Source organism: Chelonia mydas, chromosome 1, assembly GCF_015237465.2.
Source record: "Chelonia mydas isolate rCheMyd1 chromosome 1, rCheMyd1.pri.v2, whole genome shotgun sequence".
NCBI lineage: Eukaryota > Metazoa > Chordata > Testudines > Cheloniidae > Chelonia > Chelonia mydas.
In genome coordinates, this window is record NC_057849.1 from 176,707,347 (window position 1) to 176,779,435 (window position 72,089).

The window sequence follows — 72,089 nt, forward strand, 5'->3', positions numbered from 1 at the left end:
TTTGTGATTTTTCTAGATATCAAAAAGTGATGCAATGGAACACAAGAGTGAACAACATTGCAATGATACACACCATTATAATCTTGGGAGTTGCTGCTTGCAGATAGTTAACATTCCTATGATTTTTACAAAATTTCCTGTACATAAAATAGGGAATAAATAAAGTATAGGAAATAGCATGGTAGCATAAACTCATCAAAGGCAAAAAGGTAAAGACTTTAATGATGATCATTATACTGCTGGGAAGACAAGGAGACATCAGGGAATGTCCTACTTACACTATAGAAATCTTATGCAGAGTAGCCTAGGCAGGTCCCCAGTGGGAACCCCCTGTATATGGCTCTACTTTTTTGGTCAAATCTAACATTGATTGCGAATTACATATTGAGATAATACAATGATATTTTAAACATTTCAGATATCATCTATTGCAGGGGTTCTCAAACTTCATTGCACCGCGACCCCCTTCTGACAACAAAAATTACTACATGACCCCAGGATTGGGGATCGAAGCCTGAGCCTGCCTGAGCCCCACTGCCCTGGGCAGAGGGGCCAAAGCCCAAGCCCCACTGCCCAAGCCCAAGGGCTTCAGCCTCAGATGGGGGGGCGTGTAACCTGAGCCCCACCAACCAGAGCTGAAGCCCCCAGGCTTCGACCCTCGGTAGTTGGCTCAGGCTTTGACTCTGGTGACCCCATTAAAATGGGGTTGCAACCCACTTTGGGGTCCCAACCCACAGATTGAGAACCACTGGTCTATTGGTAACTGAATTTCTTAGCTTCTGGAGGCTCTGAGAAAAAATATTCACTTTGCTGTGATTATGTATTGTCACCTGTAATTAATTGCAATAATTGATGTTGCAATTTGAACCTTCTGATCCAAATGCAGAACTTCTATGCCACTTGAACTAAAGAAATTTCAAGTAGCTAGTAGTATAATAGTTCCACTACTCTAGTTGTAGTATATCAATGTTCATTTTGGCCTCCACCCTCTATGTGGGGGACTATTACATATGTCCCTTTTTACAAAAGATTCAACCCTGAATTTGTTCCAGCAGCTGTATTAGATGACTGCACTAGAGGTCAATTAGGGCAAACTCATCAAACAGCGATTCAAACCACTGTGCTACTGTGATGAATGTGTTTGTCTTAAAATTTGAGCTTTGGTCTTTCAGATCCAATTGAAGCAGCTGTACTTAGTGAACTAAAAAGGAATCTTTCTTGACTTTCAGTAGTCTTATTTTTGTGACTTAGCCACTAGAGGGTGAGACTTTTACATGCTATTGATACCCGTGAAGACAGTATTGACATTAGAGCTGGTTGGAACATGGGATAAAATTTTGGGTATTTTAAAAAAATTGTTTCTGTTTTCATCAATTTTATTTTTGTCTATTTTTCCAATTAGCTCTAATTTATACAAACATTTAAATATGAATTGAATACTCATGAAATGTACCAGTTCACAGCCCTGAAGACTGAAGTCCCTATCAACACAGAAAACGTAAATCACAGGTTGCAGCAGTAGGCCATCACTGAGTCTCAAACCTGTGCTGGAAGGAGCATCTTCAGAAGCTGAGAAAGTGTGAACTGTCATGGTGCTTTGTGGTGTTTCAGTCTCGTTGAGATCAGATTACGGTGACTGAAAATTGTTAACATCTCATGATTACAATTTACTTGAGATGCGTTAGTAGTCTTAGTAAAGTTCTTAATGGACTAGTATTGTGGACATCTGTCCACTAAGAACTCTTCTAGGACTACTAACTCATTTCATATAAGTTGCAGCCATGAGATACTAATGATTTTGTCACTGTATTCTGATCTCAGAGAGACTGAAGGGGTCAGTAGAGGAAAACAATTCTATTTCTTGTGAACTGGTGAGCTATTTTACCTAGGGTGACCAGACAGCAAATGTGAAAAATCGGGACTGGGGTGGAGGGTAATAGGAGCCTTTATAAGAAAAAAGACCCCAAAATTGGGACTGTCCCTATAAAATTGGGACATCTGGTCACCCTAATTTTACCAGCCCATGAAAGAAACAATGCCTGGCCCAAGTCTGTTTCAGCCTTATGCCTCAGGGCACAATTTATTATTTAACCAAACAAACTTATGAAGTAGCACAAAACAAAGTGATTCATCTGGTCAAAGCAGGCTGCAGAAGCCAGAAGCTGTAGCAATCTGCATGGAACTTGGAAGGAGGAATGCAAATTGCAGGAAGGAAGAGTTTGGAGGAGGTACAAGGAACTTAGTCTGTGTGCACATGGCTGGAAAGCTAACTGCAATTACAGCATCTCTGTAAATAGTTGCCTTAATAAAGAGCAGGTTTAGTTTTAGAAACAAGGAATGCTATGATATGCCTCCAGCAGGCAGTAAATGAAACTGAGGCCTCTCTCAGGTCTGGAAAGAGGAAATGCCCCTATCTTTAATATTCTGCTAAGTCATTTGGCAGGCAGGCAGCCCGTAACCCTTTTCTGTCTCTTTCACTTCTGTCGCAATCCTACTTCCAGTGCCATGAATCATTGTCATCCCTGAGATATAGAATAAAAACACTTACAAACATAAAAAGAATGAAAAAACTCAAACACTAAAGTATTCACAACTCTTGCTATATCTGAACATTGACTCTTGTATATGTAATGCAAGAAATGTTTAGTGTATGTAGGCTGAAACCTGACCCTTCTGAAGTCAATGGGAGATTTGCCACTGACCTCAGTAAGGCCAAGATTTCACCCCTACTGTTTATATATATCAAACTACTGTTTGCACACTGGGTAGGGATTTCTTTCTTTATCTGTCTCAGTAGAATTTTTTTTCAGGAAAAATTCCTAAATAAAAAATTCTCTCTTACATTCCCTTTTCATGGACATCATTTGTTCTGTTGCTGGTCTCTTAAGGAAATCCTATGTAAAATGCCTTGAAATGTAATGATAAACTTGCCATATTACTCTTAATATATACTTTCTAAAAAATCTATCGGCATCGATCATCTCCTGCTGCAAAGACCCCAACGAGGGCGAGACCTTTTTAATTGTTTTGCTACCTGTTGTTTAGCAACTTGGATTTAGGTAGAGCTACAATCAATATGCTGCTTTGAAAAGAAAGGAGCGGGTAGTACTGCAATAAGTGGAATCTTCTAAGTTCAGAAATGAGTGAGTAGTGGCCTTGAGGCTCATGTGAGCAAAGGCTGCATTCTAGCTCTGGTCATTGATTTTGCTCTCAGATGTCTGCTCTGAACTTCACTAGTGCTTGACATTAGACATGTATGTGCCTTGCAGCCATTCAGAAACTCAGTCAGAAAAAAAATGCTATGATTATAAGTCAGAGAAGAGAAAGAAGCCAAATTTAAAACAAAAAAACAAAGAAAGAAAAAGGAAAGATAGAAAAAACAAAGATTGTGGGCATAAAGTAAATAAAACACTGATAAATATTGGAGATCAGACTAGAAGGGCCCAGTCCCTCCATGCAGCCATGGAACACACAGCACAACTCAGGAGGCAGGTCACCTTTATATTAACTGACTCTTGAGTTGACTATATGCTTGTCTGGTCCTCCAGTATAAGTTAGGGAAGCCAGAACAGCTGCAATCAGTTACACCGGCTGTAAAGGCTCCAAAGGACTGTTATTGCAGCCAGAGAGTGAGTGGGGTTTGGCAGGGAACATGTGAACATCCCTACTCTCCTCCCCGGCCCTTCCTCCTATACTCTGCTGCACAAGAAAAGTAGCATAGGAGTAATTACACCAGCCCTACACCACTGGAGTGATCCTTTCATGGCCATCTATGCTGGCCTCAGTGCTCCTATGCACCACTGGTACTAAGTAGGCTCATCATAGTCAAAGATTGGGGACAAAATATCCAATCCTCCAAAATATTATCATATATTGTCTAGTTCAGTTCCCAGTGCTGAAATGTAATTTGAGAAACTCTGCTTTCAAAAAGAAATACTTAATTGAAGACCTCTAACACACAATGAGCTCCAATGATGTTCAGAAGGCAAAGAATAGAAAATCTTTATAGGCAGGGGGACAAATTCTGACTTCACTTATATCCATACAGCCACTTGTCTATAAGATTTTGTACAGGATGTTTCTTGCATGTAAACATTTTGCCAATGGCTTTTTAAGACTTGCAAACATGAAGCTTAATATCTGATTTACTTTTTTCTACTTTTAATTTCATTATGAGTGACCTTGTAAATATATCCACATTAACTTGTAAAATCAATGTCAGGAGGAAAACTCTCTCTCTCTTTGTTTTTGTTTGTTGGTTTGGTGTTTTTCACTAACCTTTCTTTTGGCCCAATCCTCTAATTTGTCTAGGTACCTCTGTATCCTACCCCGACCCTCCAGCGTATCTACCACTCCTCCCAGTTCAGTGTCATCTGCAAACTTGCTGAGGGCGCAGTCCACGCCATCCTCCAGATCGTTAATGAAGATATTGAAAAAACCGGCCCCAGGACCAACCCCTGGGGCACTCCACTTGATACCGGCTGCCAATTAGACATGGAGCCATTGATCACTACCTGTTGAGCCCGACAATCTAGCCAGCTTTCTGTCCACCTTATAGTCCATCATGGCCATACAGGTAGTATATACAGGTAGTATATGTATTCTATGGATGTGGCCCACATAACACACAGAGAGTTGCATATGTGGCCCACAAAGATAAATAGGTTGAGAACCACTGGTCTTTATGCTTTTCATTGAGGCTGGAACTGGACAAATACAGCAAATGAATATTTGTGAATGTTCTTGTAAATATTGTCCATTCACTTTGCTGGTTTTTGTTACTCGTTTTCATTCATATATTTGCAAATATTGGGTGAGTGAGGCTTTATTGACATGAATGTTTGTGAAAAGCAACAACATCACAAGTACTTACATGTGTGAGGTTACTCACACCAACATACTCTTGTGGCCTTTTTGAAAGCTCTTTCTGCGGAAAGATATGCAAAGGAAAGAGGATTTTGGGGTGAAAAAATAAAATAATTGTTATTACCAGTGAATGTTATTGGCTAAAGCATACAAAACAATATGTGTAAGTAGAATTACAAGTATTGGCTAGATCTATTGATTATTCACTTGCCTTTTAAAATAGAGATCAATGTTCAAATCCTTATTAATCTGAAATATTGAAAATGCTTTTGAATAAATGTCCGGGTAGCTATCAAATGTCTGAAATGAAGCGTTTAGTTGATTAATGCAATCTGCATTAGAAATGTATTCTTTAAAAAAAACTGTATCTCTTATGTACATTTTTAATTCTATCACTCTTTCAGCAAAGCTCTGTTGCTCTCAGAATCTGGAAAAGTCTGATCTACACATTTCTTTCTTCTCTGTGTTGTGAAACAAAATTGGAAAAATTCTTCTGGAGATTATGCGAAATGGTTTAATACGTAACTATGTTATTAATTCCATATCCCACAAGAGACTAGCATTCAGTTTCTAATTATACCACTTTTCTGGACTCAGAAGGCACCAGATTAAGACAAAGCGCAGCAGCAAACAGATTACCTTTCAGAACATAGTTACAATGTAAACAAACCTAATGGGAAACCAGAATGGGAAATGTTCATGTCTTTTTTTTATTGAAATATCATTATACAATTATAAACAGTATGCTTGAGGCGTGTATGTGTGTGTGTGTGTGAGAGGGATGGGGAGGTGGAGAGAGGACTATAGTTGTTTCCATAGGCTTCAGTTTTATTGGTTTATGGTACTGTAATTGTAGTTGTGTTTGCAATTTCATAGCTGTGGTTTTCACTCTCTCTCTTTTGTAAGATCTTTATGTAGATCTCTCTGTCAACATAATCCTGTAAACCCCCTGCATATGCTTGTGATAGTCACTTAGAGATCACAGATCCATGTCCATGGGAGTGCTGATAGGATCAGCCCTTGTATCTGCTATTTATGGAGGTTTTTTTAGCTTTGTGCAATAATCATAACTGATGTTCTTCATTCTCCAGAACTGATTGACCTCTCAGAACTGAAGCTGCAGATGTTTGTATTATTACACACACATAATACCACAATACAGTTATGACTAAAACTTGAAAAAGCGAAACAACCCAGAGTTATGATTGAAACTGAGCCCTTGTACTGTTCTAGTCTAGCTAGATATGGCAGGGAACTCTAAATAGTGTGTTAGTTCACGTAAGTGGCAACACCTAGATGCGAATGGTTAAAAATAGACCTTTAACCTGACCTCTGGATTTCCTAATCACTGCTTTAAATGTTCATCATTTCTCCTAATTTAAATGTACCCTTGTCTTCACACATCTGTCAGTCCACGACAATGCATTCATATACATTTTGCCTCTTTCTTTAGAATGACAAATTTCCACCTTTAATGGAAGGAGAAATTAGGTGAGCTGAAAATGAGGGAAATCACTCAGCATGTTAAGATAGTGTCTTTATAGTAAATCAATCCTAAAATAGTTTATCTTTCTTGTGAGCCTTTCAAATGCACATGTGGTAAAATCCTACCCACTCAGCCTCTGTTTAACTGTTTTATTTCAATCTCAGTTATATCCTCCATCCTCAATCACTTATAAAAAGTGCTCCTGGGTTACCTGAATCCCTGTTCGCCTTCATGTTTCACATGTCTCCAGAATGTTTCAGATAGATGGGGTGTATCATGACACTAAAACACAGGATCCACTTAATAAATCATCTTATCCTTAAAAAACAAATCTATCTGCATTAAAAGTGACACAATTACTTTCTCTGGCAATATCCATGTCATTAGCAGATCATTATTGTATGTAAAAAACAAAAAGAAACATAAGTTTGAGCTATCAATTACTCAAGCTTGAGTATTCAGATTTAAGCTTGTACTCCCATGCATATATGCCTTCCAACAGTCTTCCATTACATGTGCTACTTACATTATAAACTCTTTGGAGCAAAGAAGGAGTAAGGCTATGTCTACACTACCACTTATGTTGGCAAAATTTATATCATTCCGGTGTGTGAATATTCCACCCCCCTAAGCAACATAAGTTTTGCCGGCATAAGTGGTAGTGTGCTAAGTCGGTGGGAGAGCTTCTCCTGCTGACACAGCTACCGCTGACCATTGCGGGTGGATTAATTATGTCGACAGGACATCTCTCTCCCATTGGCATACAATGATGACACAAGAGCTTTTAGAGCAGTGCAGCTGTGCCACTCTGACCTCTCTAGTGTAGACATAACCCAAGACACAAAAAGAGTTATGCCTAGAAAGGGCTCAACAGGAAATAAGAAGAGGTTCTTGACATATATTAAGAGGAAGAGAAAGATGAAGGAAAGCGTAGGTCTTGTACTTAGTGGGGAAGAAGAGCTAATTGATGACATCAAGAAGACTAAGGTGTTTAATGCCTGTTTTGGTTCAGTCTGCAATAAAATGGTTAATGGTGACGAGATACTCAACACTATTAATATTAACAACAAGGAGGGGAAGGAATGCAAGCCAAAATAGGGAAATAACAGGTTCAAGAATATTTTGCTAAGTTAGATGTATTCAAATAGGCAGGGCCTGAAGAAATTCATCCTAGGGTAGTTAAGGAAATAGCTGAAGCAATTTTGGAACCAGTAGCAATTATCTTTGATAACTCCTGGAGGATGGGTGAGGTTTCAGAGGACTTGAGAAAGGCAAACATATTAATACCTACCATTAAAGAGAGGAACCAAGATGACCCAGGAAATCATAGACCAGCCTAACTTTGTTAGTTAGGCTAACTGTGATATCTGGAAAGATACTGGAGCAAATTATTAAACAATCAATTTGTAAGAACCCAGAAGATGATAAAGTTATAAGAAACAGTCAGCATGGATTAGTCAAGAACATATCACACCCAACCAAAATATTTTCCTTCTTTGACAGGGCTATTGGCCTAGTAGACATGGGGAAGCAGTAGATGTGATATATCTTGATTTTAGTAAGACTTTGGACACAGTTCCACATGAGCTTCCCCATAAGCAAACTAGGAAAATTTGGTATAGATGAAATTACTATAAGGTGGATACAAAACTGGTTGAAAGACCATACTCAAAGAGTATTTATCAATGGTTCATTGTGAAGCTGCGAGCGTGTATCAAGTTGGATTTCACAAGGGTCAGTCCTGGGTCTGGTATTATTCAATGTTTTCATTAATGTCTTGGATAATGGAGTGGAGAGTATGCTTATAAAATTTGTGGATGCCAACAAGCTGGGATGGGTTGCTAGCACTTTGGAGGATTATAATTCAAAATGACCTTGAGAAGTCGTAGAATTGATCTGAAATCAACAAGATGAAAATCAGCAAAGACAACTGCAAAGTACTGCACTTAGGAAGAAAAAATCAAATGCACAACTACAAAATGAGGAATAATTGGCTAGTCAGTAGCACTACAGAAAAGGATCTGGGCATTATAGTGGATCACAAGCTGAATATGAGTTAACAATATAATGTGATTGAGAAAAAGGCTATTGTCATTGAGGGATGTATTAACAGGAGTGTTGTATGTATGTTGTATCCCACCGCAATTGGCCCTGGGGAGGCTTCATCTGGAGTACTGAGTCCAGTTCTGGGCACCACACTTTAAGAAAGACATGGGCAAATTGGAGAGAGTCCTGAGGAGTGCTACACAAATTATAAAATGTTTTAAAAATGTGACCTATGAGGAAAGGTTAAAAAACTGGGCATATCTAGTCTTAAGAAAAGAAGATTGAGAGAGAACCTGATAACAGTCTTCAAATATGTTAAGGGTTGTTATAAAGATGATGGTGACCAATTGTTCTACATCTCCACTAATGGTGAGACAAGAGGTAATCATGTTAATATGTAGCAAGGGAGATTTAGGTTAGGTATTAGGAAAAAACTTTCTAACTATAAGGGTTGTTAATGTACAGAATAGGCTTTTATGGAATCCCCATCACTGGAGGTTTTTAAGAACAGGCTGGAAAAACACCTGTCACGGTTTACTAGTTCCTTTCTCAGTGCAAAGGGCTGGACTTGATGACTTCTCGAGCTCTCTTCCAGCACTCCATTTCTATGATTTTGTGGCTGCCCTTTTGTTCTGTGTTACACAGTTCCTGGCCTAATGGGATCTTGCTCCATGACTGGGGGTTCTAGGCACTACCGCAATACAAATAAAGAATAATAAATACACAGTATAAATTCAATAATACAACCTCATTGTTATTTATATTTTTCAAATATTCCAGTCAAAATCAGGGTCCCACCGGTCTAGGAGCTGTGAAGCCACACCCAGTTCTAGTCATCGGTCTAATTTTATAGAAAAAGATTAAATTTAAATATTAATCAGCATTGCACAATTAAACTTTTTACATAATCTTACAGAAGAAAAGTTTCATAATTCATTTGTATTCAGGCACAGCTCTACAGTAGGGGCTGTACGGAACTGTGCTGGCGCAGAGGCAGTGTTGCACGGCACAATGCCTCCCATAGATCATGGATGCCCAGTCGAAATCACCCTATTAAGAGGTGCAACTTATTTCCTTTGTGTGACTTGTCAGTTCTGTTGACTGGCATGTACGGAAAGGGGAGCCTTTGTTGAGCCTGTTCTCCAAAGCGCACTGGGGAGTGGTTAAGGAACAGTTTGTCGGCTCTCCTGAAAGCAAGGACTGCAACTTCACTTTGTCTATATGTGGGCCACACAATGACAGTGTAGGATCCTTACCTAACCCTGCCACTGCCCCACTGATCCTCTGTGAATAAGGCTCACAGGGGACTGCAAAAAACATAGGGACTTCTGAGCGTTGGCCTCAGGTGACTTGGTTGGTTGAGTGGAGATAGTATTCCTCCCACCCTTTCCATATGAACAGGAATTAGCCCCTCAATTTTAAGTCAGTAAAACAGTCTGATTTCCTGGTGTGTAATAACAGCAGCTATTCAAAACTGGTTTGTGACATAAAGTTTGATCCAGAAAGCTAGGGCAGGTGAAAAATATGAGCAAAAAATTGAAAAGGAGGAAGATTTACTTGAGTCACAAAAGAAAGTTATTACAGAATCAAGATAAAAGAGAATGATAGGACTATGTGCTGTTTGGGTACAGGTGCTGTTAGCATCGGGTCTGTAGCCACCCAGCATTAAAGCTCCAGTGATTCTCAGAGTGATGCATATGTCTAGGAAATTGAACAGTTGTTCTTTCCTGAATGCCAAAGAAAAGATAAAATGAGTCTAGGAGGTTTCAACAAAGATAGTTTGATTAAAAAAAAATCCTGTTCCAACTGATTGTGACTCTTTTCTTTACCCCGATTATAGGTTAGAATGTGTACCCTGTGTTTGCAGAAATGTTATGGAAATCTCACCGGATAATAATTTTAAATAAGGAAAAAGAGTCAGAATTGAAATATCTACTGTTTTATTCCAAGGGCATTCATTGGTAGCTGCAAAAACCTGCATTCAGGGGTGTTTTGAATTCATCCCTGTCGTCCATATAGAATGTGACATCAGTTCATTTTTAGAAGTACCCCTTCTGGAAAGAGAGATTTCCATGCTGAATTTCATGGTGATAGCCAATTAGCCTTTCTGGCATTGCAAAACTATTTACACAAATACCCCAACCTCTAACCTTCTTAGTTCAAATATGAACGTGAGGTGGCCAGAACAAAACCCCTGGATTCTCAGGATGTGTTAAGCTGTCATCACTCCCATAATAGAGCAACACATAATGGACTTAGATTTTGTCTGAGCTGGAGTGGGGGTCAGAATCTAGTTTTTAGCTTTTGCAGCTTAGGTCTGTCTCTAGTGTGTATACCATGCTGACGACATAAACTGCAACATAGTGCAAATACTGTGTTATTTGATCATAAGATACATAACCTTTAGTGCTGATGAGTAATATATGAGTTGGGATTTTTACTCTAGTTTTGGTCATGTCTGAGAGTGCCAGTACCTTACCCATAAAATATGCCCACACAGAGGTATTGCTCTATGTCCTGATTTCACCAGCTGAAGTCTCTTTTCTTTTGTCATAGTGATAAAGTATGTGTCAAGCTCCATGAGTATCTCCTGTTCTCCCAGCTTGCAGTGCTGCAATTAGGATCATACTTTGCCACATTCAGAGCTCAGTGACTGGTAAATGTGCTACGCCTGCATCACACTAACTGCTCTATCAGTCATTTTAGAGGACCCCCTTGAAAATTGCTGCCAAAAGTTTATATGTCAGAAATCACTTTCAAAATGCTTATGAAGTGAAGAATTTTCACAGTCCTTTACCTATTCAGATACGCAGAACTGTCAGTCAAGGAAATCAGACACTGCACTTTATACTCTAAGGCTATGTCTACACTTCAAAAGCTACAGTGTGCCACCGTAGTCTTTCAATGTGGACACTCACTACAGCAATGTGAAGGGTTCAAAAGGGAATGAGCTTTGCTTGAACAATTACTACCTGTCAGCAACTGGGGTCTGTGTTTAGTCAGTTGTTAACCCTAACACTATAAAAACCATTGGGATTCACTACAAGAGATCTGCCAAACACCTCAGCTCTATTTTTAATATGGATGATCTGGAGACATTTAGGAAATTGTGTCTGAACTCAAATGTTATCTGCAAATTCAGTCTGCAGCACAGAAGATCCCCTGCACCTTAGGTAGAACTTTAATGTTCCTGGACTCAGGCTGGGGGAAAATCTTCTGTCAAAGCTACAGATGAAATAATCAAATAAATACTATATCCCAGACTGTAGCAGTGGAACCTCTCCTTGTTTTGAATCTAAGCACATTATTAATTACAGGTGTTGAGAAGAAACATCCCTTCCTGCTAGTATATGAGTACTCCCTTTTCAAATAACACCTGAATCCATGCAGAGGTGTCTTCCAACATCACTAATGAGTGGGATAATTAGATAGCTGTGGAATCACTCTCTGTGTTTTGTAACCTAGGGGCTCCCTTTGTAGTCAATGGAAAAACTCCAGCTGACTTCTGTGAGGCCATCACCAGACCCTGAGTTGCTAGCTTGCTCAACAGACAATAATTGGAGGCGGGACCATGCTCATGTATCTCTCGACTATACTATGTTTCATGGTACTGCAGGCACTAGAACGGATTCTGGCTCTCTCTGCTGCATTCCTACATGGTTAGGCTCTGCATTTACTGAAGCCTTGGGATGGCTACAATCAACAGTGGGTCAGGTGACTGAATAAGGGAGAAAGATGTTGTTGCTCACAGGCCACATTCATGCATCTGAGGCAAACCAGGCAGAGAGGAGCTCTCTGCTACTACCATGTTTTGTTGGTGAGGCTTCAACAGAGCCACATGAGGGACATCCATCTCTATCAGCCACCTTTTCCAATGGAGGGGAGCTTCCCCTATGCCTGAAAAGGGGGCTACTACCTCATTTCTGGTCTAACCACGCTCTTCACATGCTCATGTTGAAGGCTACTTCTAGCCACACAGAGCTATTGCTACTACCATTCGTCTCCATCTGTCCAAAGCTCAGAAGAGGAGAGGAGCTGTTACCTTCTCCTGCTTCTCTCACCCCCAGTTGTTCCTGCTGACACCAAGGTAGGTTTTTCCAAGTTTCCTACTGCATGTAAGAGGCTGTCAGATGCCAGGGTAATGGGGGGATGGGGAGGCAGAGGAGAGAACAGCTTCTGGGAGGAGTAAAGCAAAGAGGAGGGGGGAAGGAGAAGGTGGTAGCCAAGTAGGTTGAGTAGAACAAAGGGGGAGAGTAACAAACAAAGGAGTAACGACATGGCAGCAATGAGCCATACTGATGGGGGGAGAGGGGTCTTTATTTTTCCATTTTTCTTTTTTACAAAACTGGTTTATTTGATTCACTATGTCTAGAAACATCCATAAAAACAGTGTTGTAGTTAAACAACATTATAAGCTGTCAATTATGGGGTACCCAACAAAACCCTGGTGTTTCCTGTTTCAGCCATTTGTCACATACTTTGATTGCTCGTATCATACAGTGGCAGGTGTGAGGGTAGATAGGTGTGCATGCTTGTGAAAGCTAGGTGAAAATTTGTGAACAAATAGTTTACTCAAATAAAATACAGCTTCTGTTAACCTTAAACTATTTGTGAATTTGATACAAATTTACCAAATAGATTCAGTGAATTTGGGGAGGTGGGGGAGAATGTCAGTCACAAAATGGGGTGGGGGGGAGAGTCAATTTCCCACTCTTTCTGATGTGGAGAAGGGATTTGAACTTGGTTTTCCTATCTCTGATGAGCATGCCCATACCACTGGACTATGGGTAGTCTGGGGCATTGCCCTCTCAATCTCTCTTGTTGAAGCTGTTCCGCTTTGCAGAAATAATTAGTCATTAGAGCAAGGACTTGTTTTGGGTCTTCCACATTCGAGATGAATGCTTTCACCAGTAGTCTATAAAGCCATGCTCACTCTTTCCCTGGCCTAATGACTATTCATTGTCATTAATAGGGCAATTACTCATAATAGTACTCCTCATTCTCCCTTGGACATTTTGTGTACCTAGCCCTTTAAAAACGCCTGAAAGAAAACATTTCAGGTCTAATGATGACAAATTTTGTTCAAGCTCAAATAGATTTTTTTTTTTCAATTTGCTGAAACTTTTCTTAATGTTTGGTTTGAGCCAAACTGATTATATATAATATATATACAAACCGAACTGTCAACTAACCGAAAAAAATACCCAGCTCTACTCTCAAATGCTTGGGTAGCCCATAATCAAAAGGAGTGATAACATGGTGTTGCATGTGGCTCAGAGTGCCTCCTGAACCTTTCCTGTGTATGGAGGTCAGACAAACACTATTATGCCTCTTTGAAGGGTGCAGCCTAACTGTTTTGCATCATTGCCCACCTGTCCTAGCTGGTGTAGAGGTGAGGGCGAATCAAGACTCTACCTGAGCAAAAATCTTCTTTGCCAACTTTGGTTATGCTGTGTCCCCCGCAGTGGGAGTAATGAGGTCTCATTTGCTGCACTCCTCTGAGTGCAAGGACTGCCGTTTTGCCTAGGCATTTTGCAGAGCATGAGAAGGGGAGGAGACTCCTTGCTCTCCCTTCCTCTCTGTACATCTGCAACAGGGACAGCTAGAATCTTGTCTTGCATAAGAGCTTGTCAGAAGACCGTTTTCATACCCTTTTAACTATATTGGTTCATATTATAGTTAAATAGTACAACCCCTAGGGGTTGAATGTTCTTGTGTTAAGAAATACTTCCTTTTGTTTGTTTTAAGCCTATTGACTATTCATCTCTTTTCATAACCCCCTACTTCTTGTGTTGTGAGAAGTGTATAACACTTCCTTATTTACTTTCTCCACACCATGATTTTATAGATCTCTATCATATCCCCCCTTAGTCATCTCTTTTCCAAGCTAAAAAGTACCAGTCTTATTAATTTCTCCTCATATGGAAGCTGTAACATACTCTTAATAATTTTTGTTGTCCTTTCTCTACCTTTTCCAATTCCAATATATTTTTTTTGAGATGGGGCCACCACTTCTGCATGCAGTATTCAAGATGTTGGTGTACCATGGATTCATATAGAGGCAATATGATATTTTCTGTCTTCTTATCTTTCCCTTTCCTGATAATTTCCAACCTTCTTTTCGCTTTTTTGACTGCCGCTGCACATTGAGTGGATGTTTTCAGAGAACTATCCACAATGACTCCAAGATCTTTCTTGAGTGGCAACAGCTAATTTAGACCCCATCATTTTATATGTATAGTTGGGATGATGTTTTCCAATGTGCATCACTTCACATTTATCAACACTGAATTTCATTTGCCATTTTTTTGCCCAGTCACCCAGTCTTGTGAGGTCCCTTTGTAACTCTTCGCAGTCTGCTTTGGACTTAACGATCTTAAGTAGTTTTGTATCATCTGCAAATTTTGCCACTTTATCGTTTACCCCTTTTTTCCAGATCATTTATGAATATGTTGAATAGCATATGCCCCTATACAGACCCCAGGGGGACACCCCAATTTATCTCTCTCCATTCTGAAAACTGAAAAATAAAATAAAAAGGTGCCTGCTAACATGTGAGAGAGCAGCACGGTGTAGGAGAGGAGACAGGGACATGTGGCTTTTTCACAGTCGTTAATGGTGAAAATGGGAAACATGCACCCAGGGATCCTTGTTTTACTGCAATTTGTTGCTTCATCCCTTCTCTTAATTTGGTTTTCCATATTTTCTTGAGAGATAGTGTTAGTGACAACCATGTTAGGTACAGAATACAAGGTTTGCACCCATGCTAATACCTACAAAATTTGCAGGAACCCTATGTGAATTCATAATATCTGACTGGCAAGAGAACCATACAAATCAGATTAAGAGAACGGGTGAAACAATGGATGCAAGTGGAACTGGACTCCTCGAGTACTTGTTATATTTGCTACCATTGCCTAAAATGGTGAAGTTTACATGAGATCTGGGAGCTGATTCATACACGAATGTATCATTCTAACTTCTTGAGACTGCTGTTAGCATATTTTCCTACTAGCACACATACCTATCAAGAGTACAGCACTTTTTCATGTGTGAAAAAGACAGATGCTGGATTTTCTGTCTAGTTTTCAGGGTCAGAGTGAAAGAATCAGTGACAAGCTCATAAAGAGTCTCAGAATTAAGCCTCCATGGCTAAAATTGCCTTGCCTGTGAACATGTCTCCCTTAGATGACAAAGGTATTGTCAAATATGAGGGACAACAGTGGAGAATTTAATCTGGACGAAGCAGGATTACAGTTTATGATCAAATATTTTTGCATGCTAGAATTATATTTTATCTACTGAAAGGTAGAAAAGAAAATACTTTTTCACTAAAGAAGATTGAACTAACTTTAGGGACTGGAATCTGTCTGTCTATTCACACCCTTTTTATGAAAGAAATTATATGTAAAATCATAAAACATTTACTATTCCCATGGTATAGGGCTACAGAGGGTCTCTCCGAGTGCATGCCCTCAGTTGTCAGGCCCTGTACCCTTGCCCCTCTTGGGATGGAATTCTACTCTTTCCTTCTCTTAGAATGGGTCATGGACAAGAGTACCCACTGGATCCACCATGGCTACCCAACAGGCCTGACTAGATTTGGCAGCTGCTGTTCTTCCCTTGAAGAGATCAATGGCAAATATAGTGACCAGATCAAACCAAATTATTGTTTAATCTTAACAGTAAGAATAAAGCATAAGAGAAAATTATTTTAACACAACCAAAAGGTCTACACGAATCTCTCTTACCTAAGCTCTACCCCGCTGTAACAGGAGACTAGGGAAACCTGTGTTCTTCAGGCCCTTCAGCCAGGGTCTCTGTTTGTGAGCACAGCTTCTGGGAAGCAACTGCTTTCCCTCCTAAAAAGAGAGATGCCTTTTAACTGGCCAGAAGTCCTCTGAGTTTCCTGGACTCTTCCCCCATACCCCCAATGTTTGGCAGACTGGATTGGTGAGCTCAGTAGAGGTCATAGGTGGAATATTAAAGCAAATGGTTCTTATATTCCCTCTTAATGATGGGCAGCTGTCATGCTGTTTCCTGCCTATGTGCAGTCAATCTCTTCTTGAATTAACCCCATGTATTTAGACAGAAAACTCCCTTACAATAATCAAACTAACATATGGTATTCATAAATTATTACAGAGCAACTCCGGGTCCAGCTCATGTATTTACTATTGGATTAAAAACAAATCACTGAAACATTTGTTTTATCCAACTTGAAGCTCCAAAGGCTTAGTGATGATTGTATTCCTCTGTCCTGTGAAGAAAGGCTAAATTTTTCAAAAATTAGTGGCTAAAGTGTGCCTCCTAACTCCATATTTAGACATACACTTTTGAAACTTCTGGCCAGATTATTTAACTCCTGCATCAGGTGATACTAGAGAGCTTTGCCCAACATAAAGATACAAGATAGGTACTTTTGTGTAAAGATGTTTATACTCCTGTAACGATAAGATTATATGTTTTGAATTGTCTTCCAAGGATGAAAAAAGGCGTACTGTATAAAAACAGTGAACATTTGTCTTTAAATAAAGAACTGAAGAACATTTTGCCACAAATTGTTTTACTAGAGTTATTCAAAATGTACATTAATAATGGTAAGGAGTCAGCAACATGCAGGAAGAAGTGTTTAAGTTATTAACAATAATATATTCAAAGGTACTTTTTTTCATGAGCTCATTGGTATAATTTACATCTCACATCCCTGGAGAAAACATTTCTTGACAGGCTTTCTTACATGGTAAAAAAATTGTCAACAACAGAAATAGAAGAAAAATAAGGTCAGTTTGGTCCCTGTCACTGAAAAACCCAAGAGAGGAAAATGGAAAGGAAAATAGCAAGAAGTTCTCCATATACTGTTTTTTTCCCCATAGAACAGAATCATAGAATTGTAAGACTTGAAGAGACCTCGAGAGGTCATTTAGTCCAGTACCCTGCACTCAAGGCAGGACTAAGTATTATCTAGACCATCCATGACAGGTGACTGCCTACCCTGGTCTCAAAAATCTCAAATGATGGATATTCCACAACCTCCCTGCAGAATTTATTCCAGTGCTTAACCATCCTGTCAGGAAGTTTTTCCTAATATCCAACCTAAACCTTCCTTGCTACAATTTAATCCCATTGCTTCTTGTCCTGACCTCAGACTTTAACAAAAACAACTTTTCTCCCTCCTTGTAATAACCTTTTACGTACTGGAAATCTGCTATCATGTCCTCCCTCAGTCTTCTCTTCTCCAGATTAAACAAACTCAATTTTTTTCAATCTTCCCTCAGAGATCATTTTCTAAATCTTCAATAATTTTTGTTCTCCTCTGGAGTTTCTCGAGTTTGTCCAGATCTTTTGTGAAATGTGGTACACAGAACTGGACACTATACTCCAGTTGTGACTGTATCAGTCTGGAGTAGAGTGGAAGAATTACTTCTCGTGTCTTGCTTACAACACTTCTGCTAATACATCCTGGAACGATGTTTGCTTTTTTTATAACAGTGTTATGCTGTTGATTCATATTTAGTTTGTGATCCACTATAGCCCCCAGAAACCTTTCCACAGTGCTCCTTCCTAGGCACTCATTTCCCATTTTGTGTGTGTGCAGTTGATTGTTCCTTCCTAAGTGGAGTACTTTGCATTTATCCTCATTAAATTTCATCCTATTTACTTCAGACCATTTCTCTAGTTTGTCCAGATCATTTTGAATCTTAATCCTATCCTCCAAAGCACTTGCAACCCCTCCCAGCTTGGTATCATCCACAAACTTTATAAGTGTACTCTCTATGGCATTATCTAAATCATTGACAAAGATATTGAACAGAACTGGATCTAGGACCGATCTCTGTGAAACCCTACTCAATATGCCTTTCCAGCTTGACTGTGAGACAGTATCAAAAGTCTTACTAACGTCAAGACATACCACATCAACCGCTACCCTCCCACCCCCAAATCCACAAGGCTTGTTACCCTGTTAAAGAAAGCTATTAGTTTGGTTTGACATGATTTGTTCTTATCTGGGTGTTTACAAATTGATTACTTAATTATTTCCTCCATTAACTTCCCCTGATATTGAAGTTAAGTTGTAATTCCCCAGGTTGTCCTTATTTCCCTTTTAATATTTGACAGTATATTTGCCCTTTCCCAGTCCTCTGGAATTTCTGTTATTTTTCCATGACTTTTTGAAGATAATTGCTAATGGTTCAGATATCTCCTCAGTCAGCTCCTTGAGTATTCTAGGATCTATTTCATCAGGTCTTGGTGACTTGAAGACATTAAGTTGTCGAAGTCATTTTTAACTTGTTCTTTCCCTATTTTAGCCTCAGATCCTACCTCATTGTCACTGGCATTCATCATGTTAGATGTCCCACTGCTACTAACTTTTTGGTGAAAACTGAAACAAAAAGGTTATTTAGCATTTCTGCCATTTCCACATAGGTAAAATGGTGTTTGGCGTTGTTGAAAAAACAGAAGGGAGACCTTAGGTATGCAGGGAAAACAGGCTCCGTCTCTGCACATGCAGAAACATCCACATGAGTGGCAGGGAAGAGTGGGCAGGAGCCTGCTCCCTAACAGGCAGCATGACTCAACTGCCTGACCTGCCTGCATCCTTTTTCCCAACTGAATGGTGTGCTGCTTGTATCAGCATTAACTACCAAACAGATTTCCATTAGCAAGTTTGCTTGGCGCATACTGAGGAAACCAGCCGTCTCTGGGATTCACTGCCTTCTAACTTGTTGAGATCTCCACCTGTGATTTGCCTGCAGAGGGTGTTCCAGAGAAGGACAGAACATACAATGAAGTAGATGACCCCTCCCCCATCCTCTACTAGACTCTTTCCTGGTTATTACTGGGTTCTTGCTTCCTAGACAACCCTAGAATGGGAGCCTTGTGGCTAAGGGGAACAGGCTATTCTGCTGCCAATGTAATAGTGAATAGAATTAATTAGGGTTGAGATGTGACTGAAAATTAATCTCTTAATAAAGAACCATTTAGGTGGGTTTATGCATTGCGCATGTGCCATTCTAGTTTATGCCATAATTTGTTTAAGGTCTTAAATAAACAGAAAACTAAAGAAATTAAGATGAAATCATCCATATTGCTTAGAAATCAGGAGTTTTATAGATTGCTTTGCTATTTAGCGCTTGCTTGTGATGCTATATTTCAAATTCCTTTAGAAGCTTCTGTTCTTTCAACTTGAATAATCCTTGAGCCCTGAAAGAAATGGAAACCAAGCATGCTTGAATTGCTTTTGTTCTAGTACAGCATACATTTCACAAGTGAAACTGACTTCCAGACTATGATTTGCACAGTACGATATAGCATACATGCATCTGAAATTTATAGTCCACTGCAAAGTGTTTAATACGGAGCACTTAAACTGTTGTGTTTCCACAGTAAGGTATAATAACGGGAGATTTAATACAGAACCTGATATTTGGACAGTTATTAGCATTGTTTTCTGAGTATTTTATTGCTTGCTTGTAAACAGTAGTTTATTGAAATGTACTAGTATATTCAGGGTCATAGAAAATGTATGAGAGAACAGGTTGTTCCTGTTCCTCACCAAAGCTTCTGCAGATTAAAATATTTGGACCTTGAACTTAAACATCCAATTCTTTCTACAGGAAAAATAAAGCTCTGAGTACCACATTATTCTGACCTTTTTTATATGTTTAGTCTTTTAATTAAGAGCCCTGGAAGGCCAATGCTTTAGTGTGTTATAAACAATTTTGCTCTTTTCTTTATTTTGAAGTAGGGTTTTTTTTTGTTCATTTAAAGTAAAACTGTAAAAAAGAAATGAGGAAGGAAGAACATTTCTAAGTTACTTTCTTCTTTGCACTGTTGGTTCTTGTGCCAGTGCATAAAGCAGTGGAGAGCATATTTCTAATATACTTCACATACTACAAATGCATGAAAAATTTCACTTGCTGATTATGACTTGATCTTTGTGTGAGCAGGAAAGAAGCGACTTCTGTGATCACATTTGATTTCCCTATATTTTAGAATCTCTGTTTGCATATTCTCTTTTACCTTTGGTGAATGCTTTAGGGACAGATGGTAGACCCTAAGAATAATGGAAAAACAAGCAAAATCTTGGATATCCAATGTATACGTGCACTGACACAAAATTAATCCCAACATCAGCACCCATTGAAGTCACTGGGGCTATGATATTGACTTAAAATGGGAAAGGGTGTATACTCAATGTTTTGAAAATCGGGGCCACTTAATTAGGTGCCTAAATCAGAATTTAGAGGCCTACCTGTAGCCACCTAATTCTGAAAACTGTGGCCTAAGTGCCTGATCCTAGCCCTGTATAAACAAATGTCTACACTTCTAGGGTGAGATTCTGTGCTGAGCCCCTAAAGGGATATCGACACAGCCTGCAGCAGCCCCAGGCAGTGAGCCTTCAAGTGCAGGTCGACAGGCTTGGCGGCTCATGCTGCCATGTTAAAAAATATCTGTATGGACAGTGCTTTTAAGCTATGGGTTGGGCTGGAACTCATGCTCTGAAGCTCAGCCCTCCCTAGACTTCAGCCCCCCAGTTCTAGCCTGAATTGCAACCTCTATACAGCTATTTTTAGCAAGGTAGCATGAGCCTCCAAGCCTCCCCCTCCCCCCGCCCCAGGTCCCCCCATGCCCCTTTTCTAGGACACATCCCATTTATTAATAACTTTCTGTGAAATAATTGTAGCCTTATGTATAAGCATCAATAAATTTAAAGAAAAAACACTACAAGGGGAACATGGGGATAGTGAACATTAATATTGTTCATATTTTGGATGGCCCAAAATAAAATGAGAGTTCAGAGGTTCAATATACCTCCTGGTTGCTGATATGTTTGAAAAACATTTACCAGCTAACCATAACCATCACAAAGTTAGCATTTTGACAGTGAACTGATTTTAGAGGAATGGGGAGGAGCTTGAGTGATGGTGGTTTGTTTTTTAATGCCAAATTTGAAATTCCTGCTAGTTTGGGGTGAGGTGTTTTGTATTTTTAGTCTAGAGCACTCTTATTTCATAATAAGGAAAATATCTAGCAAAGAGAGAACAAATCCGAGTTTCCGTGAGAGAGAACACATAGTGACTTACTCTTCAACATTCTGCAGCTAAAAGGCAATACAAAATGGCAGCTGTCTATGCAGCTGGAAGAGTTCTCTACATTTAGGGTATGTCTGCACAGCAGCTGGGAGGTTAATTCCCCACTTGGATGGACCGACATCCACTAGCTCTGCTTGAGCTAGCATGTTTTAAAAATAGCTGTGTGGCTACGGCAGCTTGGGCTACCTGTCCAAGTATATGCCCAATGAGTTGGATGGGATTATACTCTGGCTACTAGCCCAAGATGCCCCGGTTACACTGCTATTTTGAATGGGGTAGCTCAAACAGAGTTAGAATGTGTATGTCAGGGGTTCTCAAATTGGGGTTTGTGACCCCTCAGGGGATCGCGAGGTTATTACGTGGGCTGTCAGCCTCCCACTCAACCTCGCTTTGCCTCCAGCATTTATAACAGTGTTAAATATTTTTAAAGTGTTTTTAATTGGGGGTGGGGGGTGTTGCACTCAGGGGCTTGTTGTGTGAAAGGGGTCACTAGTACAAAAGTTTGAGAACCACTGGTGTATGTCTATCCACACTGAGAACCACCCTCCTGGCTGCTGTGTAGACAAATCCTTAAAGGTACAGTACATAGCAAACAGAATGAATAGCTGCTTTGAGTCACATGGCTACTGTTTTTATAGGCTTCGGAAGCCTATGTGATGCTCAGATCACTTACATGAACACAGAGCAGAATTATCCTCTGTTTCAAGCCGTGGTTATTTTTATCCACAATGTGGATTATTATTGCATTTTATGTGAAATTGTGCTGAATGTAGATCTTCCATTGATGCCAATGGAAGAATAGCAGAGTGAAGGAGTGCAAAATATATATCAGAGATCCACAAGGGTAAGAGATCCACCAGCAGAATTTTGCCCCTCACAGTGCCTGTTTGAAACCTAAATGAGTTCTGAAATGACTTGTGTGATTTCAGTGTCTGTTCGACTGAGAACACCAGTTTCAGATAACACAAGAGTTTAAACTGTAACATGAAAAAACAAGATGGAAAGAAGAAAGATGTGATGTTTGTGGACGTTCTCCTTAAACTATCCTCTGCTCCTCCCATCCTACCTTAAGTAAATCAACTGGCCTCTATTATAGCAGTACAAGTGGTGGTACATATTTTGTAAATGATGTTTATCCACCAGATGCTAGTTTGTTGTGGGATCATCTGTGTTTATTGTATAGAGAGGAAAGGAAGATTGGAGGGTGGAGAGGGAAGTCAGAGCAGTTTTAATCCTGCTCTGTCTCTTTCAGACACTGACTGTTTTTCATTTCCTTTCACTTTCAGATTCCCTAAAGCTGTATGTAACCAATACTATATTATTTTCATGACGAATCCTTTCACTCCAGGGACACTGAGAATAGTTTCAGCTGCTGCTGCTGCTGATAGCTGCAGTATGTCTCCGTTGGTTTTGGTAGGTCTTTCAGCTCATGTGATGATGGGTAGATGCTAGTTCTGTGAACCCCAAGTGTTCAAAAATCATTTGTCAGCCTCACCCTCCAATCTTGCAATTGATTTAGAAATCATGAGGGTTGTGTTTTTGTTTTTAATAATGCTTAGGGTTTATTTTTTACTAACCTTCCGGTTTTCAAATCTTAGAGTATACTTGGTCCTGTTTTTAAGCTTTTTTTTTTTGTTAATGCAACCATAAGGGCTAGAAACATTACTTTTTTTTTATTTAAATGAAAATTGATATAACAGATTCTCATGACTCCTGGAGCTGCGGCTTAAAGAATAAACGAAATATTGAAAGACATGTGACACAATCACAGAGTTAGAAACACTGGGACCCGTAAAGTGGCTATTGCAGGGCTGTATTTTCCTGTGGTCCAAATAAGCCACGGATGAGGGCAACACCAAAATAAAAGGGTTACAGCTAGAGCCCTGCAAATCTTTGGTATCTGCTTTATATCTGTGGATATCAGCATCTGTATCATGGATGGATCCAAATTTTATATCTAGAGCCCTGCAAATCTGTGGATATCCGTGGACCATGTTTGCGGTTCGGGTGGGGATACAAATTTGCCTCTGCATGGTGCTTTACTTACAGACAGTGATCAAAAGAGGGTGACAAAATGGATACGTAGATAATTTTCCATAAAATCTTTATAGATTTTATTTGATTCAGTCCCGTGTTGTATTATGGCCCACTGATCACTTAGACAATGTGTCTGTCGCATTCTCAGATAGACAAAACATAGTTTAACACCAGTATCCTTGACAGCCTGTGTTTGGTGTGGGCAACATTTGTACCTCATGCCCTTTGGTAGGATGGGCTGGAGGCATCATTTTAGTTTTGGCTCAAGATGACAGAATGGGTTGATTTGTCACTAGGCTATGGGTAGAGACACTTTGATGTTTGTGTTTCTTATCTTTTGAGCTCTGTTCCAGTGTAGACCTCTAAAACAAGAAAGAGGCAGGAGGAGAGTTCAGTGAGAAACAGAACAACAGTATATGAGAAATCAGAACATGGTTGTATCCACAATCCAGACTAAGATAATATTGTGCTATTGTATTCCAGATACACTTTTGAGCGTACTGTAGGGATAAAGCTTGAAAAGCCAATGATCATCACCACTCCTGCAATGTGAACTCAAGTTTCAAATCAATCTCTGATATGTATTTCTTTTTTTTAAATTACTTCTATAAAGAGAGAAAAAGAAGTGGAAAAGTACAGATTATTATTATTGCCTAGCACAATGGTTCTCAAACGAGGGCCGCCACTTGTTCAGGGAAAGCCCCTGGTGGGCCGGGCCGGTTTGTTTACCTGCGGTGTCCGCAGGTTCGGCCGATTGTGGCTCCCACTGGCCGCGGTTCACCGCTCCAGGCCAATGGGGGCTGCAGGAAGCGGCGCGGGCCGAGGGATGTGCTGGCTGCCCTTCCTGCAGCCCCCATTGGCCTGGAATGGGGGCTGCAGGAATTCCCTGAACACGCGGCAGCCCTAGTTTGAGAACCACTGGCCTAGCACATCAAACATGGAAGACACAGTGTACACCCATTTGGGTAGAGAGAATCTCAAGCCACACAGAAAAAGGGTGGGGGAAAGGGCTGTACTGTACAAGAGGAGTGATCTGGGGAATGATTAGGGTGACCAGATGTTCTGATTTTATAGGGACAGTCCTGGTTTTTGGGTCTTTTTCTTATATAGGCTCCTATTACCCCCGCACCCTCGTCTTGATTTTTCTCACTTGCTGTCTGGTCACCTTAGGAATGATGGACACGTGTCCCTGCTACCTACATCTCTGCTTGTTCATTTTGTTTTAAAGTTAAACACATTGGGTCTGATTCTCCACTGTCATGCATTGTGTGTCAAAATTTACACGTGTGTCAAGTAGATGTAAAATACTGCCTAACAAGAGTATTGTCATATTATGCCCACTTTGCACAAGGGTATATTTCTGTACACGGCAGTGAGAATCCCCTTGCACCTTGGGTAATCATTTATATTTGTGCATAGTGAATGTAAAATGCTACTGTTATGATTTGGTAATGATTTACAGCTATTTCTCCCTCACTAATTCCCAGCTTCAAGTTGAAATTTTTCCTGACTGATTCATTTGCAGTCCTGTTTGTGACTAAAATCACATTGGCCAGCTAGAGACTATGGCTCATGGGCCATTACAATGCTAAACAAGCTCAAAACAGCTACACATTGGGAAGGTACTCACTCATAATATTACCCTTATACCTTTAAAATAACTAAAAGCTTTCCTGAATTGCGGGGGAAAGTTGAACTCCTCCTCCTCCTCTGAGTACTAACAACACACCAAGTTTGAAGTTTTAGGGCCAGATTTTTTCTTGTCTTCCAGCCCCTTTGTGCCATTCTGGTGAGTCCCAGGTGTTGGAAAGCAGCTGGATCTAGCCAGCTAACAATTCTATCAACATGGGGCAGCTGTGAACTGCTCCAGAGTTGGTTCCATCCTGTTCCCAACCGTGGTTCAGAATGTGTGTCAAGGGCAGTGTGGGTGGAGGAAGGGTGAGGCTGAAGACCTGCACACTCCAACAACCCCCAGTTAGCACATGCGGGGCAGGTGCAGACTGGCCCGGAGATTCAGGGAGTCATAACAAGCGCTCTGCACCTACCCCCTTCCCTTCTCAGAGTCCTGCAGCCAGGCGGCTCTGCGTGCTGCCTCTGCCTGCAGGCACCACCTCTGCAGCTCCCATTGCCTGGGGTCCCCGGCCAATGGAAGCTGTGGAGCCAGCGCTTGGGGCAGGGTGAGGGCAGCGCACGGAGCCCCCATTGTCATTCCTCTGCCTAGGAGCAACAGGGACATGTCACCTCCTGGGGGAGCCGACTGAGGTGAGTGCTGCCTGGATCTGGCACCCCAAATCCTTCCTGCTCCCCAACTCCCAGACCCTTCACCCGCTCCCAGAATCCTGGTTTCTAGAGATTCCAGTTGGTAAAGTGACAGATAACACAGCTTTTACTGTAATTTCATTGTCTTCCTAGCTCACATTCTTTCTCTGGAAGGCTGAAAGTAGGAAAGAAAACTTACTATAAATCAAATGACTTTTGCATGATAGATTATGAAAAAGATTTGATCTTTTGATCTTGAAACTACATAACCTAAATGCTTTTACTTCCTGGCTTGAGTCCCAGACTCCAAATGTCATTCAAAGGATACATTTTCATGATATATTGTTTGATACTCTACATCCTTGTATAAATCTGCATTTTTTTCAGTATTGGTACAGCGTATAAGCTTTCTCATATGTGACTATAGACCATGTTATCATTTATCAAATAGTGAAACTAATTAAAACAGCATTTCTTGAGGAAGTCTCTCTACTGTAGAAATGTCAATTGTGTTTGGAAAAGCTTGTAGGAACAGAAATTAAATGTGGAGAAAAAGTCGTCCGCCTGTGTTGTTAGCTGCACACAAGGATTTTTACCCAGTCCCTGAACACAATGTCAGTACACTACATCAGAGAACATCATGAATACTTGATGAACCCACAGCAACAGCACTAGCATAAAAACCTTGCTAATATTTACAAGAGCAGAAATGCCCAAGGAGTTAACCAATTTCAGTGCTCTGACCAAGAAACATAGTATTGTTTTTCATTCTTACCCTTGCATGGTTTGTCATTATCTGCTCCCTTGTCACTTCTGCTCCCCTAAGCACTAACACATGGATTTTATTCAGAGCAAATTCCCTTTCTGTCACACAACTATTAATGTATAACAATAGCAAAGTCTGTGGCTGTAAAAAAGAACCCAGAGATCTGACACTTCAATAAATGCATAGCATAAAAATATTTAGTTCCACCCTGCTGTAATCTAATGAGAATAGCAGAAAATTGATTTACTGCAAATTGTTCCAATATTACCATATAATACAGCCTGGCAAAATTGTCATGAAAATTTACCAGCCCTGGCAAAACTATCTACTTGCCTGCTCTTTACCTTGATGATTAATACCAATGGGGGGAAAAAAACCCTTAAAAATATTTTATTCCTAGCAAGTAGGTAAGTTGAATTTCTGAAGCTGCTATAATATAAATACATGTGTCTCCCTCTGTGTGTATTTATACAGCACCTAAGAATCCATATTCAGGGTGTATGCCATGTACATAGTATGTAGACATACAGGGGTGTATTATACGTTGAAGCTGTTGCTGAAGATTGCTATTCATATTTTTGATTGAGGCAAGGTCACAGCCTCAATCAAAATATCAGCAAAATAATGTTTCCTGTAAAAAGATCAAAACTTAAGAGGAATATTTTAGTTCCTAAGGAAATATCTTTTCTTTTTAATCTTCTTAGTAGTAGTTTTTTTCATTAATCAAAATTAGCAGTTATGGTCTATCAGTGATATTGAAAATAACCCGATTACGGCTCCCATTGACTTTGGTGGGCATTGGATCACCATAATGAAGATTATGATGTACAGTTTTAGCAATTTGTGTACATATGGTTGAGTGGGGAGAAAAGGTTTGTGGGGCTGCATGGATGGATAGTCACAGATAATGAGAGGAGCTCTGTCCCAGTTTTTTGGGGTGTCTCAGGTATGACCACTGTAAAGGGTCTTCTAAGCAAATGGTGTTAAAGCCTCTCTAGGATTAGGGAGCAGGAGCCAGAAGCTAGAGGTTGCTTGGGGAGCTGAGGTGAATGAGGGGCCACTCAGGATCCCTGAATCTAATTTGGATTTGAGGCCTGAGTAATATGTTGATCTATATCTACACAAGCATCAAATGAATGGTTAGAACTGGGATGAGAATGGTATTTCTGTTTTGCAGAGCATTTCAAGATTTTTTTGCAACTTGGTTTCATTCTGTTTTGAGACAAAACCAAAAAAATTCAAAATTCTTCACAAAAGGAAATTACTGTTCTCTGCCCAGCTGTATTGGGTACTCCAACTTTAGGGCAGTTTGCCTTACAAGGGAGCCTGGACTACTGAGGAGCAATGAGCCTTAGAGCTTGGCGGCCAGGACACCCAGTTCATAGAATCATAGAATATCAGGGTTGGAAGGGACCTCAGGAGGTCATCTAGTCCAACCCCCTGCTCAAAGCACGACCAATCCCCAATCAAATCATCCCAGCCAAGGCTTTGTCAAGCCTGACCTTAAAAACTTCCAAGGAAGGAGATTCTACCACCTCCCTAGGTAATGCATTCCAGTGTTTCACCACCCTCTTAGTGAAAAAGTTTTTCCTAATATCCAACCTAAACCTCCCCCACTGCAACTTGAGACCATTACTCCTTGTCCTGTCCTCTTCTACCACTGAGAATAGTCTAGAACCATCCTCTCTGGAACCACCTCTCAGGTAGTTGAAAGCAGCTATCAAATCCCCCCTCATTCTTCTCTTCCGTAGACTAAACAATCCCAGTTCCCTCAGCCTCTCCTCATAAGTCATGTGTTCCAGACCCCTAATCATTTTTGTTGCCCTTCGCTGGACTCTCTCCAATTTATCCACGTCCTTCTTGTAGTGTGGGGCCCAAAACTGGACACAGTACTCCAGATGAGGCCTCACCAATGTCGAATAGAGGGGAACGATCACGTCCCTTGATCTGCTCGCTATGCCCCTACTTATACATCCCAAAATGCCATTGGCCTTCTTGGCAACAAGGACACACTGCTGACTCATATCCAGCTTCTCGTCCACTGTAACCCCTAGGTCCTTTTCCGCAGAACTGCTGCCTAGCCATTCGGTCCCTAGTCTGTAGCTGTGCATTGGGTTCTTCCGTCCTAAGTGCAGGACCCTGCACTTATCCTTATTGAACCGCATCAGGTTTCTTTTGGCCCAATCCTCCAATTTGTCTAGGTCCCTCTGTATCCTATCCCTGCCCTCCAGCGTATCTACCACTCCTCCCAGTTTAGTATCATCCGCAAATTTGCTGAGAGTGCAATCCACACCATCCTCCATATCATTTATGAAGATATTGAACAAAACCGGCCCCAGGACCGACCCCTGGGGCACTCCACTTGACACCGGCTGCCAACTAGACATGGAGCCATTGATCACTACCCGTTGAGCCCGACAATCTAGCCAACTTTCTACCCACTTTATAGTGCATTCATCCAGCCTATACTTCTTTAACTTGCTGACAAGAATACTGTGGGAGACCGTGTCAAAAGCTTTGCTAAAGTCAAGAAACAATACATCCACTGCTTTCCCTTCATCCACAGAATCAGTAATCTCATCGTAGAAGGCTATTAGATTAGTCAGGCATGACCTACCCTTGGTGAATCCATGCTGACTGTTCCTGATCACTTTCCTCTCGTGTAAGTGCTTCAGGATTGATTCCTTGAGGACCTGCTCCATGATTTTTCCGGGGACTGAGGTGAGGCTGACTGGCCTGTAGTTCCCAGGATCCTCCTTCTTCCCTTTTTTAAAGATTGGCACTACATTAGCCTTTTTCCAGTCATCTGGGACTTCCCCCGTTCGCCACGAGTTTTCAAAGATAATGGCCAATGGCTCTGCAATCACATCCGCCAATTCCTTTAGCACTCTCGGATGCAACTCGTCCGGCCCCATAGACTTGTGCACGTCCAGCTTTTCTAAATAGTCCCTAACCACCTCTTTCTCCACAGAGGGCTGGCCATCTACTCCCCATGTTGCGACGCCCAGCGCAGCAGTCTGGGAGCTGTCCTTGTTAGTGAAGACAGAGGCAAAAAAAGCATTGAGCACATTAGCTTTTTCCACATCCTCTGTCACTAGGTTGCCTCCCTAGTTCTTCCAGGCTCTTGGCTTACTGTGCCCACCTGGAGAGCTGGCAGGTATCCAGTGGTCCAGCAGAGTTCTACTGGAATGCTCCCTGGTTTCTGGCAGAATTTTCTAGAAATTAAAGTGTCTCCATGAAACATTTCAACTTTGACAGATCAGCAAATTCAGATGAAAAAAAATGTTTCATCAAGATTTTTCTGACCAGCTCTACTAATGGTTGCAAATTTGGCAGCAGAGCACTGCTTTAGCATTTGGTCTAATAAAGAAAGTATCCCCTCAGCCAAGCCCCAGATTAGTGAAAAGTGTTCCAGCAAACCTATGCAACAATTAACAAACAAGCTAGGACTCAAAGATGGTGCTTTTGATGCCAAACAAAAACTTCTTCTGTGCAAGTATCATTTGATGATGTAGACCTGCTGGCTATGCAGGAAGTATGATGCATTGCAAGAGGTTCACTGTCAATGAGGCAAGAAAAATATTTGTGAGAAACAAGTTTCTAGGGAAGCCTGATGTGGAGTTGGAAATGGTAGAGAGAGAATGAGCCAAGGAACTCAACTGAGTAGCATTGCACTGTAGGCAAAGATCAACATGTACTGAAATAGCAAAGAGATTGTTGTGAGACACTGAGGATATCTCCACATTGCAGATGGGAGCATGTTTCTGAGAACGTGTAGACAGGCACACACTAGCTCCACTTGAGCTAGCATGCTAAAAAGAAGCAGTGTAGCCAGGGGTGGCATGGACAGCAGTTTGGGCTAGCCTTTGCTGCTGCATGGCCCATGCTACCTCTGGCTAACTGCTATTTTTTGCATGCCAGCTCAATAGAGCTAGCACATGCTAGCACCTGTGCTGGGACACAAGCTCCCACCTGTAGTGTAGATGTTCCCTTACTAGGCACTAAGGACAGAAATACAGAATAAGAAGAAATTGTCTCATGTATATAAACAAGTAAATGGTAAAACAGTTTTTTATGGGCAAAGTATGGGAATTGCTTCAGATTATTTTAAAAAAACAGGATAAAGAATAATATAGGAATTGTGATCTGGTATGTAGCAGAGATGAATAAAGGACTAAAAAGTCTCTTGAATTGCTAATAAATGTCACATGAATGTAAGTAATATGCTGTGTGAGATCACAAGCTAGTCTTACTAATAGAGAGGGAAAATAGCCATTACTTACTGAAAAGAGAAGAGTTTTTGCTGCACAAAGATAAAATGAGTCATTGAGGAGATAGCTATGGAGTCTGCATGAAAATTTATGACAGAAACTGCTTTTGCCAAAGATACAACATTAGCATATAAGAATATGATGCTCCTTTCACTGAGTTAATGCCAGAAATGAGGCTCACGTTGGTGTGGAATGTATTGTAACAATTTCTTCTTTATACTCTAATGTAAAATAGTACAATAGTAAGAAGCAAACACTAATTTTTGAGATATTTTAGCTACACCATCTACTGTGACATACAGCAGAAATTTATGCTTGGCAGGGGAAAGTTAAAAATGTAATATACAGTTTGATATTTGTGTATCTATAACATGCCCATTGGCTAAGGTATTTTAGGGTAACTGCATCAATAAATTATCTAAGCTAAAATGTAATTGAGACACAAAATTAAGTCACTTTCGGGCAGGAAAGGATGGACCTAAAATGCCCCAACCCAAAAAATTAAAGTTGGGGAATCCTGCCTCTACCTAAGAAGAAGCTTGTGTTACTATTTTATAAGTACTAAAGGGCAGCTTCTCACCCTCATACTGGACCTCTGTGAAAACTTCTGTGTTGCGTAAGCTGTGGTTTTCAGATGAGGTGTAGACCTAAAGTCTTGGGCCATTTGTGTCATTTAAGGATCCCCTGCAACTTTCATAAGAGATGGAGTGCTCAACACAGTCCTGGCCAAATTCCCACTGACCACACACCTCTAGTTGTCAATTACCACCCCACGGTGGAACCCATATGGGGTTTCATCAGACAGTTAGTTACAACTCATATTTGATAGAGACCATAGTCTGAAACAAATCTTTTCCAAACCTTCTCTTCTAGCCTTCTAACAACCACCCACCCAACTTTGCCAGACTTTTCATCATCAGGAGCAAGATTCCCCTCAGACCAGGACAAACCAACTCAAAGCGGCACCAGACCCTGTGAGAGCAGCAGATGCACAGCCTGCAGACATATTTCCACTGCTATAATGATAAAGCTCCATTATGAATTAAAATGGCACAATGCATGATATGCCCCATAACACTCATGGATGAACTCTTTCCACAAAATGATCACTCCATGACTGATTTTTCAATACTTATCCTCCAAGAAAATATCCACAACACCTGGGAACCTAAATTCATAACTCTGCTGGACACTAAAAACCATGGGCTCAATAGTAACGCTGTTTTATGGCTCATTATGACAATTTGTAACACACCATACTCCCTGCTATCCTTAATTCTCCACTTCAAACTTTTAATGGATAACAATCTAGCCCCTAATTGCCTACTTCATTACCAGTGATCACCTCTGACAGGTGTTACTCCTTCTGCTTAACAATCTGTCCAAACCTGCATTCAGCACAGTTTAAGGGATCACAGATCTTCAACGTGGGCCCCGAGCCAGTGCTCGGGTCACGACTGCCACCCAGCAGCTCATTTGAATAAGCCAAAAAAGGAACCAGTGAAATGCGAGCTCACAGAGGGCCTCACCTCTGAAGCTCCCAGTCCCATTTGGGGGAAACATCCAGCACCTCCAATTGGCTGAGGAGCTGTATATAAACCAGGAAGTAACACAGGAAGCTAGAAGAATCCCTGATTGGCTGCTATTATGGAACCTTCCTGCTTACATGGCTCCTGAGTCCTGCATTCCTGCCTGCACGGAAGCCCGTGCTGCTGCGGCTTCACTGTTACCAATATTAGCTAGATTAAAACTAGCTTGGGTTTGACTAAGGTCAAACAATTCTCACTGCAGGGAATTTCCGATCTATTTTTTTTCACCAGATCAGTTGTTTGGATGTGGATCTGTATCAGGAATGCATAAGTGAAGGGCCCACTCTCGTTGCACTTCCAATGTTTTTATTCATTGATGTTCTGGAGGTAATGAGGGAACACTGACCAGATGAAATTCAAGATGTTTGTTAATTTATGGACCTATGTTATGTAAGTCCTGGCTACCAGACATCTCTTCTCTCCTTATGTGCCACTGCATCTGTTGAGAATAACTGGGGTCCTTCTGCTAACGTTCTCTGTAGATGAATGTCAGAGGGACTGGATGCAGAGTGGTTTCACTGGAGAACTCTCAGTTTTGGAATTCACTTTCCCATTGGCTTAACAGATTCTTAGGTCTTTTTCTTTTATTTTTCTTCTACTTTCAGGCTTATCTATGTATTTAGGCCATGGGAAATACTGAGCTTTATGTTGAAGTGGGAATCAATTTGGGTTGAAACTTGTCAGCAGATTATTGGCATTGTTGTTAATTTTTTGTATCTGTACCCAGAGACTGCCTGAGAGGTTCTTTTTTTATAGAACTGCACAAGCGAAAAATAAATAAACAATAGAAGCAGACTGCCAGAGGACATTGAATCTAATGTATCATGAAGCTTTTATTGTAGAAAAATTGCTGTTGAAATTACCAAGGGCTTATAAAACCGTTACAAAAAACACCCAAAGTTATATAAAATCTTATCCTCTTTAAACCCAACCCTTTTAAAATTAACTTAGTATAGATGTCCTAGATTAATAATTCCCTATAAAATGCTTGCCTTGTAGACATGGTGAGAACAATGAAATGTAGATGTTTTTTCCATACAAAAATAACAAAATTAATTATTTCTGGAGTCGATTTTTGTTTTTGAGATTACTAAGGTTGTACTTATTATTATTATTATTATTTATTATTATTTATTATTTTATTTTTATTATTTTGTAGAAGTTCACGGACATTGTACAAAATTAAAATATTAGTTTAATTTTTTTGCTAGTCAGATGATAAAATACTTTGGGAGCAATAATCTAAGGAAATAGACAATCTAAGTTTAGCATTGTTTTGGCAGTATATCCCCTTTGCAATAAAATGCTAAACAGATGTATCAGATAGCAGAGGTATCCTAGCCAAGAGAGAGAGTGTGCCAGTATTCCCTACCATTAGTAGGAGGCAGTCAAAAGACTCTAATACTTCCTCACTACCTGTGGTTTACCTGAGGTTACTGTCTTGCCTCTTTTATTAAAGTACACAATAAATCATGGAAAATATTGATACATTTTGAGTCTAAATGCATTAGAAAAAAAGCCATATTATATTACAAAGATAGCTAATTTTTTTTTATCCAAACCCAGGAACAGGCCATTACCAGGGTTAAGCTATTTTTAAAAAGTGTGCCATTTTTGTTAGGTTTTTCAGACAAAAATGCTATTCAAGTCAAGATTGACAAAACATCTGCTTTGTTAATTATCCATATATTGCTGAGACCTCAACTTCCTATTTGAAATCATATTTCATTAAAAAGTTATGACAAATCATGGGTTTAGGAATATGTCGCATGGGGATTGGATATACTGTTCAACGTAGAAGCCTTTACTCTGGCCAGATGGAGTTCATAAAAAGCTGTGGAGGAGAAGGAAGTGTATAAAGTATTGCCAAAAAAATCTTAGATGCATATTGTTATGTTTATAAAAAGCACACAGGATCTTTTTCAGGGGAAAAGGCAATACGTTGCATTTATTAGAGATACAACAATTAGCATATGCATTCAATCACACACAGACACACACACTGTACTGCCAGTCGATGTTATAGTTAACAGTCCAGAATCTGGATCAATCTAGTGGCCAGCTAGGTTGACCACGGGTAGAGAGGAGCTGGGTTCTGTAGGTCGTGATGTGATGCTCCGGGGAAGTCTTGGCAGGATGAACCCAAAGTTTCATGGCAAAGCACCCTGTTTAAATAGTGATTTTCCTTCACTGGGACCAATGAGTTTTGCAGTGTCATGCTGTAATCAATCATCATTTGACAAGTGTCTGTTTTCTTAAATTGTTCTTTCTTTCATTAATCTTTCAGGGAGTTATCCCATGCTGGTTTTGATCACAGCTATCTTGTCCCTATTGATAGGTGCTTGTCTCATTTTTAGAGTCCTCAATCTGCCCTCCTCTGACATCTCTATAGGGGCGTGTTGCAATCTCCTGGCGCCTTTATGTCCAACCTCGATTCCTCCCTAGAACATCTGGTCTGGTGATGGCCTTCACACTTATCTTCTAACACACACATTTCTCATTCACACACAAAACAGGATTGATTTACACAGAGCAATTGAACAGGAACATCAAATTGCAATGCAAGAGAAAACAATCATTGAATTCTTTTCCTTATTTTAAAATGCTAAACCTACAACAAAGTGGTGAACCTAAAAGATCTGTTACTGCCTTGCAGTCAGCTTCAGATGCAAAATTCTGGCTGATGCATCTCTACCAATGGCATACTAGGCCATTCTTTTCTGCTTTCAGAAAGGTTGGCTGGCAGAATATGATCAAATTGGGATGCTCAGGGAGAGTAGTCATTGGCTCCAGAATATACTTCTACCCTTGGTTCACCAGAGCTTGGATCTTTAGTTCACAGTGTGTGACACACCTGCTTTCACAATCAATTGTTGAGTGCATTGATTGGGTTTGGCAGGGTCTTGGTGGGAGTGAGTTTGCTTTGGGGCTGGGAAGGTCTCTTTTCTTAAGACGTATATTATCCTATCATCTGTTTGGTATTTTGAAAATACTATAATTTTTAAAATGTTTGTTTGGAGCTCTGGAGAGAGAAAAGTGGAGATAATAGAAAAAAATGAACGCTAGGAAAAATATCTAGTGTTATCAAACCATGTCTGCTTTTTTCTTTTTTTTAAAAAAAACTATGAAACTTTACATTTTTAGTTGTTCTTCTCAGGAGACAGTCTTTAACCTTAGGGCATATTGTGTCAGATCCTCAGTTGAAGTGAAGGAGATTTATGCCAGCAGTGGATCTGGCCTATTATGTCAAATTAATCCTGGAGGTAACTTCAGTGAATTTAGTGGAATTGCACCAAGAATATAATTTGGCCCTTAAACCCATATTTGCAAAGGACTAATGCTAGTTTCTTATTTGCAATGCTATTGGCTTGCAGAAGTGGCTCTCTGGCTAAGATGTTGTTTCCTGACTATTGCATTAAAAATAAAGAATCTCATTATAGTGGTTTATCGCCATAATATATGTGACGTTAATACCTGACGCTACGTTTAACATTGTGAAACGCTTTGCCACTAAATGAAGATGCTGCCCTCTCCATAAACTGAACTAGGAGCTGTCTCGAGGTCTTTATTACTATCTTTATACCCATTCCATCCAATTTTAAATGTAATCTATAGAATGGTACAATAAAACTATATCCTTTCTTTTACATTACCATCTTCTCTGGGTTTTAACCTAATATCTACAAGAAGATTCAAGACAAGTAGCTTTTGGAATAGTATAATAATTAAATTAAGCTCGTAAAATACTTGTTTGTCAGAAGTGAAATTTTGCCTTGTTTATCCTTTTATGAAGAGAATGGGATATGTTGTAAATGTTCTTGTGTTATTTACAGAGCTTTAAAACAGTGAATGTTGTTTATAAGCACCCTTCATACAATGTCATGTATATTATCCTTTCCCTTTAAAATAGTACAACAGTAACACTATTATTTTCTTTGAAATTAGCATCTTAATTATTAGAGTAATCCAATGCTCGTATAATGTATGTCATGGATATAGTTACTATAGTCTTATTACCTGTTCCACAAAATAAAATTATTAATGAGAGATGGGCAGGTACATATGCAGTAAATAATAATTGCAATCAAAGAAAGTTAATACCCTCTTTTTGCTAATCTTCTCTACAAATTTGTTCCATTAATCAGGTTCTGATTAGCCTTAAAAATGAAGTGTCTTTAACAGTAGAAAATGATGATTTTTATTACTCAATTACAAGCACATTTGGACTTTCAACTAATCTTTTATTTTCCTTGAGTGAAAACCTTATAGTAGAGGCTAGATATGGTACTCAGGTAACTTAAATCACATACAGTTATATTTCATAACTGTTTTAAAAAGAGCCTGATTTAGTGAAATGCGAATCAGCATAAAAAAGGGTGATACACAATTAGATACACAAGAAACACATTTAAACAATATGGAGGTTGTGACACAAGTGGACAAAAGGCAGGACATTGAAAATTAAAGCTGGAACTCTGTCCTTAACTCATGTCAAGGGAAAAAGGCAAAACTGTGAGTGCTATAAATAAAGTGTCAACTTTAGCTTTCATTTTCCTGGCTTTTATCAGTTTGCGTCACAATGTTGATTTTGCTTAATCATAACTTTTAGGTTTAATATCCTTGGCTCTTGTTTTGTATCCCTTTCTTAAACTTTCACAAACTTTAATGAAGTTAAAATATTAATTACTTACTACAGATTTATTTTTTAAAATACGTCATATGCCCCTCAGCACAGAGCTATAATAAATAATTTAGAAATTTTATATTAAAAAGGCCGTTTGTCTCTTAAAAATTGCTCAATGTGAGTAATTCTGCTCTGCTTACTGAAGAATGTGCTCTATGCACAGTAAAAATTTAGATTATAAAAAAAAAATGCTTCCATGCCAAGACCTTGTATGACAAATCTTAGCCTGCCACAATTTTATGGCCAAGATATATATCTCTGCAAATGCAGGGCTATAATTTGTTATGTGTTATGACATTGGGTAATCAGTGAATCATATTCTACAAATTAGAGTTTTGTGCTTCCAATCATTACAAAAACTCTACTGGCTAAAACCTCAACCAACATCACAAGCCTGACCTTGCTTTCCAAGATTTCCCAGTTCTCCCTTTGAAGTCAGGGGGAATTTTGAGAGTGTAAGGAATGCAAGATCATACATGGGCTCCACTTAAAGGTTGCATGACTGAGCCCTTAATTTGCACATTGTACTTTACTGTAATTTAAAATCTACATATTGCAATTCCTCCAACATTACTGTTTTACTATTGCTACAGTGTGAGATGCTACTGGGACTTGCCATAATTTTCATAAAATTATAAAGAACACACTCTATAATAGCTCTCTCCATCCCTGGACATGTTAAGATCTGAGACTCAGATGACAGCCCCAAGCCTGCAAATACTTATACTCGTGATTAACTTGACTCATGTGTGTAAAGTATTGAGTGTTTGCAGTGTCAGAAGCCAATAATGATTTTGTGGAAGAGATGTTTTCATCCTGGTTGCTGTTGACAATATCTATCTAACTCTACCAGAATACTTTTGTACATTTAAAAAAATGACTAGCACTTAAACACCTCTGGAGATATAGAGTATTTATTCATTCAATGTACTTTCTAGTTTGATCTCATATAAACAGTTATTTGAATTAGGCATCATCACAGAAATATATCCTGTGGAGTGCAAGAAAGAAAGAAGAATTAAACTAGATTTTCTCATTGTTAACTTATCAGAACATCCGAAAAGCGTCAAGGTATTGGTTAGTATGTCTGAGAAGTTTAAAGGAACTCAGGGCTCTAGGTTTAACTGAAACTAGGGCAGCGAGGTTTAATTCAAACTTCCCAACTCAACAAATGTCCTTGCAGTAGATAGAGGGAAAATTCTGCTAGAGGAGAGTTGGTTGAACCACCACCAGGCTTCTTTCAAGATGTTTGTTTGGGAAGGTCAGATATAATCCCTGCCAGGAGCTCCTCTTGTCAAGGATGCTGAGGTAATAAATGGCATGGCTAAAAGATCGGAAACAAAGGATGGGAATAAATGGTCAGTTTTTACAATGGAAATTGGTAAATAATGGGGGTCCACCAAGGATGTGTACTGGGACCAGTGCTGTTCAACATATTCATAAATGATCTGGAAAAAGGGGCAAAAAGTGAGGTGGCAAAGTTTGCATACAATATTGAATTACTCAAGATAGCGAAGTCCAAGTTGACTGTGAAGAGTTGCAAAGGTATCCCTCAAAACTGGGTGATTAAGCAACAAAACGATAGATGAAATTCAGTGTTGAGGAATGCAGAGTGATTCAATATTAGAAAACATAATTCCAACTATACATACAAAATGGTGGGGTCTAAACTAGCTGTTCCTGCTCATGAAAGAGCTCTTGGCATCATCGTAGATAGTTCTCTGAAAACATTTGCTCAATGTGCAACAGCAGTCAAAAAAGCTAACAGAATGTTAGGAACCATTAGAAGAGAGATAAATAATGAGGCCAAAAATATCATAAGTCCACTATGTAAATAAATGGTATGCCCACATCCTGAATATTGTGTGCAATTCTGGTCACCCTATCTCAAATATATATATATTAGAATTGGGAAAATAGAGAGAATGGTAGGAAAAATGATTAGCTGTATGGAACAACTTCCACATGAGGAGAGATTAAAAAGACTGGGGCTGTTCAGTATAGAAAAGGGACATCTAAGGGAGGGTATGATAGAGGTCTGTAAAATCATAAATGATGTGTAGAAAGTGAATAGAGAAGTATTTATTTACTGCTTCACATAACCCAAGAACCAGAGGTCATGCAATGAAATTAATAGGCAGCAGATTTAAAACAAACACAAAGACGTACTTCACACAATATATGGTCCACTTGTGGAAGTCCTTGCCAATGGATGTTGTAGAAGGCGAATGGTATAACTGGATTAAAAATGAATTAGAGAAGTTCAGGGAGGATATGTTCATGAATGATTACTAGCCAAGGGATGCAACCCCATGCTCTGGGTGTCCCTAAATCTCTGACTACCAGAAGCTGGGACTGGACGACAGGAGATAGATCTCTCAATAATTGCCCTGTTCTGTTCATTCCCTCTGAAGCATCCGGCACTGGCTACTGTCAGAAGACATGATACTCGGCTAGACGGATCATTGCTCTGACCTAGTACAGTAACTCCTCACTTAAAGTCGTCCCAGTTAACGTTTTTTTGTTACATTGCTGATCAGTTAGAGAACATTCTCTTTTAAAGTTGCACACTTTATAATGTTTGTTGTTTGGCAGCCACCTGCTTTGTCCACTGCTTGCAGAAACAGCAGTCGATTGGAGCTAGGTGGAGGGGGTTTGGAACCAGGGTGGACCAGCAGCTTCCCATCAGCTCCCCTAAGTTCCCTGTGCGATAGCTGCCCAGCAAACTATTAATTGCCGGGCAGTTCAGCTGTCCCTCCCCCCACTGCCATGTGCTGCTCCTGCCCTCTGCCTTGGAGCTGCTCCCCGGAGCCTCCTGCTTACTGTGCGGTGGGGGGAGGGAAGAGGTGTATTAATGTCAGAATGTTCCCCTCCCCCCTGCTTCTTTACCCATCTCCACAGAGCCGGGGGGAGATGACAGGGCTCAGGACGGAGAGAGCTTGCTGGCAGCAGCTGCTGTCTCAACTTGCTGATCTACAGCGGGGGTCGATTTATCGCATCTAGTATAGATACGATAAATCGACCGCTGAGCGCTTTCCCATCAACTCCGCTACTCCACCAGAACGAGAAGCGTAAGCAGAGTCAACGGGAGAGCATCAGCTGTTGACTTACTGCAGTGAAGACTCTGTGGTAAGTAGATATAAGTACGTTGACTTCAGCTACGCTATTCACGTAGCCGAAGTTGCGTATCTTAGATCGACCCCGCGTGGTAGTGCAGACAAGCCCTTAGAGTGGGGTCAGCGTACTTAAAGGGGCAATGCGCGTCACTCTTACACACAGGGTATGTCTCTGTCTCTCTCTGCCATGCGGTTTCCCCTCCCTCCATTCCTGCTACCTTGTAGAGTGAGGCTACCTTAACAACAACGTGTTAACCCTCGAGGGCTCAGCCGAGTGCTAGATCATCCTTTAGCAGTAAGGCATTCCCTGGGAAATAGCCCACCCTCTTCCACCCTCTGACTTCACCACCTCAACCAAGCTTTACAATCATCATTGCTGCATACAATATTAAATTGTTTGTTTAACAGTTATACTGTGTGTGTGTGTGTATAATATATACACATACACACAGGTATATAAAAATATAGTCTTTTGTCAGGCTTGACAAATTTGAAAAAAATTTGAAAAAAATTTTCCCTGGAACCTACCCTCCCATTTACATGAATTTTTATGGGGAAATTGGATTTGCTTAACATTGTTTTGCTTAAAGTAGCATTTTTCAGGAACATAAATACAATGTTAAACGAAGAGTTACTGTATAGCAATTGCTATGTTCTTATAATAGCGGTCATCATTAGTGGGCTGAACAAATGCTCACTGAAGTCAATGGGAGTCTTTCCATTGACTATAATGGGCTGTGGATCAGGTCCTAAATGTCCTTCTATTCAGTACATACAGGATGCCTCTTCACCTAGTTTTCATATATCTTTAGTATTTACATTTCTGACTGCCATTTATATGTCCCTGGCAATCTCAGCTATTTATAAGAAAGGGGATGATTGGTTTAAGGGGAGCAAAATTTGACCAGTGCTGTCCAACGAATGTACTGTCTACAAACTCTACATAAAGGATGACAGATTTTATAACTGATAATGGTGACCTCTTGCTAACTGTAAAATACATAGCAGTATATAAAGCTGTTATGAAAATCTCTTTATTGTTCATCATAATACATTGTATTTCCAAAAGCCATTGGCTGAAATGGTCATATTTTGTTTCTTAACTGCAATAATTCTTTTACGATTGCTCCACGTGCATGTATTGCATACAGTGAAGCAGTAAGAGTGTGCTTTAATACTTTTTGCTACATTCAACACTGTGATCATAAGCAATGTAGCAACACACACAGTGAGAAAGTACCAAGCATGGCCATATCAGTATCCACAGACACAAAATGACTAGGAAGGACAATGGGGAAGAAATAGCAGGGCTCATTTTAGAGCAGGGGAAAGTGGATCAGTAGGATCTCCAATGTCCATTAACTTTTTAGTGAATTCTTGTATGAGTGGTTCTGGGACATATGTCAAATACTCCTGTTCCATAACATAAGCAGATTCCTGTGCCAAAATAAAGGCAGATCCAAATGTTTAGGATGACCTCTACGCATGGAAAGGAGGATGAGGGGGGATCTGATGTAGTTCTGTTTTTATTTAGTCTACATTCAGACAACCTCTCACTGATTCCAATAGGAGTTCTTACAAAGCATTTATTTAGATAAATTGAGTAGGGACATCAGTATTTGGCTCAATATTTGTTTCAGGATGTGGTTTCTGGATATGATATCGTGACAGGGTAATTAGCATTGATTTGCAGGATTTTTGCATGTAGTGATGTGCTAAATGTTTCAAATGGCACTCAATAATTCAAATTACTAAAATGTAGATGGTAGTCAATCAGCTGAAAAAGCATTTCATCTATGAACCAGGGGCCAGATCCTTTTTCTCACTAAATTCATTTACTTCAGAAGGATGGCCCATGATGCACTGCAGTGGCAGGCAATATGGTATTTTTAACTACAGTGCTGTACCATAAACAGAAGAAAACATAGATTTAAACAGCCAGCCATAAAAGTAAAATAATGTGAGGCAGTTCTGACTTAAAATGAATAAAGCACTTTTCTTACTCTTTTCATCATGCATGTTGTGATTACGTCAATAAACATGGCATTTATTTTTCTTTTGTGGAGACAAGGTAATTACTGTTAGTGTGTTCTTTTTCAACTACTTTATTATATAGATTTTTTCTTTTGAGGACCTTACGTTTAATACTATTATGATACTTTGGGGTATAACTGTGAGTATACATTCCTTTGGATTATTCAAAGCATTAGGATTTGTGGGGCAGTACCCCAGAGGCATTTGTTATCTCACTCTAACACAACCGTTATCTCTCTAATGCTTGATTGTAGCACTGTCCACTATTACGGGTTGTGTAACTGTGATCCATTTTAAAGGATTATCTATGGGATTTTCTAGGTTTCAGATCGAGAGAATTCCAAGGCCAATAGTTTTGGTGGTGATGTGCTTATTATTGTGCAAGCCTCCTTTTAGGATTAAAATTCCAGTTTAAGAAAAAAAATCAGATTAGTGGTTACATATGAAGTTTAATCACTTATATAGATACACAGCTATTATTTAAATACCAGTATTGCAGAATCATATTTACTACTTGGTATCTTCTGTCCACTGAACTTCATGTGGAAATGTAGGAAAGCATCCATTCAAAAAGAAGTCCACTAGAAAGTATATGTAATTTTTTTGGCTGGACCTGGAGTTCCTTGTTAAACTGACAATTTTTCTAGATAAATGCTGAAAGTGCTCCCAGACATAGAACTATGTATATTTAATATATAGAACATAATAGTGTGAATTCATCACTAGCTTGACTACATTGATGCTAATTAAAGAGAAGAATGTGGCCCCCCATTAGTTATGTACAGTGATAAAGGTACATTTTGCTTTGCAATGTAATGTGATAATTTTATGGCAAAATTGTAAAAGTTAATGAAAATCCATCATATTTGCAAAGTAAAAATAATTCATCCTAAATATAACTTAATCTGTTCACTTTCAGGCTTCTCATATTCCGTGCAGGGGATCAGCAACAGGAACAAGGCACCAAAAATATAAACCACATTTGCACACACCCATATCCCAGACATGAGCAGTGTGAAGGTTAGCAGTTGCCGATAATTTGGCCTGCTGATTTTTGCCACTCATCAGATGTAATACAATGACTAGGTAAATTTCAGAATTTGACTGCTTACCTTTGATGAACTGCATGGTAAGCACCCCAATGGACATTACATGAAAGCTGAAAAACAGTTTCCCCTTGTTGCTAGTGCTGAGGAGTGTGGCTAATGCTGCAGCATTGTTAATGCTGCTAGTGTCACTGATCTTGGATAGCCTATGTCAGCTGTGCTAGCAGACAGTGTAGCATGTTAATTCCCCAGATCTCGACGTTACTCATAAGGAAGACCACAGGCTCGGTTCAGTGGTGAAGGCGCTCAGCCAGGTTTATTGTTGACAAAGCATGGTCCTAGTGCCCCATAGGAACAACAGGTACACTAACATGCATGCCTGCAACAAGGTACCACCAGTTCAGTCAGCACACCAGGATGCTGTCCCCTGGACCAGCACAAAAAATGCCCCTCCTGTCATTTCTCCTTTTATACATTGATACAAACAAGTTACCTGTTACTCACTCTTATCCTTGTACTTGCTAGTTTGAACAAAACATTCTTATCCATTATCTTCTCATTCCCACCTTGTCTTTATGAGGGGTTGGTGTTTTCTTGTACCATCCCTTAGGAATGCATTTACTTGAGAGATCTGTGTGGTTTTGCACCATCCTCTCAGATCGGGAATGTGCTTACTTGGTGTTAGCTAATACCTAGTGTGTTGCTATTTTACCAATGCCAGGCCGACTTTGGTTCACAGCCTTTGTTTTGTACTGTTAGTTATGCCTAGAACTGCAGCAAGGCCTACACTCCTATAAGCTCTTGATTTAATGGCTTAACACCTCTGCTGCTGTTTTTAATTTGGTTATAGCAAATGGGCAGCACTGCAGTGAATATATTAGCATATTCCTCCTGAACAGGCTGTGTAAGCTCCATGCTTCCCTTGATTTCAGTCCCCTGAGTCACAGCAGCCATGGCATAGCAGCCTTCTTACACTAATAATGTTAAAAAACCTACCCCAAAAACACTCACATGAACATATTGGCCAGACAGGGTAGGATTTTTCAAACGTACCTGAGGAGTGAGGTACCTAACTCTGATATGTGCTTTCGAAAAACATTGCCCCTTCTCCCCACCAAAATTATAAAGTAAATTGCCCCAGCACGGAGTAATGTTTTTCACCTTTTGCTGAAACTGTTGATCTGCCCAAGTTTTATTCACATGCTTTTTAAGAGAACTTTTCATAGCACCTCTTTATGGCTATTCTCGTTGAAACAATTAACACATTTTAAATTTTGGGTTTTATCCTCACTGCCATGTGACTCCTAGAGGAGAAGGACTCCAGTAAGCTATGTGACAAAGGCACTGGGAAGCAGGTGAACTTGCATCTTCAAAGTGCATCTAAAAAACATAGTGACTCAGGATTGTGTTTTTTTTTAATATGGGCTCGACTGTAAATGTATGTAGCTTCACTGCCCCAGGTACAGTTCAGGGTTAGGAATTGTGAGTCACAGTTCTTCCCTAGTTCTCACCTTGTTCCAGGGAGAAGTAATCTGTTACTAGTCTATACTGGTTCATAGTGTTTCAGCTGTGTTGCTTGGTGTGCTAGGAATCTCTCCCCATTCTCCCCCTTGCTCACTTGGGTGTGAATGGGAGTGTAAACCCTGCAGGGCCTTTAGGAAAGCCTGCAGAACCTGCTTCTTAGAAAATAAGCTTTCCACCCTAGAAAGAATGACATGATGTGATCACTCCACTTACCCAAATGTCCCCCCACAAAAATGAAAGCCTAGAACAAATTAACCAGTCAATCAAAATAAATAAAACTCCACTTGGGTTATATTTTCTACCTTAAAGGGAAGAGAGCTAAAGACTCCATAAAAGGCACTAGAGACTTCACTATGACCATTGATTTTTTTTTTTACATGGAACGTGCTCGGACGCTATGTGTATGTCTACATGGCTGGCTAAAGTGAGCCTCCTAGCCCGGGTCAAGAGTTATCTGCGCTCATGCTGATGCTCTAAAAATAGCTGTGTACATGGCACTTTGAAATTGCAGCTTGGGCTGGATGTCATCCCTCTCCTTAGGCTTCAGAGCCTGAGCTCCAGGTCAAGATGCACCTTCAATGTACTGTCCACGCAGCAATTTTTAGAGTGCTAGCCCAAGCCTCACTAGCCCAAGTCTGTCAACCTTGGCTGGGAGACTTCCTTCTGTGGGCTCTGTAGACATACCCTACAGTGATGCATGAAAGTATAAAACTCTTTAGATAGCAAAGGCTACACTACTCTCCCACCCCAAATGTGATGTGCAATGTGATTAGCCCACACAAGATATTAACCGGGTGCCTTGCACTCCTTCCCTCCCCTGTGCATTATTGTAAAGACAGGTTACAATCCTACCTTGTTGAAAAATCCTGGCCTGGAAATACTGAAGTTGTATTGATTTTAATAGGGAATCTGTATGGTATTGTTTCATTGTGAGGCATTGCTTTTCTTGCTCTTCCAACTGAATATGAGAGAGAACTGACACCTGAGAGAGGAAACAAACAACAAATTAAAAAAAAAAAAGGGGAAGGGGAATTACATAGTGTACAGTAGTAAATGGTAGTGTGTAGCCCTGCCATGTCAAATGGAAGTGGGGCAGAAGCCTGCAAAGTTCTGTGCTGAGGCTTCGTATATAAATGTTTTAGTATTGACAGTTGGGGTGGAGGTCAAATGGCAGAGGCCCTTGTTGCAGTGTGGTAAGAAGAGTTTCAATTTTGAAAGAAAAAGCATTGTAAAGATTTATTTTTGCTGATCGCTGGCTGATGTCCCTCTCCTCTTCTGAAAGCTGCCTTTTCATTCCTGTGTTTGGCACAAAAATCAATCTCGTATGAGATGCAGCAAGACTTCATAATCAGTCGTTGCTGTATGAGGATATTGAAAACTGGTGGCAGGAAAACAGACATTTCACTTTCATCTTCGGCTTTATGGGACTCTCAGGAATGTTCCTCAGATTATATTGGTCCAGGCCAGTGTGTCTAGATTTTACTTTCAGCCATTTTCTATTACATTCCAGAATCCGATCTGGAGGTCACACTACATGGAAAACAATGAGAAACAACGTTGTGTTAGGCTGGTCTTACTTCTTTCTACTTTTTGGATTCTCTTATGAATGCTGAGTTGGAGAAGCACCACGCTCATCCAGTAAAGTCCCATAATTATGGGAAGCCAAAAATTTCATAGTGAAACTTGCCAGTTTTGGTTCATAAAGACCTCCACTTCCTTCCCCTAGCATCCACTGAATTTTGGACAGTTATGGGTTTAAGGGCCTGATCAAAAGTCAATTGAAAGATTCCTATTGACATCAGTGGACTTTGCAGTAGGCCTTAAGGGCCAGATTTGGACACTTGTACTGGACTGAGTCAAGAGACCTGGGTGCTACTCCCAGCTCTGGCACTAGCCAGCTGGGTGACCTTGGGTCATGTCACTTCCTTTCTCTCTCCTTCCAGTTCCCCATCTGTAAAATGGGGATAACGACACTTGCCTCAGGTCAGATTCTGACACTTTAATCACACTGAGTAGGATTTATTATTTGAATAGGCTCATTCAAATTAGTGTGAACAATGGTAACACATCTGGCCCCTACTTTTTAAAATACTTTCGGTTGAAAAGAACAAGGTGGTTGATTGAAACTGGAGCCTTCTCATGGAGTGAGGTACTGTTCATTCAGTAACAATGTCAGAATCTGGCCCTAAAAGCATCTAATAACAATTGAGGTCAACGGAAAGATACCCATTGAGTTTAAAAACTTTGGATCAGGTCCTAAGTGAGCACTGAAATTCAAAATGAAACTTAGGTAAAACTGTCCAGTTTTATCTGACTTTTTAATTGAAAAGATCCATATTGTAGCAGAGATGCAAACTTTTACCCACATCTGCTTTTTTCTCTAAATGCAGAATATCACGAAAAAATAAAAATCTTAGTTATCAAACAAATACATGAAAAGTGGAGTGTAGGGCTGCTGGCTCGCCTCCCTCAGCCCAGGAAAGAGAAACACCATCTCCAGGTCTTTCAGGCCCTTCTGTCAGAGCATGGTCTATTAATTCAAGCAGACAAACAAACAAACAAACCCAAACAAAGTAAGACACAACAAAGCTATCCTCCTGACCAACACAGGCTGAAGGGGCCTTTTTCTCTGCACTAGGGCCAACACAGGAGCCAACCTCCTTTTTGCATTTCTCTCTAGCTTGAGTTCTCAGCCCTTTATGGGGATCACTTGACCCTCCCAGCTGAGTCTAAGAAACGAACAAGGTTAGCTTGCCCAGGCCCCATAGCCCATAAGGGAGCAGACCACCCTGTTACACACAGAATTATTATTTATTATATGCTGAGGGGAAGTTGTATGGTTGGCACTGTTCAGAACACAGGAAATGTGCTACCTACACCTCGAGTCTTATAAATAAGAATCTTCACGAGTGGCAAAACCCCTAGAGCTATGTGTAATCAGTGGAGCTTAGGATCATGCTATAAGATAGATACTGAGGACCAGATTTTGAATATGTACATTCACATGGGACTGATTTCAGTATGACTTGTATAAAAGCAGACTCCAAACATATTCTTATACAGATATACAGGGTCAGATCCTGAGCTGGTGAATGACAGTCGCTGATGATCTGACCAATCGGATACATTAGCTGAGGATCAAGTCTATCAATATTGATGCAATCAGCTTTAGACTGTGATTGCTTTGTTTTATTAATCAGCAAGCGCAACGTGTGACAGATGAGGTGCTATCCTGCAAGGTGTTTGTCACTGGAGCAGGTTTTGAAGAGGGATCTGAATGTGTAAATGGTCATTTTGCCACTCACAGTGCATGCCTGTTAAAGGAGGGAATTCTGAAACACAAGGAAACTGCCTGAAGGTATGTCTACACTGATGGGGAAGGTATAAATTTCCAGCTTGAGGAGTCATACCCACAGTAGCTCTGATTGAGCTAGCACACTGAAAATAGTAGTGTAGCTGCAGCAGCATTAATAGTGGGAGGGGCTAGCTGCCCAGAGTACATACCTATGCTCTTGGACAGGATAGTGTTTAGGGTGGCTAGTCTGGCCCACTGCTGGTGCCATCATGGCTACACTTCTATTTTTAGCTCAGTAATGTGATTAGAGCTAGCATGGGTATGATTCCTCAAGCTGGAATTTACACCTTCCAGCTCTAATGTAAACATATCCTGATTTAATCTAATCTTATCCAGTGTCATGCTGAATGGCTTCAACTACAACTGTCCAGTCAACTACATGTTCTCCTTAATTTTGGTTTTAGCCAATTTCAAAAGCTCTGTCTCGCATTTGGCATCATCTTTACATGTTTCTGTGGAATAAAGAAGACAAAGTGGGTGGACACCTTGATCTCTGTTTATGTAATCTATCTATTCTGTCTCTCTAATCTAACTACATGGCCCTCTCCACTGTCGTATCTGAATGCCTTTATAGACACTCCTTTTCTGCTGTGTCTTCCCATCTGGTTGGTTTATTCTGGAGGTTACCGTTGTTCACTCCTACTTCCTTCATTCAAAACAGACCTCAAGTTGGATGAAAGACAGAACGCCTACTTATTTCAATAAGAACAGAACTGGAACCATGTAAGACCCTTACCACAGGTCTACTCAGTGGTAAATCTTTACAATAGGTATAGCAGAGTTATATGCTTTCAAGATACACATAAGAAAGGTTAATAATAGTAAAAAAAATTTTGTAATGAAACTGGCTCCTTCTGCTTTGAGTCACTTTTAAAAAATTTGATAAACTATTTTTTTCTTCCATTGAGTGTTTTGGCAAAATGACTGCTTCTCTTTGCCTCTCAGGAGAGCTTTTACCTTTGATATCAGGGTATCCTGCTGTGGCCATGCTATTATTTAGCTGTGACGAGTTTTAAAATTACCAACATGCAGTGCTAGGGTTGCAGTGTTTTCCTTTAGCATGAAGAAACCACTTTTAAAGGCTAATGTACAGCACCCCCACTGTGACTTTTTTCATTATGACTTTTTTTGTTACATTTTCTATGTGAAACTACACTGATTAATATGGATGATATGGCAATGTGTCTCATTCAATTCCTCTGGAGTGCGGATGGCACTGAATAGTGACTAATAGCTGGAGCTGGGCCTCTGATGGTTTCATGAGCTCTCTTGTGAAACAGAAACAAACAATGGCTTGCCACATCATTAATCTATAAGGACTTAATGAAATACTTCCTCTTGCATGGTAAATGCATTATCTGCTGTATTGTATGTCTCAGAGCAGGAATAATTATCTGAACAAAAGTATCAATGACTCTTCTAAACTTGACATTTAATGTGAACTTAAATATAAGTGTAATCTAAGGTCACAGTTTCATCATTATAAATTACAATATTTTGTTCTGCAAATGGAGAGTTATGAATATTATGAAAACCAATTTTCCTCTGTATTTTGAGTAGAGAAGATATAATGCAATGCATTTCAACCCCCCACTATCCTATTATAAATATCAGTAATATTGTCACTTTGTAAATTCATGTTGTAACCACGCATAATAAGCATTTGTTTTATGAATTAAATTGAGCCCTATTTTTTCATATTTAAACTGGAATGACTCTCTGTATCTGTAACACAAAACTAAGATAGACCAGGAAAAATATATTGTAGAACCTTGTATATGTAATCAGGCCAGCTGCATTTACCAGTTTTTCTTTAATTAATAAGCATTTTATGAATATGTTGCTGTATGATCATTAAAATGTTATTTTTAAAAGCCTTCAAGCAATTTTGGAGAGGTGCAAATCCTGTTCTGCTGTGGAACTAGTGTTAACGATAAAATATTTGTGGGGATGAGACAGACTCCAGAATTCTAGGAATGGCCCAGGAAAACTGAGGATAATAATAAATAATAATAATTAATGAATTAAATAAAAATCAGTTTAGATACATTTTGCAAGTAACTCGCCCTGGAGGGCACTTTGATTATAATTTCTGTTAGATTACTTATTTGAGCTAGTGTTTAATGAATAGTCCATTTAAATGCTCTTATCAGAAGCCCTGTAGCTGTTTGTACTGATCTCGGGAGGTTACAGTTCTACTGAAAGCTCAGTGATTGAATTTATAATAAGAGAACTACAAGGCATTGTTGATTTATTAAATGATGTGTACCAATATTTAAATTTATGTAGACAATGTGCTATTGTTGTATTTACTCATATTTATTTTTGTGGATCTGTGTTTTTTTTTAAAGTATTGGAGAGTGTTTAACAGTAAACTTACACCAAAACTTAGTTATGAAAGACCAATGTAAAGAAACAGTATGTCTTCCCATAAAAAGTAAACCACAGATGTGATGTAACTGCACATTCAATTTTTGGAAGAAAAACTAGGAATAGAGATAATAAAATACACAACAGGTTCTCTTTTCAAAGCTGGAAAGAAACTCACCCCTGATACAAGGAACCATCTTTGTATCTTATGGAATTGTTTTAGGTTATTAGTGTCCTGCTTAGCAATCAAAGCATAATGCAAAAGATTTTCTTGGGCACTATTCCACCACGCCAATTATAATCTATATTCCAAAACATTTGAAAACAAAAGAAGGAAAATGTATGGTATTTAAAAGAATGAGGTAAAACCATATTGCGTTCAAGGATTATTGGATTTAAACACAGCCAGAGCCATTGTATAGAAGTTCCTGGTGTCATTTAAAGCAAGCTGCAGACATCACCATACCTAAGACTACTCTTAATTTCATTGTCACTTACTTTTCACCAGCTTCAATCTACAACCTGCTACCGAGGGAGAAGTGCATTCAGTGTTTCTAACTCTGACTCTTACCATATTTGATTAGTTTTAAAAGTGCCAACTGATGAAATCAAGAAATTCCTGGCAATCTTGACTTACATTTAAAAATACAATAATAATAATTAATAAAACTAGCCTTCATGACTGAGTAGAAAAGCTTGAAAATATTAACTGAGTGCACTCTTAAGTTTTGCGTTTGAAAGGGGGAAAATGTTATATTAAGTATTGTTACTACAACAACAACAAAATCTAAACAAAACAAACCAAAATCCACAAGATAAAGTAGTAGCTTGTTAAAGACAAATCCTTCCTGTCTTCTTCTTGGCATTGATTTCCAAAGTTTTAACACAAAAATGAAGTGGGCCATACTTAGATCTTCCACAGAAAAATTCCCTTTGGGTTCAGGCCAGTTTGCCTTAGAAACACTAAAGGGCCCAATCTTTATAATAAAAATGGAAAAATAAATGGAAGGGGAGTCCTGGGAGAGGAAATCTATGTGGCTTTTCTTATGGATTTTTTTGCCTATCGTTTTATCAAAGGGCAGGTTTTTGACCCATGGAAGAAGCCATTGCTCCCGTCCACAAATCTGCAGCTCCTTTGGAATGTGCATGAGACCAAGACAATTTGCTCAGAGGCTCCAGGCCATGATGGCTGATGGTCTCCATCACCCCAGCCCCCTGCAAACCTCTTCCTGAAAGTGCAGCCATCCTTAGAAGAGGATACAGCCTATCAGTAATACCTTTGCTCCCAGAGCTTTATTGTGAGCAAATGGATGATGCAGCTCACCTTCTGGCTCTGCCCCAGGTTCACAGATTCCCAAACCCATAAAGAGCCCTCTATGGGATCAGGGAAAGGAGAGATCTGCTGGTAGATCTTGGCAGTATGATTTAGCCCAAATGAATTTAGTGTTGACATGATGTAAATGGAAACTGACTCCTCAGGTACGGCACCTGCAATGGCAATGCAAACTTCCTCTTACTGCTTCTCCTGAATGCACTCACTCTGTACTGGAACCACTGTAGGTGTGAGAATGTAGTTTGTTCTTCCATTCCCATTCGATCGTTGACCTCTTGAGACCATCAGTTAAGAATGATTGGTGGTATTTTTCATGCAGACACCTGAACACAATGAACTGTAGTGAGCTCACCACTTCACTTCAGTAGAGCAATAAAAATTCTTATCCCATAATACTCACCCAGCCAATACTTCCCTTGATTTCAATAGGAGATTTACTGAGTAAAGACTGAGGACTGGGCTTTGGGTTACTGCTGCTCTGGGCTTGATTTGAATGGTCAACCTGGATGTGTGTAAAGCTCCATATCTCATTACTAGTCCCCTGTGCCTCCCCTAAATGCATGAAGTGGATTAAAATGCTAGTTCATTAGGTTAAAGTGCTGAATTACTTAAAAACTCTTAGTCATATGTCATGACTTGATGAGCATTGCAGAGAAGGACTGTAAAGGAAAAAAAATGCAGATAGCCATTGTCTCAGTATAGTTAAAATGTTACATGGCTGTAAATATGTAAATAAGGATAAAAAACATGGGTCTAGATAGGTATTCAATATTTTATAACTCTCAAATGAAATAATTAACTTAGCTTGTTTTGATAGATCCATATCTCTAATCCTTAATTATGTATTTATATCACTTTTACATTAATATTCTATGACAATATCTGTCATAATCACATTTCTTGCTGTCTTGTTTATTGCCTTTCCTATGTATTAAAGCTCCTTCCCTTTGTGTACAACATGAGTGAAATGCTTTTTTATGATTTACTTTTAATTAAAAAGATGCACCTTGTTATGGAATCCTAGGGCTCATGTGACATGATAAATGTCTTTTAAATAAATGAATATTCCCCTAAAAAGAATAAAATGACATGACCCAAACCCACCTCAGGCAAAACCTTGAGAAAAGAATACTATACCTTTTTCTAAGGTAGATTGCATAATTCTTTTAACAAATATAAGGCTTCCTTTATTTCAGTTTCTACAATACACTAGACATTTTATTTTACTATTTGTTATGAGTGTAAACAAGAGATTAATCTGAGTGTATGAGAAGTCCATAACTGGTTTGCAAGTGAAAACTGCCTGTGGTCAGCATAAAATAAAAATCTTTGTTATGTACATTTAAGGGATGATACGTGTGGAACTTGTTCACTGTTTAGGCTCTCCCCCTCCAATAAATGAAAATGTCCATGTAAACCATCAAAGTCCTCACCCCATTCCACCAACTACACACAAAACACACACACACACACACACACACACACTGAAAACAGTCAAAAAGGTCACCCAGTCTTGGATTTTGTATTATTATTAAAAAGAAAAAAAAATACCAGCCCTGGTTGTTCCTGTTCACTGTTTTGACTGATCTTTAGCCTGCTTCTAAGGTGTCTCAACACTTGTCTGACCCAGACTCCAACTTAAGGGAGTTATGCAAGGTTTCCTAGCGTAGGTCCCTAGGGTATTCCAAGCCCCTATACACATACCCAGATAGCTCTGATGGAGCTACTATACTAAAAATAGAAGTGCAGCTGAGACAGTGTGAGCGACAAGATAGGCTAGCTGCCCCTAGCACAGTCCCATTCAAGATGTTAGTTATGTACTTGGGGTAGGTAGCCTGTTCTGCCTCTTGCACTGCCACTGCTACACTTCTCTGTTTGGCGTGCTAGCTCGATCAGAGCTTGAGAGGGTATGTTTACCAACCTGGAAGTTACACCTCCAGTTCCGGTGTAAACATGCTCTCATATTCATTCACGATGGACTCATATAGTATTGTAAGCTGCACCTTCCCATGCCCCTTAGCCACGGTGGTGGTGGTTAAGGGTTGAGAGGGAGATGTAGTAGGGAGGCAGAATGGGAATTGTTCTTTTGGTGGGTAGGGCCAGCTCAAGGAAAGCTAATTTCTGCATTAAAATGTATGTCACTTTTAGACAATGGTGGTCTTGCCTCTTTCCTTCAGGTGTAATAATATTCACAATATAGTCTGCTCCAATGAGTCAGCAATAATTAACTGCAGCTCCCTGCAGAGTTTCAAGACCTGCTAATGGGAGAGGCAAAAGGAGTATCCTGCCACCTGGTTCAGTCCCAAATGTGAGTTCTTTGCTGTCAGAATACTTACTTGCATGTGTCTCTTTTAAACAACACAGGAATTAGATATTGTGCATGGCATGGCATTGAAATCAGATTGATTTGCTAAATAGCTTGGGCCAAATCCTGCTCTAAGATACAAACTAGCAACTCCACCGGAGTGAATGGGAGTTGAATACAAGCATCCAAGACCAGAACTGAAAACACAGGGCCTGCTCTGGTAACCCTTTCTCACATGAGTAATCCCATTGAAATGGTCAGGACTTCTCATTTGAATAAGGTCCTTTAATCTGTTGGGCTATGCTATAGTGCTTTTGCATTGGGATATATTCAAAGAAAAGCTTGATCTTGTTATTATGGGTGAGTCCTGTGTTGGTCTCTGCAATGTCCATGTCTTCCTATTCTTGAGAACCAACACTATTCACAGAATTAAATCAAAGGTGATTTTAACTGGTATCAGGGAAAACAAGTTAAATGTTATGGTCAAATTGTTTCTCGTTATTGTCTACTTCCTGATATTTATACTTTCCTGATAAATGCTTAATAGTGACAGCTTTAAGAAAACAGTGAGTCCATATCCCGCCCCCCCACCTTAAAATGAAACATTTGAAATATTTTAAAAAGAACATTTGGAATATTTAGAATAATTTCTCATGTTACCCCTTTTTTGGTTAAACATGCTTAACAGAGAATAAATCAACTGCAGACATTGCAGGGAAAGGTTTAACAGGACAATTGTGCTTTGTGATATTTGCACTGAATGGCACATGCTAAACACTGTCAATTTTATGAAGCTATTTAAAAATTATTCATAAACATTAGTATTCTTTTTTCCCTCTGCCTCAGATAAAACGGTACCATCCTCTCTCATCTGTTTTCTACATTGTAATATTTTATCGCCAGTATTATGGTTGCTTTTTGCTTTCTCTAAGCTTCAGTTTCAATTCTTAAATGGTATGCACTTATGTTCTGCCTTGCATGGAATATTGTAATTCATGAGTCTTCTATCTCTGACCCTAAAGTGTGTTCATGTAGTACAGATATACTGCTGAACATGTGTTAACCTTTGGGTTGCCGAAGATGCATATAGCTGCACTCTCCAGCAGTAATGGCAAGGAGGGAGGGAGGAGCAAAATAAAAAAGGACAAGCAGTCTGATGGTTAACTAGCTCCAAGATTCATGCTCCTGTTGCTCTAATTTTGACAAAAGTACATTGGCTTCCTGTGAAGCAAAGGATTGAATTTTAAACCTGGTATTTGCAGACCAAGCACTATATGGCTCGGGTCCAGCTCTCTAGAAAGACTTATTAAAAGTCCCTCACATCCTCTTTGTTCTCTCGAAAATCATCAGCTGTCTCAGCCGCCTACTGTCGCTTCCTGTGGCTCATGGACTACTGTCCCTTTTATGTTCACATTTCCTGTCTATGGAACATTTTATCCTTTAATTTTAGATCATGTTCTTCATTAGTTTCAGAAAACAGCCATTTTTCTGCAAACAAGCATATGGATGAAATTTCTGAGGTTATGTTCATTTACTATATCAGCACTATTCTTTATAGTTACGCTTAGCTCTGGATTTTCATTTAATCTTACATACGACTTTTATACTGTTGCCCTTATTACTCTGTCAGGTTTAAAGGGCTTTTGAACAGTATTCCTTTTCTTATAATTATTGCTTACTAATTTATGCCTTTGGTTAGTGAATTATTCATGAACTGATCAACATTTTCATCAGGTGGATTCATTATTGGTGAGTATTCACCAAATAGTTCTGATAAATCATTTTTCAGCCTAGGGGATGTTTGTGCACTGTTGGCTTCAATTATCTTACTCATCATTATCCATGTTGCAAGGTTGGTCACTAACAGAAGGTCACATACTAGCACCCTGCAATTCCACTGACGCACCCTGACAGCCAGACCAGGTGGATAGCTCAGACCTAGAATTATATAAGTTTGCGTGTCTCTGAGAAGGGAGAGCGAGGGTTGGAGAAAGTGGTCCTACAGGGAGAAACCTTAGGAAAAGCTACACTCTGGAGGAAGCTCAGCCTAAGATTTATTGGTTGTAATTGAAGTTAACAATAAAGGAAAAATACAGGAAGTGAGAGTTGGGGGCTGTTGCAACAGGCACATTGTCCGCCTATACCAAAAGAAGGATAGGAGACACTACATATGGATTTAATCAGGCCGCAACCTTATTATTAGATGTCTGGGACCTGGAAGATGAAAGTGTACAGTGCAGGCAACTCCATGTTCATTCAAATAACTGCCTGGGGCTTCCACCAGCCTCCCTTCCTTTTCCATCCAGGTCCCCCAGCTAACTGATGGCGGGGACCTTACCACCCCTTGCAGGACGGTAAAGGTGGGCCATAAGAAAGGGGAGTTGTCTGCCTGCCATACCAGTCATAGGAGCCCTGAGCCCCACCCCATCCCCTGCTCTGTTCCTTTAACCAACACCTCCTTTTAAAGCCTTTTACCAGGCCATTTATCTGGTCACTGGATGTCTTTCCTATGGAGTACTTGTACTGACATCCATCACACACTTACAAAATGAGTTGCAACATACAGACTACACTCTTTCCTCCTCACCATAATAAGTTGCCACTCTGGAACCTGCTCTGGGGAAGGCGAAAAATCCCCACTCCACCTAAGCCAATCTGATGGTGAGGGGAAAAACTCCTTCCCAGCCCCGCTAAAAAGCAGTGACTATTGCAATGCCCACAGCAGTCCTAAGTAATCTGATATTCACCACCTCAAGGGAAGGGAGGGTGGGTGCTGCCTTGCCTGCTCCATGGAGAAAAGGCTTTTAACACCCCAACCTGCCCCTTTTAGCCCTTCCACACCTATATTCCCAGGGGATGAGTCAGCATCACCCATGCTGACCCCTCCACCCTTTTGCAGAAACTTCTGACCTTCTCCTGCCCCAGTAAAGCATTGTTATCTTCCTCTGGCAAGCCCGGACAGCATCTCCTCCCCACCCTTCAGATTTGGTGTGGTCAATTTAGGGATGTCCCAGCCTGTGCCAGGAGTCAAACTGGCTCTTAGCTGCCGTTAGATAGCCTCCGACTTGCCTCCTCATGGTCCCTGAGCCAGCCATTTTGCTGTTTACTTCAGTGTGAGTATGTTCAGGCCCATTAGGAAGCTATTCTAATAATGCATAAAGCCTCATTGGTTTCAGTGGGACTTAGTCCATTATCAGCACAATACCCCTGTAATGTGTACTTTGTGTGTATATGTTAACCGTGATACCACTGAAAGAAGCAGTTGGAATGTCCTGTCAATTGATATTAAAGATGACATGGAAAATGTGTTACAGCCGTAGAAGATGTAATGCATATAATTGTTAATTTGTATTCTACTTCCTGCTTTCCTTTTGGTGCTGGGGGCTGAGGCCTTCTGATTCTGAGCCACATTCTGTAATCACTTACACCATGGTAAATCCAGAGTAACTCCATTAATACATTTGTCCTCCCATTAAATATGAATGTTGGTTTTACACTGATGCCTATAAGCAGAAAATTCCAGCCTTTGGTCCCAAGGCAGTTAATACTAAAACTGCAATTATTGAAAGTATTTGTTGCAGCTTTTGAAGGAGTCCTGCCTCTAGATCAAATTCTAGTTCTGCTCAATAGCTGAAACAAAGCTTCATTTAGAACCATGCAGCTTGGAATATGAATTTTCTAACCTCTATCCTCTCTCACAAACATTTCAGAGGCAAGTAAACAATCTTCCAATTGCATTCACTCTTGTGTGATGCCAAATCATTCCCCTTCAAATCCTATGTTGCTGTCTAGTACCTTTAAAAACATATCTTCTAAAGCCACAATAACAAATGATGTGAAAGGAGATAGACACCCAAACCATTATAAAAATACATTGATGAAAAATATAGGAGTAAATTTGTTAAAGGTATAAAAACAAAAAAACTAAAGAATGAAACAAGAAAGAGAAAACACAATGAAATGTGGGCCAGATCCTCTGCTGGTGTAAAGGCAGGATATCTCCAATAAAGTTAATGGAGCTAAGCTGATTAACACTAGCTGAGGATCTGACCCCTGGTTTCAATAGGCTCATCTCCTCAACCTGGAGCACTGCATACACTGAAGAATTAATGCTCTTTTTTTTTTTTTTTGTATTCCCCTCTTTTCCTACTAATTTTGGAACCTTTAAAATAATTGAATTTGCCATAATATTCTAGATATTTTGGTGGGATATTTATGACTTTATTGTGCATCTTTTCTTATTTTTTTAAAAAATAATCTCCTGTCCTGCTGAGAAGATTTACAATCAAAGCTCTGTGCAGTGTAGAACAAGTGTGTTTGTAGAACTGGAAATTGCCAAGGACTGAGCTGCAAGTCCTTATCCAAGCCTCTAGTGATGGCTTCTGAGATCAGAAAAAAACTAATTCTCCAAGTGTGTTTTTTCCTTATCATTTCAGAATGCAATTTTTCTTTATAACCAGTGAAACTGATCCCATTTATAGCATGATTTAGGGCTTGTAGTAGACTCAACTTACAGTGTGGTATGTTCAGCATTCGTGAGTCAGGGCTTAAATTCAAACTTTAGTCCCTGGTTAAGAAGGCAGAAAAATCTGCTGACATAAATTAGATAAACCTTACTGCCCATATTAAAAACAAACAAACAAAAAAACCTCTTTTAAAACTCAACAACATCAGTTTGCTAAATAACACCAAGTTAGGCCATAATAGCATTAGAGATTTGAACAATTATTTCAAGAGTTCATAGCTATCTAATCAGTTTTACTCTTTATCTCTTGCTGAGCTGTAAAATATTTCATATCACACAGGTTATTTATTCAGAATACTGCAAGCAGGCCTTTACTCTATTTAATTCTATTATATTACATTAGAAGGAAAAGGGCTAGGAAATAAACAGTAGGACAGGCATGAACAAATGTCACAGCTCTCTATTACAAATGGAAATTGTTATGCTTACATTTATGTTGGTGTGGGGGAGGTGGGAGCCAATTCCCATTCAGCTTTCAACCAGTTCCAGTGGTAACTAATCATTAAAATAAATAGATATGCATAATTTTAATTTCAGTGCCATTAAGCATCCTCCTCTCAGGGAAAATAACAGATGAACTGTAAGCCTTCACAATAAGATGAGAAATAGGGCATCCATTTGTCTACAGGCAAATGAGAAGGTAGCCAAATCTCCTTGCCTGGGGAATATTAGAGCTATGGATAAATTTATATTTCCATGAAGGGAGGGATTGGGGGATGGCAACATAGACTTCTAAGCACACAACTAAAATCTCTGGCTGTAGATGTGGAGTTAATATTGCAGGTAATGGAGTAGCTGTAGCAAGGCCAAAACATCACTTGTGAAAAATCAGATTTTGCAAGTTCACATGGAAGAAGAATATGTATTTTTTTTCTTGCTACTCATTTTTCATGAGGGAGAAATGATCATTTTTGTATGTGACTATTCATGAAGGGTTAAATATGCCCTGGACACACATAGCTTGGGTAACTGGGCTTATGCAGATGAAATGCTTGATGGCTAGAAAAGCCATTCCACACTCTTCCATTTGGACCACCAACAGCTCCCTACTTTGCCTGTCCCCAACATTACCCTCCACAGTAGCCTATTCAGAGCCCATCTCTTTGGCATACAGGCAATGCAGAAACATTCCTCCATGCTGCTTGGCTGGTTCCCCTCCTCCAAAGTGGAAGTCAATTGCTGTACTTATGTAGAGCTGAGGGCCTTGTGCTGGTCCTTTTGCATCAGTGGGGAATTTCTCTCTCTCTCTCATTCTGTCAACTGCTATTTTCATGCATTTTACTACAGTGGCTAGTAAAATACATGGGATTTTGTTTGTTTGTTCACCAGTCATTTAAAAGCCAAGTTTTCTCAGTGAGAAACAAAAGTGTTAAAGTTTGGGTTATCAGGAAAATGGAAAGAAAATATGTCCACACTGTAAATATTTACCAGTGAATATGTGTCTAAAGTAAATGCTGATGCAGTACCAGTGATTTTAACTTTTTTACAATGACATGGTATATAAGATGGATTTGGATTTGAGTGACTATTTAGCTTTTAAATTAGTGCCCTATTAATAATTCCGTTTATAGCCAGTGTGATTAAATTAATTCCAGTAAGCTCCTCCAATACAAATGTAGATCCCATTGGTACTTCTACATGATTTTCATTGTAATTCAGTACGATATCAATAGGCCATTATTCTAAGGCAATTCCATCTTATATTAAAAAAATCCCATTTTTTCTTGTAGTAGTGAGAAACAAATAGCAAACAATTTAAGTTCTGAACTGCCAGTCTTTAAGACTTTTTTTAAAAACAACTAATATAATCCAAAAATATATTGGACATTTTTTAAATAGACGATGGGGAAATGTGGATTCTGTAGACCCAGACCTTTCAGAAAATTCTGACTTTTATTTTTATTTTTCCCAGTTATATACTTATATACCATGGCAGGCTGTATCAGTTACATTGTTGTATGTTATCTGATGCGACATTCATGCAACATGATTTGGAAGTCTCAAGTCACAAAGTCTACATGGCAGCACAAAAAAATTGAAAAATGTACTTCTTAAACTTACTGCTTTCAGAAAAAAGGGCAATATTATCTCATTTCACCTAAAAATATAAAGCAGGTAGTATGAACTAATGTTCCAAAAATAGGAGAGCATAAAATACACCGAAGTTTCCCACCAAATCTAATATGGTTTGTAACATGAATAATAACACAGGGTGTGGCATCTGAGTGCAAAGAATATCCAAATAAGGAAAAAACAGTGTTTAAATAAGTTTTGGGAAAAAATTGCATTTGCATCTCTTGGAGACCAGCAAATCATATGTAACCATAGGAGTGAGCTGTCATATAGTAGGACAAATCTGTTTTTTGCTAATCAGAGAAAGACAGCAGATAATACCTGCTCATATATTTACAGAGGTAATATGAGAGCAGAAGCCTATTAGATAGTGGAAATGAAGTCTTGTATCTCACCAAGAGAATGGTATTAAAAATAGAGGTCAGATGTTGCCAAGAAATTAATAGAAATGCAGAGAAGCAGAATGGACTCATAGTTAAGGAATAGAATTCAGGAGTCTGGTCCAAAGGCTGTTTGAAGTCATTGAGTTTTGGAGCAGGACTCAGGAGATCTGGAGTCTGTCTCCAACTCTGCTACAGACACTCATTGTGACCACAGGCAAGTCACTTAACCTCTGTGAGCCCCTCTTTCTCCATATGTAAACTGGGACTAGTACTACTTAAATACTTCATATGGCTTGCATTAATGTTATAAAGAAACCCAGTAATATTATTTATAAATTAATTAAATACTCATTAAATTGCACACAAAAACCATGCTAAAGAATTTTAGTATTGCAAAGTCAAGCATTCAAAAATTTAAGTGACCATGCACCCTTAATTTCCCTCCCATCCCCCATCGTGATACAGTCGAATTATACAATCACATACTATTTTTTCCACAGGACACCTGCCTCTTTCAGTGCAGGGTGGACGATGCCCAGGGAATGGGAACTATTTAATATTTCTTCTTAATCTTATTATTCAAGGTATGGGCCTAGTCCTTTATTTATTGCACAGCACCCAAATATTGTACTCAGTACAGAATTCTGTATTTCCTTGTGGGCTTTTTTATGACTCTCATCACTACAGTAGCTGAGTGCTTCACGAACATTAATGAATCTATCTTTACATCACCCACCTTTTACAGATGGGGCACTACCCCAAAGAGATTAAGGTAGAAATTGCAAAAAGTATTGACTATTTGAAACTCAGAGGGCCTGATTTTTAAGAGTACATAGTGCCATGTGGTCTGGAGTGGCTCACAACTGTGAGTGCCAACTTAAGGGCAGACAGTGAAGAAGCTGGGCAAAACCCCCAAACTGGTTGTATGTTCTATGATTAGATTTCACCAGCCCAGTATCAAGTGCAGACTTCTAAGGCACTATAGCAGTCTTTCCTTGGAATCACAGACAGTCTCCTTGGGCATTCCCCTGTATAGTGCCATTCAGGCAAGCTGGACTATGTGATAGATGGTCACTTTACACCAAAAATCACAACAATATACAGGTTATTCCTAATCCCAAAGGACCGGTAATTTATCCCATGTGATTTGTACTCAGATCTCACACCACAGATGATGTCTGTAGCCAGTCTTGTAATAAACTAACTAAAGATTTGTTTACCTTGTAAATAGCTCATCTCTTTTCTTAGTTAAAATAAAAACACACACACAAAAATAAGTTACAACCTTAAAAAAAGCAGCTCTAAATGTTCTTTAAGGCTGACCCATACCAAGCAGCAGGGGATGTCCTGCTTATGTTTAGGAATCTTTGCCTCTCAGAGTCCAGACAGCATAAAGATCCCAGTTTCTCCTTGTCAGGGATTTTTGAGCCCCTTCACCCCAGAATCCAAGCTGATGGGATGCATTCATGTGCAGGTCTCCCCTTCCCGGAGGGAGTGAGGAATGCATCAACAAGGTCTCTGTCCTTTGATGCTATGAAACGCCTCATTTCCTGTCAGTGGGACATCTTGTGTGAGTTACACAGGTAGAGGTTTACAATGCAAACACTCAATATAACTTTATACTAGGGGGTTGTCATAAATATAAAGGGAAGGGTAACAACCTTCCTGTATACAGTACTATAAAATCCCGCCTGGCCAGAGGCACGATATCCTTTTACCTGTAAAGGGTTAAGAAGCTCAGATAACCTGGCTGGCACCTGACCAAAAGGACCAATAAGGGGACAAGATACTTTCAAATCTAGGTGGGGGGGAAGGCTTTTGTCTGTCTGTTCTGTGTGATTGCCAGAGAGAGATCAAGAAAGCAAGCAATCCAACTCCATTAGAATTAGTAAGTATTAGCAAGGAAATGTGTTTGTTTACTTTTGTTTTGGCTTGTGATTTTCTCTGTGCTGAGAGGAAGGTATATTCCTAGTTTTCTTTTTGTAACTTTAAAGTTTTTGCCCAGAGGGAAATCCTCTGTGTTTTAAATCTGATTGCCCTGTGAGATTAGCTTCCCTTCTAATTTTACAGAGGTGCTTCTTTTACCTTTTTTCTTTCTGATAAAGTTCTGTTTCTCTTAAGAGCCTGACTGATTTCTCTATGGTCCTAAGACCCAGGGGTTTGGGTCTGTGATCACTTTGTAACCAATTGGTTAAGATATTATTCTCAAGCCTCCCCAGGAAAGGGGGTGTAAGGGCTTGGGGGGATATTTTGGGTAATAGGAACTTCAAGTGGTCCTTTCCCTGTTTCTTTGTTAAATCACTTGGTGGTGCCAGCATACCCTCCAAGGTCAAAGAGTTTGTGCCTTGGGGAAGTTTTACCCTAAGCTGATAGAAATAAGCTTAGGGGGTCTTTCATGCAGGTCCCCACATCTGTACCCTAGAGTTCAGAGTGGGGAGGGAACCCAGATGGGGTACAGATATTAAGGACCCTACCAAATTCACGGCCATGAAAAATGCATCATGGACCATGAAATCTGCTCTCCCCCGACCTGCTCCATGAAATATGGTATTTTATGTGCTTTTACCCTATACAATACAGATTTCAAGTGGGAGACCAGCCTTTCTCAAACTGGGGGTCCCAAAAGGGAGTTGCAGGAAGGGGGTCACAGAGTTATTGTGTGTGTGTGTGGGGGGGGGGGGGGGGGGGGGGGGGGTTAGTGGTATTGCTACCTTTACTTCTGTGCTGACTTCAGAGCTGGGCGGCCAGAAAGTGGCAACTGTTGGCCAGGTTCCCAGCTCGTAAGGCAGCATCCCACCAACAGCAGCACAGAAGTAAAGGTGGCAATGCAATACCATGCCACCCTTACTTCTGCATTGCTGCCTTCACAACTGGGTGGCTGGAGAGGGGTGACTGCTGACTGAGGGCCCAGCTCTGAAGGCAGCAGTGCAGCACAGAAGTAAGGGTGGTAGTACTGCACCCCCCCCACAATAACCTTGTGACTCCCCCACCACTCCTTTTTGGGTCAGGACCCCTACAATTACAACACCATGACATTTCAGATTTAAATAGCTGAAATCATAAAATTTACGATTTTTAAAGTTCTATGACCGTGAAATTGACCAAAATGGACTGTGAATTTGGTAGAGCCCTACAGGTATTATAAGTAGGATTAGTACATGCAGCATCCTACAAGCATTCCATAAAGTCGAAACACATTCTTCTAACACTAATATCTATTTTAACTCTACTAACCCAAATCAGGCCTGAGATGTCTCAAGCTCAGTCCTTAGAAAATAAAAGACACACAGTGACAACTTGTAAAAAGTTTGGTTTAAATGACTTGCCCACATCACATAGAAACTCTGTGACAGAGACAGGGATAGACTCAACCTATCCAGGATGGCATTAAACTGCCTTAACCCTGAGACTATCCTGTCTCTTCCTGTAGTTCCCCGCCTCATTCACTACAAATCTTCCAAATTTTGCAACAAATGAGGCGGGGGTCTTAAACAATGGCCCGATTCATCGCCAGAACACCATCCATTTGGTGCACTGAATGAGGTGAGGTCTTGTTGAAAAAGTAGAATATGATCATGCAATTAGACTGTACCGTAGTGCATATGTACAAGAGGGCTGCATTAAGGCATTTCCTAATTTGAATGCTTGATTTTGCAGCTATATCATGCTTTTAACAGGTTTTAATGTAATTTTCTAGATTTTTATAAAAGCAAAATAAAAACTAAAAACCCCAGCAATTCCATTATGTGGACTCATTCTGACACCACATGAATCCTCATGAAGTTTTGGACCTTTACGCCCACAGCACAGATCTCTACCACTTCCCCTACTGAAGAAATCGGTAGAACTAGTAGGCTGTTATCCTCTTTATGGGCCAGATGGTATAGGAAAATGAGGTACACATTTTGCCAAGAGGTTTCATAGCTATTTTGCTGGATAGCAGAGGAATGTTGATGCTCAAGAATCCTGTGTTCTATTTCTGGTTCTGGAGGGGAGGGTTTTGTAATAGGTACTGATATTTCTGTATTCTCCCCTACAGCCTGAACTATTCTCCGTTTGCTCTTCATCCCTCTGCATTCAAGTCAGGCTGTTTTCTCCTCCTGAGTGTTTCTTGGGGGCACTGAGGTCACAAGAGAGATGATCTCTCCCTGCTCTCAGTTCTGGTGCACTGTACCAGAGTGGGTCCTAGTAGCCAGAAGGAGCAATTGCAGAAAAGGACTTCTCAGATACAGGCTGGAGCATGCTCAATGAGCTATGAGAGGATGGAGCAGGAGCTTGTGCAATGGAATGTTTGGAGAATTTTACTACCAGCCTCTAACAAGCTTCTACTGAGCATGTGGAAAAGGTGGTTTTCAGAGATTTATTATTGAGTCACATTTGGGTGGATTTTCATATAGATAGCAAAATTCACTTCTCCAGTACTTAGGCAACCTTCACTACAAGCATTGGTACCAGCTTTACACTACTGTAACTAATACTATAATTACTCTTCATTTTTGTCATTTGTTGAATTTGTTGAAATGGTTATCAGTGGCTATAAATGTGTATATATATACATATATATATAAATGCATATATATTCTGTTAAAATGATTAAGTCAAAAGAGGAAGATTAACCTATCCATAAAAGGCACATTTCCCATTATAGCCTCAATGCAGTAGACCAAGTGTTCTCAAACTTCATTGCACTGTGACCACCTTCTGACAACCAAAATTACTGCATGACCCCAGGAGGGGGGACCAAAGCCTGAACCTACCTAAGCCCCGCCACCCTGGGTGGTGGTGGTGGCAGCCCAAGCTCTGCCAACCTGGGTGGGGGCACCTGTAACCTGATCCCCACCACCGAGGGCTGAAGCCCTCAGGCTTTGGCTTCTGCCTGGGGTGGTGGGGCTCGGCCTTCGGCTTCAGCCCCGGACCCCACCAAGTCTAATGTCAGCCCTGGTGATCCCATTAAAATGGGGTTGCAACCCACTTTGGGATCCCAATGCACATTTTGGGAACTTCTGCAGTAGACCATTCCTAGTCAACAAATAAACTTAAGTGCATGCTTAACCGTAAGCATGTGCTTAAGTCCCTTTGATTTAAGTGCTTTACTGGAGATGGATAGTTTTAAGTACCTGTTTAAATGCTTTGTTGAACTGTGGTGTATGGGAAGAGTCCATTACATCTGGATGCAAACAGTTCAAATAGATCGGTTGGGAACTAGTCAACCTGACATACACACTGTTATCTATATGGCAGAGATCGCCACTAATGATAGTATTCTCCTGAGCTTTATTGCTGCCATCAGCTACTTGGGTCTTCTGTCTTTACACATTTCTGTTTTCTTCTTCCTAGAGAGAAGCATATAATAGAAAAGATTTGCCTTAGTCATGTTTTGTTTTCATAAAGTCATGCTAAATTTTTTCACAGTCAGGCAAAACAGGATCAATCCATATACATTTCTTGACTTGCCTCTTCTCCATTCATGACAGCAACATAAAAGAGCATAGGGGACAGAGGGGTAGTATCCTCCATTCATTCTCTTTTCTGTCAGTTTGGGTCTCTTAGATCCTGATTGAGGAAAACATCCTTATTCAGGAAAACACTTGAGCATATGCTTTTAAGTGCTTTATTGAACTGGGGGTCTTAGGATCCTGTGTATTTTTTGTAGGATTTACATGTCTGTAGAAAGGATTCTGAGGTAAAACTAAACAACTGAAGTGAATATTGTGTAACTTATAAGGAAACTAATAATGCATCTGATTTTGTCAGCGAAGAACTTGAGTAACGGGTATATAATTAAAAAAATATGGTGTTAAATTCTGCCTTAAATTACACCTCTGCAGTCATATTGGTCTCACATCAGATTTAAACCAGTGTAACACTTGACTTCAGTGGATTAGTATCAAGCTCATTTGATCCCATTTATCATGTCTAGTGAATATACAGCTACTCATTGTATATATGGAAAGAATATATAAACAAAGAGCTAGATCCTCAGCTGGTAATTAATTTTAGCTCCACTGAGTTCAGTTGAGTGGTCACAGTTTATATTAGATGTAGATCTGATCCAAAAAAATCTCTTGAATTAACCCTCCAAAATTTTAAGCATGTTCAAAATTTAGATCTGAATGTTGTGGCTGTAAACACTAACATAAATAATAATTAAATAAAACATATTTGTTGAATAAATACAACTCACTAAAGCCATATGTTATAGAGACTATTTTTAAAAAGTACTACCAATGTGGCCCTCTAAACAGACTTTTTCTTTCTTTAATTCTATTGTAATTTTAAAGGTGAGACAATATATGCGGTATGATATATGGAGTATTCCTTATATCAGGAGCCTTAGTTACAAATAAACACTGCTATCACATTGGTTTCTGATCACCTCTTTATGCCTAATTTGACATCACTAGTTTTTTTATTTATTTGCTACATAGTGTAAATATTAACATCATTTATTTTCACCGACATTTTTATGTGACTAACAAGGCTGTGAACATAATTACATGATGTTCTGAAGTTGTTAATTCCACCAAGTTCATTTGCGATTTCATAGGAATGTTGTTGATTATGATGGTTACAAATTAACTTGTGGATTGTAATGAATTTTATTCACAGGGAATTGCAATGATCTCCGCATTACTGCTGCATAGTTTTTTAGAGGAACCTTTATTTAACATTTATTAATGTAGCCACATCCTCTAAAATGTTGTCTAGACAAACATATGTTTTCAATTATAATAATTCAAAAATAATAGGAATGAAAGAAAAAGAACATTGTTTTTGCACATTTAGTTATGCAAAAAGAAGGGTAAACCTTTAAAAATGACCTTCATTATCACTACATTCTCCTTGGAAATTTGAGGAGAGCTGTGGAAGTTGTTAAAGCTAAAGTAATTAACATTACCAACAGATATCTATATTTTTATATGCTTATTTTTTTTTCTGACATGTTTTGTTTTTGTAACACACACCATCTTGAAGATGAGTTAGCACAGACGTCTGAAGCTTCATCTTCATTTTCTTATATACACTTTTATTTTCATTACAAGAGTATAAGAAGATAAGTCAACAGGACAAAATCAATTCATACTTTTTGATTATTAAGACTGTATTGCAAATGAATTCAATTTCCTGAAAATTGAAGGTTTAAAAAAAAAAAAGTCTGACTTTTTCAAATCTTAAAATAATGGGAGTAGAAAATGAATTACTCCCTGCAGCAGGCTTAATGGTATAGACTTAGGTGTTATTTTTCTTTTCATGATATGTATGCACTTGTGAAGCCTGTGTTTTTATTCTGCATTTCCATGTCCTCTATTGTTTAACTTCTCAAATCACAAACACCTGACAGCTGCCTGGTAGGGATTGTAACCCCCTTCAGAGCCTGGAACATACTGTTGAGTGCACATCCATCAAAATGGCACTGGAAGAACAATAGGAAGGATGCTGTGCCTTAATGAAACTTTAACAGCAGTGGAAATGCCTTCAAAGGGTTTGTCCCTGGGTATAACACAGGAGAAGTTAGCAAATTGGTTCCCTTTTTCATTTATCATATGTCAGGCCTTCAAATGTATTGTTTTAGTCCCATATTTTACACCATATTATATAATCAGGACTCAATTGCCCATTGTGTTATGCCAGTGCAAAACTGGGGTAAATCCATAGCTTTCAGTGAAAATTCACTAGTGTAAAATTAATGCAAAGCCGTGGAGAATCAGTCCCTCATTTTCTAGATTTGAGCAGAGGAGGTTACGGATATTAAATTTTAGTCTTTTAAATATTTAATCTTCTTTCCTGAGCAGATAAACTTGAGAAATAAAAATCACTTGAGAGAAATATCTGTTTGCTAATTTCCCACCTTCTGTTGTATTATTGAACTTACTCTTTATAGGATACGTATTTGGGTTTGTTCCTTTCAAGATATAATATAGTATATAACTATTTCTTCATCACACATATTTCATCCTGGAGATAGGAGAACCAGTTCTGAAATATTCAGATATGTGCTGAGGTAGTCAGAGGATCAAGAATGAAAGAAAATATAAGATTCCTGGTCCCTTTGTTTTAATTTTAATACATATTCTCTAACAAAAAAATCATAAGAAAACAAAGTGTGTTTCTGTGGAGTCTAGCTACCATTCAAAAAACTATCCCACTGTCTTTACAAAACTTCAAAAACAAAACAAAAAACATCACAAATTATAGAAAATTTGGAAAAGAACATTAAAGAATCTATCAGTTTGCTATAACCCTTCATTACTTAATACCACGTCATTTTCCAAGGATGTAGATATCTGGGAGCCCTCCAGATATAAGTTCCTAAGATGTTAAAGCCAAGAGTTATAAAATATGCATGCTAGGTGTTTTTTGTTTCTGTAAGAGTGGCCTATGACCTTTAATCCTAATCCTTCTGCCCTTCTGCATCGGAGATTTAAGACTAGACTCCCCCCGCCCCCCAAAAAATGTTAGGGTCTGAAATCCATAATTAGGAATCTATATAAGTGGCCTGATTTTTTTCTTTTTTTAAAGCCATTCAACTAGCAGTTCCCACTGATGTTAGATGGTCCAATGTCACATCAGGATCCTAGCACTGTTGAAAGACAGGCCAATTATTAGTACTGATTTAGGAGTCTAACTTTAGGCTTCTATTTTTGAAAACTTTGACCCAACTTCTACATGCACATGTACTAGGATTAAAGGCCACAGGCTACTGTGGCATAAATGTATGCCTTTATGCCAACTTTCCAAAGTTGTGATAATTCTCACAAACTCAGTTTTAAAATCAACAAGGAAAAATAATACTATGGTTTAAAAATAATATTGCCATTTTTCATGAACATTCAAAAATGTAAATGTATCTGTTCTTTACCCCTTTGAAGAATGAGGTACGGAACCTCTATAGTAGCTCAATCTCCAGGGTAGCTCTTTTTTAACTCTCAGCACTTTGTCCTCAGTTTTTCCTCTTTTCTCAAAGCCTTATTTTCTCCTTCCTAAGGGTTTTTTGCTCTTCTCAACTCTTTGTTCCCTCCCTTTGTTCAGTTTTCTTTATTACCTCGAATTTCCTCTGCTTCCCCGTCTATTCTGTTTTCTCCTCTATCATTGTCTTTGAGTTCCTCTTCTCCCAATCTCCTCTTGCTCTTGCTCTTATTCTTCTTTTGACATGATCTGTTAAATCATCTTAGTTCCTCATTCTCCTAATTTGTTGTCTCTTCTTCATCCACTCTAGTTGTTTTTCATACTTACATACACTTTTTTGTCTCTCTGACCCTCACTCACATTCTATCTTGACTCTTTGTGAAGGTTTTTTTGTTTGTTTGTTTCCTCTTTGTACTCTGCTTTCGACCCAGTCACTGTAAACGCTGCCAGACATCACTGATAGCAATTTTAAAATCAATCCCAGCATGCGAGTTTCTCATGCATAGTTATGTGTGACTCTATTTTAACTACACACATGATCATATGACTCTCACTGTGGTGCCTTTCCATTTCTATGGTAACACTGCATATGTACCATTTTAGCTTGATGAAGCACAACGCACCTTTTGGCAAGCAAGCCCCCTCATAGGATCAAAGTAAACATAATACTTCAGAGAAACTAAACAGCCACATGTAAGTACTGGCATCCCCAGCCAAGTCCAAATCTTGGAGGAAGAGGATTTGCTCTTGTGTTTCTACACTCGTTACTTAATAAGGCAAATCCTACAGATTGAAAAATTATAAAGGATTATACTTTCATGAACATTAACTATATTATTTAAAATTACCCAAATGATAGCACTAGAAATTGAAGTAATCTACTGCGTGCACCAGTAAAGTCTTTACTAACGATTAATGTTACTGCATTATTATGATAATGCAAGTTTTCCATCTTTATGGGGAAGGATGATATTATGGATAAGACTAGGACCAACAAGATGTGGTTTCAGTTCCTAGCTTTGCCTCATACCTAGTGCAGGTGTGATAAATCTGGGGGTGCTCAATAATGAATATTGGTCTGTATCCCAAAATGTTATTTATGTACAGGATTTCTGAGATGGTGTGTTGGAGTGTCATGGAGGTCAGACAGTTTGAACACTTTTCTCCATGGGTACTTAGGCACAAGACCGGTGATTGCAAGCCACTGAGGCTGAGTGGGTCTAAGTGCTGAGCACTGGAACAACCATCTCAGGGATATTATACTATGTGGCTTGGCTAGCTGACTGGGAAAAAACACTCTGGGGCAGAAGGGAGATTGTTACAGGGTCACTGTATGAAAAGGCTATTGGGCAATATGGTAACTGGCTCCAGACACTTGTGGGGGGAGGGGAAAGGGGACAAATGGGAAGGAGGCAGGATACTGTGAGATAACCAAGTTTCTCTGAGAAAGTGGGGAACATACTAGGTCCAAGCCTACACTATTTCTGATGTAACTTATTGCTCAAAGGGGTTTGATGAGGAGAGATGTATGATTGACATAGCTGTGCCAGCAAAAGCCCCTAGTGTAGAGACAGTTATAGTGGCAAAACTATACTTTTGCTGACATAGGTTATTTTGGTTGGAGGAGCTAGAATAAGCTATGCTGGCAAAAGTACAGTTTTGATTGTAAGATCTCAGTATGTTCCTGTACAGCCAGAAGCACAATGGGGTCCTGGTCATTTTTGGTGGCTTTTATCCACAATTGTAATCCTAACACTAAAAATAATTTTTCCAACCTCAACCCTGGCCTAGATGCAAAAATATTAGGGGTAAGAATGTAGCTCAGTCTCCTTATTCTGTGAGGGTGTTAAGAAGGGTCATAAATTAGAGTCTTTTCAATGATATGCATACTGTATACTAGGAACTAGACTTACTAAATATCTGTCCGTTAGTAATGAGTTTGGCCATTATTTGCTTGGGGAAGATTTGAGAAGTAAAAAGGCTCTGTTTTGCATTACCAGTTTCCTAAGCCATTCAC

The 72,089-nt window shown here is 39.5% G+C and overlaps 1 long non-coding RNA gene across 1 annotated transcript; it reads left to right on the forward strand.

The window, feature by feature from the left end:
- Positions 1-11,792: 11,792 nt before the first annotated feature.
- LOC122464111 lies at positions 11,793-52,834 on the forward strand. The gene is made up of 3 exons (XR_006287998.1): positions 11,793-12,485; positions 22,782-22,908; positions 51,624-52,834. It is a non-coding gene; the product is annotated as an uncharacterized LOC122464111 (long non-coding RNA).
- Positions 52,835-72,089: the final 19,255 nt, after the last annotated feature.